The sequence below is a fragment of the Carcharhinus amblyrhynchos genome, unplaced genomic scaffold (assembly GCF_965287045.1).
Source record: "Carcharhinus amblyrhynchos unplaced genomic scaffold, sCarAmb.v2.hapA chromosome_576, whole genome shotgun sequence".
Lineage (NCBI taxonomy): Eukaryota > Metazoa > Chordata > Chondrichthyes > Carcharhiniformes > Carcharhinidae > Carcharhinus > Carcharhinus amblyrhynchos.
The window spans coordinates 38193-109438 of NW_027650316.1; the positions used below are offsets into that span (position 1 = coordinate 38193).

Genomic DNA, 71246 nt, shown 5'->3' on the forward strand with positions numbered 1-71246 from the left:
AGGGTCCGCGCCGAGGGAGCGCCGCACTGCGGGGGAGGGTCCGCGCCGAGGTTACTTTGTGCCACCAGCAGAGGGCGAAATCCACCCACTATCAGCTCTAATGCTTAAAAATCCAGAGTCTGGGAGGAGAGTTAACTTGTTCATCCCGAGGGGGTGATTCACTCTGTACCTAACCCCGTGCTGTACCTGTCCTGGGAGTGTTTGATGGGGACAGTGTAGAGGGAGCTTTACTCTGTATCTAACCCCGTGCTGTACCTGTCCTGGGAGTGTTTGATGGGGACAGTGTAGAGGGAGCTTTACTCTGTATCTAACCCCGTGCTGTACCTGTCCTGGGAGTGTTTGATGGGGGACAGTGTAGAGGGAGCTTTACTCTGTACCTAACCCCGTGCTGTCCCTGTCCTGGGAGTGTTTGATGGGGGGGACAGTGTAGAGGGAGCTTTACTCTGTATCTAACCCCGTGTTGTACCTGTCCTGGGAGTGTTTGATGGGGGACAGTGTAGAGGGAGCTTTACTCTGTATCTAACCCCGTGCTGTCCCTGTCCTGGGAGTGTTTGATGGGGGGACAGTGTAGAGGGAGCTTTACTCTGTATCTAACCCCGTGCTGTACCTGTCCTGGGAGTGTTTGATGGGGGACAGTGTAGAGGGAGCTTTACTCTGTATCTAACCCCGTGCTGTACCTGTCCTGGGAGTGTTTGATGGGGGACAGTGTAGAGGGAGCTTTACTCTGTATCTAACCCCGTGCTGTACCTGTCCTGGGAGTGTTTGATGGGGGACAGTGTAGAGGGAGCTTTACTCTGTATCTAACCCCGTGTTGTCCCTGTCCTGGGAGTGTTTGATGGGGGGACAGTGTAGAGGGAGCTTTACTCTGTATCTAACCCCGTGCTGTACCTGTCCTGGGAGTGTTTGATGGGGGGACAGTGTAGAGGGAGCTTTAGTCTGTATCTAACCCCGTGCTGTACCTGTCCTGGGAGTGTTTGATGGGGACAGTGTAGAGGGAGCTTTACTCTGTATCTAACCCCGTGCTGTACCTGTCCTGGGAGTGTTTGATGGGGGACAGTGTAGAGGGAGCTTTACTCTGTATCTAACCCCGTGCTGTACCTGTCCTGGGAGTGTTTGATGGGGACAGTGTAGAGGGAGCTTTACTCTGTATCTAACCCTGTGCTGTACCTGTCCTGGGAGTGTGTGATGGGGGACAGTGTAGAGGGAGATTGTTTACTCACATTCTGCAGGCGGCTGAGGTTTTTCCTTTGGTAGCTTCACGTCCCCGATTCCAGAATCCATTTGGCAGACGTTCACCCTCCCCTCCCGCCAGTGGGTGGGGGCGGGAGACAGAAGTGGAGCTGTTGGAATGAGAGAGAGCGGTCTATACCTCTGTTCCGTTAAAGCAACATTGCACCGATCCTGGTGTTATCAGGGCGTCAAACCTCAGGGTGCGACGCACCCCATGGTGCACCGGCCGAGGGCACTCAGTCCCCACCCCGCAAGGATCACAAACCTGCCATCTTTGTCAGATAGACCTGTAGAATTCACTCCAGGATGGAGTGATTGGGGGGTGGGGGGGGGGGGGGGGGGGGGGGCGTGGAAAACGCAGGGGGAGGGTGAGGATGGTGTAGATGAGATCACCCCGATTGAATAGCAGAGTGGGCTCGAGGGGATGAATGGCCTCCTCCTGCTCCTCTGTGTCTCTGCTACTCGCCTTGGGAGTGCCTCACCTCAGGGGGAGAGCGTGAGGCTGAAGCAGCAGCAGAGTCGAGGGCACTCCTCCATCCTCTCACCTACCCCCCACCCCCTCAACTCAAACCCGTCTCCTCCCTTGCCTCCCCCCCCCAACCCCCCCGCCCAAATCTCCCCCTACCCTGCTGGCTCTCACCCGCCTCCTCGATGGCCCGCTGCAGCTGGCACTGTGTCTCCCTCACGCGGCGCAGCAGCTCGAGGCTCTGTCTCCCCACGTCCTGGTAAGTGATGAAGGAGTAGGCCAGCGCCAACAGGCCAGCCAAGACCACCAGCTTTCGAAGCAGCCACACCCTGGAGTACACCCGCTCCTGCACAGGGTTGGGGAGGGGGAAAGAGAGAGAGAGAGACAGGAGTCACTGATACAGGGAGCGTGAAGTCAACAGCTCCTCAGCGACCCAGAGTGTTCCCCTCCCTGGAACGCATCATCCCGTCCGGTTATCCAGCGAGTGTGCGGTACTGACGGCGAAATTCTCACTGCAACACTCCGAACGCAGCAAAACCTGGACAATATCCAGGCTCGGGCTGACAAGTGCAGAGTAACATTCACCCCACACAAGCACCAGGCAATGCCCATCACCAACAAGAGAGGATCTAACCATCTCCCCTTGACATTCAATGGCATTCCCATCACTGAATCCCTCCCCACTATCAACATCCTGGGGGTTACCATTGAGCAGAAACTGACCTGGACCCAGCCATATAAATACTGTGGCTCCCAGAGCAGGTCAGAGGCTGGGAATCCTGCAGAGAGTAACTCACCTCCTGACTCCCCCCAAAGCCTGTCCACCATCTACAAGGCACAAGTCAGGAGTGTGATGGAATACTCTCCCACTCGCCTGGATGAGCGCGGCTCCGACAACACTCGAGAAGCTCGACACCATCCGGGACAAAGCAGCGCACCCCACCCCCCCACCGCTCGATCGACACACTAACCACCCACCCTCGACATTCACTCCCTCCCCCACCGACGCACAGCGGCAGCAGTGTGTACCGTCTACAAGATGCACCGCAGCGACTCGCCAAGGCTCCTTCGACAGCGCCACCCAAACCCACCACCTCTACCCCCTGGACGGACAAGGGGCAGCAGATACCATGGGGAACACCCATAGCCTGCGTGTTCCTCCTCTGTGGAATTTGCGCCCTCCCCAGACAGGGTTGAGGCCCCAGTCAGATCAGACAAGACCTATTGACTGGGGAAGCAGGCTTGACATGGGCCAAATGGCCTCCTCCTGTTTCTACTTTCACTGCAAGCTGCCGACAGGAGGGGAAAGGGAGGGATCCACAAGGAGACTGTCTTGTGTAAACCAAGGCTGAGGTGCCCAGTCACAGGGCAGCAGTAGGCCTGTGGCATCTGTGCTAGCCCCACTGCTACAGCATCTTGTTCAGTTTCACTTCACCCCCCACCCACCCTTCCCCCTGTGACCCTGTGGGAGTAACTCAGCCCAGTCCCCCACCCTTCCCCCCGTGACCCTGCGGGAGTAACTCAGCCCAGTCCCCCCACCCTTCCCCCATGACCCAGCGGGAGTAACTCAGCCCAGTCCCCACACCAGTTAAATATATAACAAGGTCTAACTAGTTAACTAGGGCCAGCACAGTGGTTAGCACTGCTGCCTCACAGTGCTAGGGATCCAGGTTTGATTCCTGGCTTGGGTCACTGTCTGTGTGGAGTTTGCATGTTCTCCCCATGCCTGCGTGGGTTTCCTCCGGATGCTCCGGATTCCTCCCAAAGATGTGCAGATTCGATGGATTGACCATGCTAAATTGCACCTTAGTGCCAGGGGGACTAACTACAGTAAATGCATGGGGTTATGGGTACAGGGCCTGGGTGGGATTGTGGTCAGTGTAGACTCGATGGGCCGAATGGCCTCCGACTGCATTGTAGAATTCTATGAATTCCTACAGTGAAGAGAATTCATAGAATCCTACATTGCAGGAGGTCATTCGGCCCATCAAGTCTGCACTGACCACAATCCCACCAAGGCCCTGATGTATTTACCCTGCTAATCTTCCTGACACTGAGCCGTAGCACAGTGGGTTAGCACTGCTGCCTCACAGCGCCAGGGACCCGGGTTCGATTCCTGGCTTGGGTCACTGTCTGTGCGGAGTTTGCACATTCTCCCCATGTCTGCGTGGGTTTCCTCTGGGTGCTCTGGTTTCCTCCCACAGTCCAAAGATGCGCGGGTTAGGTTGATTAAGGGGCAAGTTCTTAGCACGGCCAGTGTTCCAGGGTGCTGGTTAGAGGGATTAGCGGGGTAAATATGTGGGGTTACGGGGATAGGGACTGTTGCTAGCGTAGAATTGGTGGGCCGAATGGCCTCCTTCTGTAGGGTTTCAATGTTTCCAGGGCCTTGAACGAGTTGAACATCACCTCTTTGCTCTTTTACTCTGTGCCCCTATCAATAAATCCCAGGAGACTGGACATCTCCACGGGGAGTTTAAAAACAGGGCAGTACTCCATGGAATCAGGACCGGATATGATACATCGAATGATACTGAGGATCGAGAGAGAGTGGAAATCGTTTTCCAGCCTTCCCTTATCGGGAATGTCAGACCCTTCCCCAAAAGAAGGGGGTCACACGAGCTCACACACTAAAATGAGAGCACGTCACATGAGGACAGAAAGATAGGGAGTGAATCCTACACGTTCCCTGCTGGACACATTCCGCCTTCGATCTTCAATCAGTGACTTGGACTCACCGCATATTCAAAGCTGGACTCAGAAGGCCTCAACTCTGAAGAATAGATCATTCTCTCCAGCAACACAGACAAACAGATGAATACGTACAGCACCAGCCTGTAGAACAACAGAAACACACAGAAAATGGCAAATCTACACTGTCTCCCATCAAACACTCCCAAGACAGGTACAGCACGGGGTTAGATACAGAGTAAAGCTCCCTCTACACTGTTCCCCATCAAACACTCCCAGGACAGGGACAGCACAGGGGTTAGATACAGAGTAAAGCTCCCTCTACACTGTCCCCCATCAAACACTCCCAGGACAGGTACAGCACAGGGTTAGATACAGAGTAAAGCTCCCTCTACACTGTCCCCCCATCAAACACTCCCAGGACAGGGACAGCACGGGGTTAGATACAGAGTAAAGCTCCCTCTACACTGTCCCCATCAAACACTCCCAGGACAGGTACAGCACAGGGGTTAGATACAGAGTAAAGCTCCCTCTACACTGTCCCCCATCAAACACTCCCAGGACAGGTACAGCACTGAACCCAGAGTGTGTCTCAGTACCTGGCAGCAGCAGTGCGCTGGGTAGATGTCACCAGGAATGCCACGAGGAAGGCCATCAGGTTGTATGTGAAAGAATAGAAGGTGGTGGACTCGATCATGATGAACTGATGCAGGTACGAGAGGCGGTGGAATATCTCCGAGAAGACTCGCTGCTGTTCCTGCGTCGAGTCCTGCATCTCACGAAACACCCGCTGCACACCTAGAAACAACAGCCTGAATTTATACAGCACCGCTACCATCCCCTGCTGCACTGTGCAACGGGTTAAACCAGACAGAATCTGACCCCGGGAGATACCAGGGACAGGCAACCCAAAACCCGGCACAGAGGGTGGTTTTTGAGAAAGAAAGTGATAAGGCAGGAAGAGCCAGAGGGGCGGAAGCGTTTAGGGAAGGAATTCCAGAGCTTACGTCCCCCACGCAGACTGGCAACCTGGCGATGTGCCACAGTGATCAGTCGGGTCACCTATTTACAGTCTACCTTGAAGGCTGGGGCAAAGGGACCAACACTCACTCCAATCAAACCTGCCAATGAACACAAAGATTGGCTGGAATGGAAGCTGTGAGGTGGACACAAAGTCCTCAAAACCATATCGTTGTGTTAAGTGAGTGGGCAGATAAATATCTGGCAGGTGGAGATTCACCTGGGAATATGTGAGGGTGTCCACTCTGGCAGGGAGAGTAGAAAAGCAGCGTATCATCAAATTGGAGAGACTGTGGAACTCTGCGGTGCAGAGGGATCTGGGCGCCCGGGTACACGAATCACAAAAGGTCATCGTGCTGATACAGAGTGATTGGGAAGGCAAATGGGAATGTTGTCCTTTATCGCGAAGTGGGGGGATGGAGGGTAAAAGTTGGGAAGTCTCGCTCCAGTTGTACAGGGAGTTGGTGTTTCTGCAGCTGGAGTACTGGTCTCCTCACCCTTACTGAAGGAGGGATCTACTCACATCGGAGGGTGTTCAGAGAAGGTTCACTGGGCCGATTCCTCGGGTGAAGGGGTGGGGGGGCGGGTGGGTTTTGTCTTACGAGGAAAAGGTTGAGCAGGTCGGGGCCTGACCCATTGGAGTTTAGAAGAATGAGAGGGGATCTGATTGAAACATCTCAGATTCTGAGGGGGGGGGGTGGTTTGATAGGGTGGATGTTGAGAAGATGTTCCCTCCCCTTGTGGGGAAGGAGGGGAATGTAGAACGGGGAGGGGGTGGGGCAGTTTGAGAATGAGGAGGTCTCCCATTGAAGACAGAGATGAGGAGGAATTTCTTTTCTCAGAGGGTGGTCACTCTGTGGAAGTGTCTCCCCCCCGCAGACAGCAGTGGGAGCTGCGGCTCATTGAATATATTCAAGGGTGAGTTACACAGATTCCTGATGGGCAGGTGGTGAAGGGAGAGGGTATTGAGGGTGATGCCAGCTCCCTGCACTGACCTTGAGTGGACTGTTGCAGAGTTAACTTCAGCGTGTCTCCATTGCGAAGAATTTCCTCCTGACCCCTCAGTGTAGCATTCTGGGCATCCATCATCTCCTGGGCCATCTGATTGGTCAACTCCAGCTGACGGGCTACGCTGTCTGAAGTCACGGTCAGTCTGTAAACCATCACCCCAGCGTTACCCACTCACCCCAGCGTTACCCACTCGACCCAAGGTCACCAACACGCCCAGACTGCTTTCCCTCACTGCCCCCCCTTCCCAACCTGCTCTCCCTCACCCCCCCTACCCACACTGTCCCCTACCCTGTCTCCCCCCCGCCCCTCCCATGCCTCCCCACTATCCTGCCTCCCCTATCCCATCACTTACACTACCCTTCCCCTCAAAACTCTCCCTCCGTCATCCTGCTGAGGCTCGATCTTGGGTTTGGACAAAGCTCGGCACAACATTGAGGACCGAAGGGCCTGTACTGTGCTGTACTGTTCTATGATTCCCTGTCACGGCACCCACCCACCCGCGGTGCCCCCCCCCGTGGCAGTACCTGCTCATGGCTCCCTCCCCGCTGCGGTACCTGTTTATGGTGTGTTCTGCCTGTTGCTGCCACAATTCGCTCTGTAGATAGTAGCAGATGCTGTAGGTGTGAGTGAAGAACTCAGTGTAGGCCCCAAACGCGACAGGGTCCATATCCTGGGTACACTCGCGAAGGCTGCTGCTCTCTGTACAGGGAGGGAAGCTCTTCCCAGAACTGGAGTGAGGGGTGGGGGTGAGAGGAGGGGGACAGGGCAGGGTTGGGGAACACAACAGGACACAAAAACAATCACTGCTTCCTCCCTGTAAGGAAAATGGCAGCAGCCGGTCCAGGGAATGAGCCAGGGTTATTTGTACCCTGCCTGGAGGCTGCACTCCCCTCTCAACCCCACCCCCAGAGCGATCTCGCCACTGAGCTGCACACCCACCCTCGACATTCACTCCCTCCACCACCGACGCACAGCGGCAGCAGTGTGTACCGTCTACAAGATGCACCGCAGCGACTCGCCAAGGCTCCTTCGACAGTGCCACCCAAACCCACCACCCCTACCTCTAGGAGGACAAGGGCAGCAGATACCATGGGCAGCAGACGCGCAATATATCGGCTGTTTCTTCACTCTGGCTGGGTCAAAATCCTGGAAACTCCCACCACATTCTCAAGGGGGTATGGGGGATAAATATACATGTACGCTCCAATGCCATGAGCCTTGGGAACCACCTCACGTGACGAGGCCCCCATTACCGTCCTCCAGTAATCACCATGCATCAGAGATGTCCAATCTGTTCTTCCTCAGCACTGGCCCTCCAGCGCTCTCCTGGCAGGGTACCCCCGTCAGCATGGCACTGCGCATTCCCCCTCAGCAGGGTACCCCCCGGCAGTGCAGCACCCCCTCGGCAGGGTACACCCCATGGCACGGTGCCCCTTCAGCAAGTTACCCAACCCCAACGGCAGAGCACCCCCTCGGCAGGGTCGCCCCCAACAACACAGTGCCCCTTCAGCACTGAACACCCGAGAGTGCAGTACTCTAAACCTGCAAATAGAACACTGATTCCTTCAGCAGTACAGTTCTGATTGACGTTTGAGTGTTTTTTTGGCACATTTGCAGTTTGTGGGATCATACTGTGCACCAATGAGCTGTCACCTCTTCCCCGGGCAAAGGGGAAGGCTGTGGGGATGTTCCAAGGTGCTGGGAAGATCCCTAATCTCACAAATACATCAACTGAAACCAGGATTATTTCTGATGCAAAAGTCATTAGTATATCAGAGTGGATCATTAATCTGTATTTTGACAATATCACACAGATAGTGAGATTAAGCTCACACAAATTGACCACACAGCTACTGGCTTCCTGTTTTTGTCTCCGTCTCTGCTGTTTCCTGTCAATGCATCACATCTGTATAAATTTAGTTCAGAATTCATACAGCTTAAAACTTCCTCAACACTGTCCCCATCAAACACTCCAAGGACAGGTACAGCACGGGGTTAGATACAGAGTAAAGCTCCCTCTACACTGTCCCCCATCAAACACTCCCAGGACAGGTACAGCACGGGGTTAGATACAGAGTAAATCTCCCTCTACACTGTCCCCCATCAAACACTCCCAGGACAGGTACAGCACGGGGTTAGATACAGAGTAAAGCTCCCTCTACACTGTCCCCATCAAACACTCCCAGGACAGGTACAGCACGGGGGTTGGATACAGAGTAAATTTCCCTCTCTCACACACAGTCTCTCTGTCTCCCTTTCTCTGTGATATTTGTATCTCTCTCACCTCCCCAGGTGACAGTGTGCGAAATCCAGGGCCATTCTGCTCTGCTGCTCCTGGTCCAGTTCCCTGCAGCGCCTGTCCAGCTTGGCCAGGGCTTGGCTCCAGCATTGGCCATACGAGGGGCGTAGGCTCAGCTGCTGGAGCTTTTCGTGCTGCTTCCTGCCCTCCTCCAGGAGCTGGGTTTGTTCACGGGGGACGGGAATGGGGGAATGCCCGAGGCCCCAGCCCAGGAGCAGGAGCAGCAGAACCATCGCCTCTGCTACTTCCGCATTTGTGACAATTTCAAACCTCCCGCCTTCCCGGAATGTATCAACATTCCAATCCAGCCCCGCCCCTCTGCTCTTATTGGCTGCTCACCTTGTCAATCACAGGAAGCAGCCCTTTAAATCAGAAGGGGGCACTGACAGAATCAAATCCAACTCCCTCAGACCCTCCCCCAGCACTGACCCTCCCTCAGACCCTCCCCCAGCACTGACCCTCCCCCAGCACTGACCCTCCCTCAGACCCTCCCCCAGCACTGACCCTCCCTCAGACCCTCCCCCAGCACTGATCCTCCCCCAGCACTGACCTTCCCCCAGCACTGACCCTCCCTCAGACCCTCCCCCAGCACTGACCCTCCCCCAGCACTGACCCTCCCTCAGATCCTCCCCCAGCACTGACCCTCCCCCAGCACTGACCCTGTCCCAGCACTGACCCTGTCCCAGCACTGATCCTCCCTCAGACCCTCCCCCAGCACTGACCCTCCCTCAGACCCTCCCCCAGCACTGATCCTCCCCCAGCACTGACCCTCCCCCAGCACTGATCCTCCCTCAGACCCTCCCCCAGCACTGATACTCCCCCAGCACTGACCCTCCCCCAGCACTGATCCTCCCTCAGACCCTCCCCCAGCACTGATCCTCCCCCAGCACTGACCCTCCCCCAGCACTGATCCTCCCTCAGACCCTCCCCCAGCACTGACCCTCCCCCAGCACTGACCCTCCCACAGTGCAGCGCTCCCTCAGCACTGACCCTCCCACGGTGCGGTGCTCCCTCGGCACTGATCCTCCCATGGTGCGGTGCTCCCTCTGCACTGACCCTCCCACAGTGCAGTGCTCCCTCAGCACTGACCCTCCCCCAGCACTGACCCTCCCACAGTGCAGCGCTCCCTCGGCACTGACCCTCCCACAGTGCGGCGCTCCCTCGGCACTGACCCTCCCACAGTGCGGCGCTCCCTCGGCACTGACCCTCCCACAGTGCGGCGCTCCCTCGGCACTGACCCTCCCACAGTGCGGCGCTCCCTCGGCACTGACCCTCCCACAGTGCGGCGCTCCCTCGGCACTGACCCTCCCACAGTGCGGCGCTCCCTCGGCACTGACCCTCCCACAGTGCGGCGCTCCCTCGGCACTGACCCTCCCACAGTGCGGCGCTCCCTCGGCACTGACCCTCCCCCAGCACTGACCCTCCCACAGTGTAGCGCTCCCTCGGCACTGACCCTCCCACAGTGCGGTGCTCCCTCGGCACTGACCCTCCCACAGTGCGGCGCTCCCTCGGCACTGACCCTCCCACAGTGCAGCGCTCCCTCAGCACTGACCCTCCCCCAGCACTGACCCTCCCACAGTGCAGCGCTCCCTAGACACTGACCCTCCCACAGTGCGGCGCTCCCTCAGCACTGACCCTCCCCCAGTGCGGCGCTCCCTAGGCACTGACCCTCCCACAGTGCGGCGTACCTCAGCACTGACCCTCCCACAGTGCGGCGCTCCCTCAGCACTGACCCTCCCACAGTGCGGCGCTCCCTCAGCACTGACCCTCCCACAGTGCGGTGCTCCCTCAGCACTGACCCTGCCACTGCTCTGGGTTATGGTCAGCCATTTTGGATTGGGATGAGGGGAAATGAGTTCCTTCCGCATTCTCATGAATCTTCGATTCCCAGGACCATTACCGCCACTGAATCCTGGGATGGCATCAGCACAGCATGGAGGCCATTCATCCATCTGTTCTCGACTGGCCCGTCTGGAACACCACTGCAACCAGTCACACTCCTGCACTGGTGCATTGCAACAGCACAAAACCAGCTTTGGACGTAATAACCCTGCGTTTATTTAGTCAGCGAGTGTTTGCCTGCACTGCCAGGGCAGGGTGGGGGTAACTTGCTAATTCTGCGTGCACATCTTTCAGACATCTGGAAAAAGGCAAGACTTGTTGAAACTTCCCATCTTGCACCCACCAGGACACAATGTAATTAACTCTCCTCTGTCTAAGGAGGCAGTACTATTGCTTGGCAAATGGCTGCTAGGAGGATATGGACCATGGGTCCAATGGGCGGATCAGTGGCCAAATGCAATTAAACCCCAAAAGGTGCGCGGCGGTGCATTCTGAGAGGACTGACAAGCCATGGGAAATGGACGGTGTGACGCTAACAAGTACCGAGGACCAGAGGGACCTTGGCGCCCATGTCCATCGATCTCTGGAGGTAGCAGGACAGGTAGAGAAGGTGGTGAAAAGGCAGACGGGACATGCGCCCTCATTTATCAAGGGAGGTTCTGACCGAGCTGCATAAAACACTCCCCATTCGGCCACAGCTAGAGTCATAGAAACCCCCCATTCGGCCCATCGAGTCTGCACCGACCACAATCCCACCCAGGCCCCACCCCCACACATTTACCCACTAAACCCTCTAACCTACACATCTCAGGACACTAAGGGGCAATTTTAGCATGGCCTAACCCGCAGCTCTTTGGAGTGTGGTGGGAAATCAGAGCAGCCGGAGGAAACCCACGCAGACACGAGGAGAATGTGCAAACTCCACACAGACAGTGACCCGAGCCGGGAATCGAACCCAGGTCCCTGGAGTTGCGAAGCAGCAGTGCTAACCACTGTACTATCGTGCCACCCAGTCCTGCAATCCCGGTCACCACACTGTAATGTGATTGCACTGGAGAGGGTGCAGAGGAGATTCCCCAGGATGGTGCCTGTTGCTGGAGAGTTTCAGCTATATTGGAGGGTGGTTAGGCTGGGGTCAGAGCAGAGAAAGCTGAGGGGGGATCTGATCGAGGTGTCCAAAATTATGAGGGTCATAAATAGGGTGGTTTGGATAGGAATTTTTCCCCTTAGTAAAAGGTTTTAAGTTTTATTTAATATTGTCACTCATAGACTTACATTAACACGGCAATGAAGTTACTGTGAAAATCCCCTAGTCTCTGGCGCCTGTCTGGTACATAAGAACATAAGATATAGGAGCAGGAGTAGGCCATATAGCCCTTCGAGCCTGCCCCGCCATTCAATAAGATCATGGCTGATCTGTCTGTCTAGCACTTCACTCACCTTCAGCTGCAGTTCCCTGATGTCAGCTTTCACTGGAAGCAGCTTATACAGCTCTGAGTCCCAACTCTGATAAGGCCACAGCACTGCCAACAATAGCAACAATAGCACCAGCTGCCTTCTACTCAAACACACACCTCTCCACAGGGCAGAGGGATGGACACTGAGATCCACTGGGAAAGAAGTGAGACTCCCAATACAGGGTGTACAGACCTATTTTACCATTTTAATTCTAAGTGCTGGGCAGACTTGAAAGTGGGAGTGTTTCAGATAAGAACATAAGAAATAGGAGCAGGAGTAGAATTTAGCACGGCCAACGCACCTAACCAGCACATCTTTCGGACTGTGGGAGGAAACCGGAGCACCCGGAGGAAACCCTCACAAATATGGGGAGAACTCCACACACACAGTGACCCAAGCTGGGAATTGAACCTGGGTGCCTGGCGCTGTGAGACAGCAGTGCTAACCACTGAGCCGCCCATGGAGAGAGGCTGGTTAGGCTGGGGTTGTTTTTCTCAGAGCAGAGAAGGCTGATGGAGGATCTGATCGAGGTGTCCAAAATTATAAGGGACACAGATAGGGTGGATAGGAGGGATATTTTCCCCTTAGTAGAGGGTTCAGTAACTGGGGGGATTGAGTTAAGGTCAAGGGGCAGGAGATTTAGAGGGGATTTGAAGCTTTTTCACCCTGAGGGTGGTGGGAACCTGGAACTCACTGCCTGAAAGGGTGTTGGAGGCGTAAACACTCACAACACTAAAGAAATATTTAGGTAAGTGTTTGGAAGCCCCACAGCGTACAAGGCCATGGACAAAGTGCTGGAAAATGGGGTATAAGATTTCAGAACCCAAGCAGGGTTCTGCGGGAGGAGCAGGGTGACCTGGTCAGTGCTCCAGAAGCCAATGAGCACCAGTCATCTGGATACACGCATCAACGTACAAGCTGGGGACAGGAGGAGGCCAATCGGCCCCTTAAAACTGTTCCACCATTCACAAATCCCAAACCACTAACTCCCACTGTACGCAATCCCGATCCCAAACTCTTTCCCATTCACTCCCACTGTACACAATCCCAATGGATCCAAACCCCTTCCCATTCACTCCCACTGTACACAATCCCAATGGACCCAAACCCCTTCCCATTCACTCCCACTGTACGCAATCCCGATCCCAAACTCTTTCCCATTCACTCCCACTGTACACAATCCCAATGGACCCGAACCCCTTCTCATTCATTCTCACTGTACACAATCCCAATGGAGCAAACCCCTTCCCATTCACTCCCACTGTACACAATCCCAATGGACCAAATCCTTTCCCATTCATCCCACTGTACACAATCCCAATGGAGCAAACCCCTTCCCATTCACTCCCACTGTACACAATCCTAATGGACCCAAACCCCTTCCCATTCACTCCCACTGTACACAATCCCAATGGACCCAAACCCCTTCCCATTCATTCCCACTGTACACAATCCCAATGGACCAAGTCCTTTCCCATTCATCCCACTGTACACAATCCCAATGGAGCAAACCCCTTCCCATTCACTCCCACTGTACACAATCCCAATGGACCCAAACCCCTTCCCATTCACTCCCACTGTACACAATCCCAATGGACCAAGTCCTTTCCCATTCATCCCACTGTACACAATCCCAATGGAGCAAACCCCTTCCCATTCACTCCCACTGTACACAATCCCAATGGACCAAATCCTTTCCCATTCATCCCACTGTACACAATCCCAATGGAGCAAACCCCTTCCCATTCACTCCCACTGTACACAATCCTAATGGACCCAAACCCCTTCCCATTCACTCCCACTGTACACAATCCCAATGGACCCAAACCCCTTCCCATTCACTCCCACTGTACACAATCCCAATGGACCAAGTCCTTTCCCATTCATCCCACTGTACACAATCCCAATGGAGCAAACCCCTTCCCATTCACTCCCACTGTACACAATCCCAATGGACCCAAACCCCTTCCCATTCACTCCCATTGTACACAATCCCAATGGGCCCAAACCCCTTCCCATTCATTCCCACTGTACACAATCCCGATCCCAAACCCCTTCCCATTCATTCCCACTGTACACAATCCCAATGGACCCAAACCACTTCCCATTCACTCCCATTGTACACAATCCCAATGGACCCAAACCCCTTCCCATTCACTCCCACTGTACACAATCCCAATGGACCCAAACCCCTTCCCATTCACTCCCACTGTACACAATCCCAATGGACCCAAACCCCTTCCCATTCACTCCCACTGTACACAATCCCAATGGACCCAAACCCCTTCCCATTCACTCCCACTGTACACAATCCCAATGGACCCAAACCCCTTCCCATTCACTCACACTGTACACAATCCCAATGGACCCAAACCCCTTCCCATTCACTCCCACTGTACACAATCCCAATGGACCCAAACCCCTTCCCATTCACTCCCATTGTACACAATCCCAATGGACCCAAACCCCTTCCCATTCACTCCCATTGTACACAATCCCAATGGACCCAAACCCCTTCCCATTCACTCCCACTGTACACAATCCCAATGGACCCAAACCCCTTCCCATTCACTCCCACTGTACACAATCCCAATGGACCCAAACCCCTTCCCATTCACTCCCACTGTACACAATCCCAATGGACCCAAACCCCTTCCCATTCACTCCCACTGTACACAATCCCAATGGACCCAAACCCCTTCCCATTCACTCCCACTGTACACAATCCCAATGGACCCAAACCCCTTCCCATTCACTCCCACTGTACACAATCCCAATGGACCCAAACCCCTTCCCATTCACTCACACTGTACACAATCCCAATGGACCCAAACCCCTTCCCATTCACTCCCACTGTACACAATCCCAATGGACCCAAACCCCTTCCCATTCACTCCCACTGTACACAATCCCAATGGACCCAAACCCCTTCCCATTCACTCCCACTGTACACAATCCCAATGGACCCAAACCCCTTCCCATTCACTCCCACTGTACACATTCCAATGGACCAAACCCCTTCCCATTCACTCCCACTGTACACAATCCCAATCCCAAACCCCTTCCCCATCACTCCCACTGTACACAATCCCAATGGACCCAAACCCCTTCCCATTCATTCCCACTGTACACAATCCCAATCCCCTTCACTCCCACTGTACACAATCCCAATGGACCCAAACCCCTTCCCATTCACTCCCACTGTACACAATCCCAATCCCAAACCCCTTCCCCTTCACTCCCACTGTACACAATCCCAATGGACCCAAACCCCTTCTCACTCATTCCCACTGTACACAATCCCAATGGACCCAAACCCCTTCTCATTCATTCCCACTGTACACAATCCCAATGGACCCAAACCCCTTCCCATTCACTCCCACTGTACCCAATCCCAATGGACCCAAACCCCTTCCCATTCACTCCCACTGTACACAATTCCCATCCCAAACCCCTTCCCATTCACTCCCACTGTACACAATCCCAATGGACCAAAATCCATTCCCATTCAAGCACACATTTACTCATTCACAAACACACACTCAGTCACACGCACACATTAACTCACTCACAGACACACACTCACATACACACACAGTGAGACAGACAAACACCCACATACACTCACAGTGAGACACACACAAATACACAATCACACAGTGAGACACACATAAACACACATTCATATGCACACAGTGAGACAGACACAGACACACACACAATGAGACACACACAGTCACATTCACTACACTCAAAGAGAAACACACATACGGATACACACTCACATACACTCACACAGTGAGATACACACAGACACAAACAGACACACACACAGTGAGACACACAAACACATACTCAAACAATGAGACACACACAGACACACTCACACAGTGAGACACACATAAACACATACTCAAACAATGAGACACACACAGACACACACAGTGAGACACACACAAACACATACTCAAACAATGAGACACTCACAGACACACACACACAGTGCGACACACACAAACACATACTCAAACAGTGAGACACACATACAGAATGAGGTTGCTCAGTGCCAGACATAGAACACAAATTCCTACATCAGCTGAGATACTTTAATTGGATCCTGATGTAAGTTTATGGAAAATCATTTGAAACAGGAAATGAATAATCTTGGATTATTAATAAATTGTGTAGGTTCATGGAATTTCTGGGAATGTTTGCCAAAGACAGGGGCTCCTGTGAGAGGGAAGAAGATTTCATACTATTGTAAAATGACTAATCATCAATCATATTACTTCCTCGAAAATTTTCGACACTGTCCCCATCGAACACTCCCAGGACAGGTACAACACAGGGTGAGATACAGAGTAAAGCTCCCTCTACACTGTCCCCATCGAACACTCCCAGGACAGGTACAGCACGGGGTTAGATACAGAGTAAAGCTCCCTCTACACTGTCCCCCATCAAACACTCCCAGGACAGGTACAGCACGGGGTTAGATACAGAGTAATGCTCCCTCTTTTTCTGAAGAGGAAATGTACTTCCGTTCTGTTCCGGGCTGGATAAAGATATGAGTCATTTCTGTTCGACTACTAACTGTGGTGTTATGGATGTTAAATTCTAAACTAAATTACAGGAAGAAACTCACCAAATATAGCTTACACAAATGGTTTTTAGGAACAGGAACAGGTCATTCAGCCCCTCTCCAGCCTGTTACACAGGAACAGGAGAAGGCCATTCAGCCTCTCTCGAGCCTGTTACACAGGAACAGGAGGAGTCCATTCAATCCCTTTTGAGTCTGTAACACAGGAACAGGAGGCCATTCAGCCCCTTTCGAGCCTGTTACACGGGAACAGGAGCAGGCCATTCAGCCCGTCTCCTGCCTGTAACACAGGAACAGGAGGAGGCCATTCAGCCCCTTTCGAGCCTGTTACACGGGAACAGGAGGAGGCCATTCAGCCCATCTTGAGCCTGTTACACAGGAACAGGAGGAGGCCATTCAACCCCTCTGTCAAGTCTATTACATTGGAATAGGAGGAGGCTGTTCAGCTCCTCTTTTGAGCTTGTTACACTGGAACAGGGAGAGGCCCATTCAGTCCCCCTTTTCGAGCCTGCTACACAGGCACAGGTGGAGGCCATTCAGCCCCTCTCGAATCTGCTACACAGGAACATGAGGAGGCCATTCATCTCTGAACCCAATCCTCCATTCAATGAGATCAAGTCTGATCTGTGAGTTATCTCCATATCCGCACCTTCACCCACCCCTTTCATTTTTAGACTTTGTCACTGCGCCCCCCCCCCATTCCCAGACTCCCCCCAAACCAGCTAGAAATAGTTTCTCTCTCCCTACCCTATCTGAATAATTCAAAAACTTGCATCAAATCACCCCCTGTGGGCCTTGTAAGCTCCTGAGTTTGTGCTTTATTCTCTGCATCGCTGGTTGGAGTCATTCCTGGTTGGGGTGGTTGGAGTTCGATCATCTCAGCTCCAGGACATCCCTGCAGGAGTTCCTCAGGGTCGTGTCCGAGGCCCCAGCTATCTTCAGCTGCTTCATCAATGACCTTCCCTCCATCATAAGGTCAGAAGTGGGGATGTTCGCTGATGACTGCACAATGTTCAGCACCGTTCACCACTCCTCAGATCCTGAAGCAGCCCGTATCCAAATGCAGCAAGACCTGGACAATATCCAGGCTCGGGCTGACAAGTGGAGAGTAACATTCACCCCACACAAGCACCAGGCAATGCCCATCTCCAACAAGAGAGGATCTAACCATCTCCCCTTGGCATTCAATGCCATTCCCATCACTGAATCTCCCCCCACTATCAACATCCTGGGGGGTTACCATTGACCAGAAACTGAACTGGACCCAGCCATATAAATACTGTGGCTCCCAGAGCAGGTCAGAGGCTGGGAATCCTGCGGAGAGTAACTCACCTCCTGACTCCCCCCAAAGCCTGTCCACCATCTACAAGGCACAAGTCAGGAGTGTGATGGAATACTCTCCCACTCGCCTGGATGAGCGCGGCTCCGACAACACTCGAGAAGCTCGACACCATCCGGGACAAAGCAGCCCCCCGCTGCTCGATCGACACGCTAACCACCCACCCTCGACACTCACTCCCTCCACCACCGACGCACAGAGGCAGCAGTGTGTACCGTCTACAAGATGCACTGCAGCGGCTCGCCAAGGCTCCTTCAACAGCGCCACCCAAATCCATGACCACTTCCAACTCAGAGGAAAAGGGCAGCAGTCACCTGGGTACACCACCACCTGGAGGTTCCCCTCCAAGTCCCCCCCACCCCCCAGCCCACACACACACACACCATCCCAAGTTGGAAATACATGGGCCATTCCTTCACTATAACTGGGTCAGAATCATGGAATCATAGAATCCTACTGTGCAGAAGGAGGCCATTTGGCCCATTCAGCCTATACCGATCATAATCCCATAACCCCATGCATTTACCCTAGCTAGTCTCCCTGACACTAAGGTTAACTTAGCATGGCCAATCCACCTAATCTGCACATCTTTGGACTGTGGGAGGAAACCAGAACACCTCTCCCCTCTCCCCCCAGCACCCTGTGTTACTGACTGTATCTCTACTGATGTTAATCCAGCTCCCTCACACTGTCACTCAGTAACCCCTCTCCCCCAGCACCCTGTGTTACTGACTGTATCTCTACTGATGTTAATCCAGCTCCCTCACACTGTCACTCAGTAACCCCTCTCCCCCAACACCCCAGGATGATGATGACGGGATTTTCACAGTAACTTCATTGCAGTGTTAATGTAAGCCTCCTTGAGACACTAATAAATAAACTTTAAGCTTTAAAACTGTGTTTTTGAGTATATTTCTACTGATGTTAATACACTATGACAGTGAAAAAATGGGAATATCTAATTGGGTAAACATTTGATTTGATTTGATTTATTATTGTCACATGTATTAACATACAGTGAAAAGTATTGTTTCTTGTGTGCTATACAGACAAAGTATACCGTTCATAGAGAAGGAAATGAGAGAATGCAGAATAGAATGTTACAGTTATAGCTAGGGTGTAGAGAAAGATCAACTTAATGCAAGGTAAGTCCATTCAGCAGGGAAGAAGCTGTTCTTGAGTCGGTTGGTACATGACCTCAGACTTTTGTAACTTATTCCCAACGGAAGAAGGTGGAAGAGAGAATGTTCGGGGTGCATGGGGTCTTTAATTATGCTGGCTACTTTTCCAAGGCAGTGGGAAGTATAGACAGAGTCAATGGATGGGAAGCTGGTTTGCGTGATGGATTAGGCTACATTCACGACCTTTTGTAGTTCCTTGCGGTCTTGGGCAGAGCAGGAGCCCATACCAAGCTGTGATACAACCAGAAAGAATGCTTTCTATGGTGCACCTATAAAAGTTGGTGAGAGTCGGAGCTGACATGCCAAATTTCCTTAGTCTCCTGAGAAAGTAGAGATGTTGATGGACTTTCTTAACCATTGTGTTGGCATGGGAGGGACCAGGACAGGTTGTTGATGATCTGGACACCCAAAAACTTGAAGCTCTCGACCCGTTCTACTTCATTCCCATTAATGTAGACAGGGGCACGTTCTCCTTTACACTTCCTGAAATCAATGACAATTTCCTTTGTTTTATGGACATTGAGGGAGAGATTATTGTTGCCCGCACCAGTTCACCATTTCATGATCTTATTCCTGTACTCTGTCTCGTCGTTGTTTGAGATCTGACCTACTATGGCAGCGTCAGCAAACTTGAAAATCGAATTGGAGGGGAATTTGGCCACACAGTCATAGGTGTAAAAGGAGTACAGTGAGGGGGCTGAGAACACAGCCTTGTGGGGCACCGGTGTTGAGGATGATCGTGGAGGAGGTGTTGCCTGTCCTTACTGATTGTGATCTGCGAGTTAGGAAGTTCAGGATCCAGTCACAGAGGGAGGTGCTAAGGCCCAGGTCACGGAGTTTGGAGATGGGTTTCGTGGGAATGATAGTGTTGAAGGCTGAGCTGTAGTCAATAAATAGGAGTCTGACATAGGTGTCCCTGTTACCTAGGTGTTCCAGGGTTGAGTACAGGGAGATGGCATCTGCTGTGGACCCATTGCAGCAATAGGCAAACTGTAGTGGATCCAGGCAGCCTGGGGGCTGGAATTGATTCATGCCATGACTAACCTTTCAAAGCACTTAGTAATGATGGATGTCAGAGCCACTGGCTCTGCTTGGTTTTTCATTGGTACTGGGATGATGGTTTGAGGGGATACTTAGAGGAAAATGTTAACATGAGAAGAAGGAATGACGTCATCGTAATGACGGTTCTCAAGAATTTTTACAGACGCACCATAGAAAGCATTCTTTCTGGTTGTATCACAGCTTGGTATGGGCTCCTGCTCTGCCCAAGACCACAAAGAGCTATAAAAGGTCATGAATGTAGCTCAATCCATCACGCAAACCAGCCTCCCATCCATTGATTCTATCTACTCTTCCCACTGCCTCGGAAAAGCAGCCGGCATAATCAAGGACCCCACGCACCCCGGACATTCTCTCTTCCACCTTTTTCCATTGGGGAAAAGGTACAAAAGTCTGAGGTCACGTACCAACCGACTCAAGAACAGCTTCTTCCCTGCTGCTGTCAGACTTTTGAATGGACCTACTCGCATTAAGTTGATCTTTCTCTGCAGCCTAGCTATGACCGTAACGCTCTCTCCTTTCCTTCTCTAGGAATGGCATGCTTTGTCTGTATAGCACGCAAGAAACAATGCTTTTCACCGTATACTAATACATGTGGCAATAATAAATCAAATCAAAAGTATTGATAATGTACGAGGACAGTAACAGAGATGGGAGGGAGAGGAACAGATTTAACTTCATTCAAATGTGTATATTGTAGATTTAAATAAAGTATTATGCATTTAACCAACCATACATTCACGCAGCGTCCTTTGGGGGAATGGAAAATTCCCACAGAGTTCCATCTGGACTTCGAACCTGCAGCGCAACATGGTGGCAGCAGGCAGTGAGTTAAAGTCCTGGGGAAGTCTCCATGAAACAACAGCAGACGTGCCAATCGCACCTTGAGAGAAGGACAAAGGGAAGAGTTTGAAGAGCTTCCTAAAAATAGTCAGTGATTCATGGGTGCAGAATGTGTGGCCTCAAAGATATAAACACACATGGTCTGGCCATGGATGAGTATGTAGAAGAGGGCTGTACACAAGCACAGAATCCACACTGCCGCCCCCAGAATACTGAAGGCTCGTAACAGGCTCAGCACTGGGAATAATGGAGAAAATGTGGTTTACCATTATAGAAACACTGCTTTGCACCAGAAATAAAGAGAACAAAAATAGCAGGGTTAGCACATGACTCTGCATCTGGTCGTGAATGTAGACCAATCCATTACGCAAACCCAGCCTCCCAAGCATTGACTCTGTCTACACTTCCCGCTGCCTTGGCAAAGCAGCCAGCATAATTAAGGATCCCATGCACCCCGGACAGTCTCTCTTGCACCTTCTTCCTTCCTCCCTTTGGGCGGCATGGTAGCACAGTGGGTAGCACTGCTGCTTCACAGCTCTAGTGGTCTTGGGTTCAATTCCTGGCTCGGGTCACTGTCTGTGTGGAGTTTGCACATTCTCCTCGTGTCTGCATGGGTTTCCTCCAGGTGCTCCGGTTTCCCCCCACAGTCCAAAGATGTGCGGGTTAGGTTGATTGGCCATGCTAAGAAATTGCCCCTTACTGTCCAGGATGTGTGGATTAGAGGGATTACTGGGTATAATATGTAGGGATATGGAGATAGGGCCTGGGTGGGATTGTGTTCAGTGCACTGTAGGGTTCTATGATTCTATGAGAAAAAAGATACAAAAGTCTGAGGTCATGTACCAACCAACTCAAGAACAGCTTCTTCCCTGCTGCTGTCAGACTTTTGAATGGGCCTACCTTGCATTAAGTTGATCTTTCTCTACACCCTAGCTATGACTGTAACACTACATTCTGTACTCTCTCCTTTCCCTCTCTACAGTATGCTTTGTCTGTATAAGCTTACAAGAAACAATACTTTTCACTGTATGTTAATACATGTGGCAATAATAAATCAAATCAAATCAAGTTCTATGCAGTTGGAACTATTGACGATGATGTCATGGCGAGACAGGAAGTTGATGAGTCTTCAAGATCTGATGATGAAGAAGCCCCGAAAGCTTTTGATTCATATCTCAAATTTGTGCAGCCGTTTAATTTTTAAGAAAATTTAATAAATGGAGATTAAGATGTGCAGGTTAGGTTGATTGGCCATGCTAAAATTGCCCCTTAGTGTCCTGAGATGCATAGATTAGAAGGATTAGTGGGTAAAATATGTAGGGATGTGGGGATAGGGCCTGGGTGGGATTGTGGTCAGTGCAGACTCAATGGGCTGAATGGCCTCTTTCTGCACTGTCGGGTTTCTATGATTCTATGTTCTAAGCCCAGGCGGACACGGGGATTCACTCATCAAAGGTCTGTTGAGGCTGGCAGAAAATTGCGACTACGGAACATTGAGTGATGATTCAATTCACCGTCAGATAGCAGTTGGATGGAGCTCTGTCAGATCTCCTGCAGGTTAAAATGGTCAGGGCAGTATACATCGCAAGGCAAACTAAGCTCGGATAAGGTGATAGGCAGCATCTATTTGCAGAGAAGGTGAGATCCCTTGGAAGTGAATGAGTGAAGCCATCCAGTCTGCAGCCCAGAAGGGGTCAAACGGTGGCAGGGGTGGAGGGAGAGGAGATTGCCACTATGGTGAGGGGCAAGAAAGAAATGAACTCTAGGGTTCAGTGTCAGTGCAGAATCCGCACTGCCACACCCAGAATTGTTCAAGAGTGCTGAAGTCTCGCTGAGTACCAGGAAAGACCAGACAAAAGGGTTTTTCAGATATAGAATCACAAAAAATAATGAATAAAAGTATCAGGTCAGTACGCTGCTCTATACAATGGGAACCATTGTCAATAATGTCGTGGCGAGGCAGGGAGTTGGCAAGACTTTGAGTTCAGATGTCAGGATCCTGTTTATAAACCAGGAAGACCAGGAGTAAAATCGAACCTAATCCTTGAGGTTGATGGTGTTGCTGCTGTGTTTAACAGTGGGATACTCAGGAGCAAATTATTTACAGGTTTGGGGAGATCGAAGAACAAATATCACATCTAAGGAATGATGCCAAATCAATTCGCCTCTTCACACTGAGGAAGGTCCCTCACCCACTCATGAACGGGGACAAGGGTGAAAGCTGGGGAAGGGAAGGGTCGCTGGTGGGGGCTACCTCTCCAGTAATCATACCTACAAAATGGAAATCTTGAATTCTCACTCAGCCTGAAACCAAGCCAGCTCAAATAGAATCTGTCTTGAATTGGATTCAGAATCTTGCCGAGTGTTCCCTGTTCCCCAAACTGGAAGCAAACAGCAGATTTTGGCTATTGACTTCGAATCCAAATACTTGGCCACGTTGACAGTATCATTTAAACCATTATTGGCTTTAAGAACAAAGAACAAAGAACAAAGAACAACACAGCACGGGAAACAGGCCCTTCGGCCCAACGAGCCCGCGCCGCCGTCCCACTGTCTGTGACCTATTCATGATTTAGTCTACACCTAACGTGCGAGGATCAGGGAGGTCCAATTTAGGGACAATTTAGTACCCAATCAATCAGCCTAAAAGCACATCTTTGGGGGATGTGGGAGGAAACCGGAGCACCCGGAGGAAACCCACGCAACCACGGGGAGAACGTGCAAACTCCCACAGACACAGGCCCAAATCCATGTGTCCGCACAGCAACAGAGATAGTCTCTGAGCTGTCATGTTGCCCTCGAGATGGTCCAGTTTAAGCACACTAACGACATGAAGCAATAGGCAACTCCCGAAGCAACGTCCAAGAGCAGCCCACTACAACCTGCCGCATGCATGCCCCTTGCTGGACTTAAATGCCTGTGGAGACAAAAAAATTCATTATTAAACAGGCAAAGACTAACATCCCTGAGGCAAAACGTATTCCCAAGCCTACAATGTTTAGTAAGGCCTACTATATCCCCCTATATGTAGCCCGCTCATATGGCTGTCTAAGTGACTCCTTAAACAACCCTAGCGTGCCTGCTTCCACCACCTTACTCGGCAGTGCATTCCACACCCCCACTACCCTTTGCGTGAAAAACTGCCCTCTAATATTTGTCTTATACCTAGCCCCCCTCACCCTTAGCCCGTGACCCCTCGTTCTATCCATTTCTAATAGCGGAAAAAGCTTACCACCATTTACTCTATCTATCCCCTTCATAATCTTATAAACCTCTATTAGATCCCCCCTCAGCCGACGTCTCTCAAGGGAAAACAGCCCAAGTTCATTCAATCTTTCCTCGTAAGACAGCCCTTCCATACCAGGCAACATCCTGGTAAATCTCCTCTGCACTCTCTCCAGGATCTCTACATCTAGTAAACTCTACATTTAGTAAAATGCTATTCAGGATGACATGGTGACACAGTGATTAGCACTGCTGCCTCACAGCGCGGGGGATCCAGGTTCAATTCTGGTGTTGAGTGATTGTCAGTATGGAGTCTGCATGTTCTCCCCATGTCTGTGTGGGTTTCCTCTGGGTGCTCCGGGTTCCTCCCACACTCCAAAGATGTGCAGATTAGTGGGATTGGCCATGCTAAATTGCCCCTTAGTGTTGAAAGATGTGCAGGCTAGGTGGATTGACCATCTTCTCGAGCAGGCTCGATGGGCGGAATGGCCCTACCTCCTGCTCTCCATGTTTTTACGTTTGGGATTAAGGGGAAAATGTAAAGGGTTAATGTCAGAGACGCCAACACTGAGATAACCCAACACAGGCCTGCGTCACAGAAACTCGGATGTGGCAATGCTCCAGTCTGCTTCAGAATTCCTCACATAGTTTTTTTACGTGCACGGAATGTTTTTCTAAAATTCATTCATGGGACATGGCTCTCGCTGTTTAGCCCAGCATTTACCCCCCCCCCATCCCTAATTGCCCCCTTGAGAAGGGGGTGAGTGAGCCGCCATCTTGAACCCGCTGCAGTCCCGTCTGGTGTAGGTACACCCACAGCGCTGTTAGGGAGGGAGTTCCAGGATTTTGACCCCAGCGACAGCGAAGGAACGGTTGATATATTTCCAAGTTGGGCTGATGTTTGTGTGTGTGGTGGGGGGTGGGCGGGCGGGGGGTGGTGGTGGTGGTGGGGGGCGGTAGGTGTTCCCCATGGCGTCTGCCATGACCTTCTAGGGGGGGTAGAGGTGGTGGGTTTGGGCGGCGCTGTCGAAGGAGCCTTGGCGAGTTGCTGCGGTGCATCTTGTAGACGGTACACACTGCTGCCGCTGTGCGTCGGTGGTGGAGGGAGTGAATGTCGAGGGTGGGTGGTTAGTGTGTCGATCGAGCCGGTGGGGGGGGGGCTGCTTTGTCCCAGATGGTGTCGAGCTTCTCGAGTGTTGTCGGAGCCGCGCTCATCCAGGCGAGTGGGGCAGTGTTACTGAGATTAAGGCATACCGCTGACGTGGGAGGGAAAGTGAGGAGGGGGGCAGTGTAGGGGGTCAGCATGGTTGGATTGGGGAGGGGGGAATGAGGTAGAACAGTGAGTGAGGAAGGCAGGGAATGGTCGAGGAGAAGGGATGTGTGTGAGGGATGAGGAGGGTGAGGGTGAAGGGTGGGGTTGTGGGAGATGGGTTGGAGGACGAGTGGGGAGGGAGGGTGGGTAAGGAGAGCTGGGTGTGGGCTGAAGAGGTGGAGGAGGGAGGCGAGTGAGGGACGTGTAGGTGAGAGGTTGGTGTGCCAGGATGGAGGGTTGGGAGGGGGGGGTGGAAGTGGGATTCAAAGGTGAAGGAGGGAGGTGGATGGAGGGGTTGTTGAGGTGGGTGGGGGAGGCAGATGACGGTGGAGGGCTGGAGGAGGGTGAGAGTGGAGGAGAGGAATAAGTGAGATGTGGGGGAGAGAGGGAGAGATGCGGGTGAGGGGGTGGAGGGTTGGACGAGGGTGGGGGAGGAGAAACAGTGGATGAGGGACTGGTTCAGTGGGTGAGGGAGGGGAGGGTGTGGGAGGGGGTCGAGGCAGGGTCATTTGGGATAAGGGAGGGAGGTTGGCTGAGGGGGAGGGTGTTCAGTGTGTGGTTGGGGGTGGAGAAGGGGTTCAGTCGGTGGCTGAGGAGGGGGCGGAGGAATGGTGAGCGGGGGAGGGTGGAGGAGGGGGAGAGGAGTGGTGAGGGGGGAGAGGGTGGAGGGGAGAAGGGTGGTGAGGGCGGGAGGAGCTGGGAGAGGAGTTGCGAGGGTTGGGCAGAGGAATGGTGAGGGGGAGGGGGTGGAGGAGGGTGACAGGAAAGGTGAGGGGAGAGGGAGATAGAGGAGGCGGAGAGGAGTGGCGAGAGGAGAGGGGGTGGAGGAGGGGGAGAGGAGAGGTAAGGGGAAGAGAGGGCTGGAGGAGGGGGAGTGGAGAGGTGAGGGGAGACAGGGTGGATGAGGGGAAGAGGAGAGGTGAGGGGAGAGGGGGTGGATGAGGGGAAGAGGAGTGGTGGGAGAGGGGGTGGAGGAGGGGAAGAGGAGGGAGGGGAGAGGGGGTGGAGGGAGGGGGAGAGGAGAGATGAGGGGAGAGGGGCTGGAGGAGGGGCAGAGGAGAGGTGAGGGGAGACGGGGTGGAGGAGGGGAGAGAAGTGGTGGGGAGAGGGGGCGGAGGGAGGGGAGGAGAGGATGAGGGGAGACGGGGTGGAGGAGGGGGAGAGAAGTGGTGGGGTGAGAGGGGTGGAGGAGGGAGAGAGGAGGGGGTGGTAGAGGGGGTGGAGGAGGGAAGAGGATGGGAGAACTGACCTCCTCCCTCTGTGCACCTGGGAAAGGGTCAGGAAGGTGGTGGGGGCCAGGGCCACACAGCAGCCAGTGTTCCCAATAACCTGAGCAGAATCCAGCCCTGTGTGAATGTTGTCTTTACAGGAGGCAGCCCAGACCCTCCCTTCACCCAACAGGAAACATGGAGAGAGAGAGAGGGGAGAGGGAACGCACACAGAGAAGTACTGGCAAGAGGCCATTCAGTTACTGGGAAACAGAAGGTGCTGGCTCCAATACCATCCTGAAGCAACCTTCTCCTTCCAACCTATCCAGCTGCCCAGTTGTTTACAATTCTTACAAGATCCCTTTGGATATTCACTTAGACCATGAGCTGAATTCAGTTTAGAACTCTTGTCTCTCTCTCTCTCTGTCTCTTTCCCTCTCTGTCTCTCTCTCCCTCTCCCTCACTGGGGGTTCACACCCTCTGCAATATGGCAGCTCCGGTTCCATCATGTTGGTTCTCGGGGTCTGTGTGGCCGTGTTGGCACAGCACGGGGAAAGGACTGGACACACGCATCCGGCAACATCGGTGAGTCTGACCTGGATGTTTGCTTCCGAGCGAGCTGTCAAATATCACTGCGGCCCACCCCCCCACCGTCCACACACCCCTCTCAGCTGTTGATGACCCTCCCACAGTGCGGCACTCCCTCGGCACCGACCCTCCCACAGTGCGGCACTCCCTCGGCACTGACCCTCCCACAGTGCGGCGCTCCCTCGGCACTGATCCTCCCACAGTGCGGCGCTCCCTCAGCACTGACCCTCCACAGTGCGGCGCCTCCCTCAGCACTGACCCTTCCACAGTGCAGCGCTCCCTCAGCACTGACCCTCCCACAGTGCGGCGCTCCCTCAGCACTGACCCTCCCACAGTGCGGCGCTCCCTCAGCACTGACCATCCCACAGTGCAGCGCTCCCTCAGCACTGACCCTCCCACAGTGCGGCGCTCCTTCAGCACTGATCGTCCCACAGTGCGGCGCTCCCTCAGCACTGACCCCCCCACAGTGCAGCGCTCCCTCAGCACTGACCCTCCCACAGTGCGGCACTCCCTCAGCACTGACCCTCCAACAATGGAGAAAGAAAGAGAGAGGCAGAGAGAGACAGAGAGTGAGGGAGAGAGAGACAGAGAGAGAGATTCAGACAGAAAGATAGAGAGAGACACACACAGAGAGTGACACAGAAAGACAGAACAAGACAGAGACAGAGAGACAATGAGAGAGGGAAACAGAGACAGTGAGAATGAGAGGGACAGAGAGAGAGACAGAGAGAGAGAGGGAGAGAGAGAGTGCAGAAAAGATTGAGGAGAATGGTTCTGGGATGAGGAGACTTCAGCTCCATGGATAGATTGGGAGAAGTTGGGAATATTCTCTTTGGGAGAAGAGAAGGTTGAGAGGAGATTTGATGGAGGGGTTCAAAATCGTGAGGGGGGACATTGGAGTCCGGGACAGAGTAGAGAGGGAGAAACTGTTCCCATTGGCGGGAGGATGGGGAACCAGAGGGGGAAACAGGTTGGAGGTGATTGGAGAAAGAAGTGACGGAGACACGGGGAGAGAGTGTTTCACACAGCGAGTGGTTAGGATCTGGAAGGTGCTGCCTGAGAGTGTGAGGGAGGCAGGTTCAATCGAGGCTTCCCCAAGGGAAATTGGGATCATTATCTGGAAAGGGAGAATAGGCAGGGTCACGGGGAAGGGTGGGGGACTGGGCTGAGTTACTCCCACAGGGTCACGGGGGGAAGGGTGGGGGGACTGGGCTGAGTTACTCCCACAGGGTCACGGGGGAAGGGTGGGGGGACTGGGCTGAGTTACTCCCACAGGGTCACGGGGGGAAGGGTGGGGGGACTGGGTGAAATGCTCATACAAAGAGCTGGTACAAACAGGATGGGCTGTAAGGCCTCACTCTTTACTGTGACAATTCTGTGACTGGATTACTCGGGGCATTAGGTTATGGTGGGGCGGTGACTAAACCACCAGACGGTGCCCTGGTGGCACAGTGGTTAGCACTGCTGTCTCACAGCGCCAGGGACCTGGATTCGATTCCCAGCTTGGGTCACTGTCTGTGCAGAGTCTGCACATTCTCCCCATGTCTGCGTGGATTTCCTCCTGGTGCTCCGGTTTCCTCCCACAGTCCAAAGACTGCGGGTTAGGTGGATTGGTCAGGGGGACCAGCAGGGTAAATATGTGGGGTGACGGGAATGTGGCCTGGGTGGGATTGTGGTTGGTGCAGACTCAAGGGGCCAGAAGTCCTCCTTCTGCACTGTCATAGGGATTCTATGATTCTACAACCATACCATGCCACAGATCATAAAACACAGTCTATTAACCTCAAATTACTGTCTCTTTCATTTTCCAGAGAATTAGCCATGACACAAAATGCACTGGGAAGACAAGGGCCGTCACATCTGTCTCAATCTGCCTTTGAAAGTATAACAAGAGAATACTTTCATTTGTATAGCACCCTCATTCTCAGAATTCTGGTATAGAGACAGAGGGGAAAGGTTAACGGCAGGAGCCAGAGGAAGAGGAGTCAGAACGCAACAAAGTCCCGCATGGGAGGTTGGTTAGGAAGGTTCAGTCGCTAGGTATACATAGGGAGGTAGTAAATTGGATTAGACATTGGCTCAATGGAAGAAGCCAGAGAGTGGTAGTGGAGGATTGCTTCTCTGAGTGGAGGCCTGTGACGAGTGGTGTGCTACAGGGATCGGTGCTGGGTCCATTGTTGTTTGTCATCTATATCAATGATCTGGGTGATAATGTGGTCAATTGGATCAGCAAATTTGCTGATACAAAGACCGGAGGTGCAGTGGACAGTGAAGAAGGTTTTCAAAGCTTGCAGAGGGATTTGGACCAGCCAGAAAAATGGGCGGAAAAATGGCAGATGGAGTTTAATGCAGACAAGTGTGAGGTATTGCACTTTGGAAGGACAAACCAAGGTAGAACATACAGGGTAAATGGTAGGACTCTGAAGAGTGCTCTAGAACAGAGGGATCTGGGAATACAGGTACATAATTCCCTAAAGGTGGCGTCACAGGTAGATAGGGTTGTAAAGAGTGTTTTTGGAACATTGGCCTTTATAAATCAAAGTATTGAGTATAAGGGTTGGAATGTTATGGTGAGGTTATATAAGGCATTGGTGAGGCCAAATTTAGAGTATTGTGTGCAGTTTTGGTCACCTAGTTACAGGAAGGATGTAAATAAGGTTGAAACAGTGCAGAGAAGGTTTACGAGGATGTTGCCAGGACCTGAGAAACTGAGTTACAGAGAGAGATTGAATAGGTTAGGACTTTATTCCCTGGAGCGTAGAAGAATGAGGGGAGATTTGATAGAGGTGTATAAAATTATGAAGGGTACAGATAGAGTGAATGCAAGCAGGCTTTTTCCACTGAGGCTAGGGGAGAAAATACGAGAGGACATGGGTTAAGGGTGAAGGGGGAAAGTTTAAAGGGAATATTGTGGGTGGGGGGGGTAGTTCTTAACGCAGAGAGTGGTGGGAGTGTTGAATGAGCTGCGAGATGAAGTGGTAAATGCGGGGTCACTTTTAAGATTTAAGAAAAACTTGGACAGGTTCATGGATGAGAGGGGTGTGAAGGGATATGGTTCAGGTGCAGTTCAGTGGGACTCGGCAGAAAAATCGTTCAGCACAGACAAGAAGGGCCAAAAGGCCTGTTTCTGTGCTGTAGTGTTCTATGGTTCTACAAGCAGTGCCCGGTTACAGAGAGACCGATTACTGGCGCCAGTGATCGCACAGTTCCCCATCTTGGCTAGTCTGACGCACAGACAGCAATGCAGGAGAGCAGGTGCCAGTGAGCGGGTCGGGGCAGTGACAGTGGGGCAAATGTCACGAAGGGGCAAGAGAGGGAACTTCAGCGACGTTTACGATGAGACATTTGCCTGGACAGTGTAGAAGGAGCTTTACTGTGTATCCAACCCCGTGCTGTACCTGTCCTGGGAGTGTTTGATGGGGGACAGTGTAGAGGGAGCTTTACTCTGTATCTAACCCCGTGCTGTACCTGTCCTGGGGGTGTTTGATGGTGGACAGTGTAGAGGGAGCTTTACTCTGTATCTAACCCCGTGCTGTACCTGTCCTGGGAGTGTTTGATGGGGGACAGTGTAGAGGGAGCTTTACTCTGTATCTAACCCCGTGCTGTACCTGTCCTGGGAGTGTTTGATGGGGGACAGTGTAGAGGGAGCTTTACTCTGTATCTAACCCCGTGCTGTACCTGTCCTGGGAGTGTTTGATGGGGGACAGTGTAGAGGGAGCTTTACTCTGTATCTAACCCCGTGCTGTACCTGTCCTGGGAGTGTTTGATGGGGACAGTGTAGAGGGAGCTTTACTCTGTATCTAACCCCGTGCTGTACCTGTCCTGGGAGTGTTTGATGGAGACAGTGTAGAGGGAGCTTTACTCTGTATCTAACCCCGTGCTGTACCTGTCCTGGGAGTGTTTGATGGGGGACAGTGTAGAGGGAGCTTTACTCTGTATCTAACCCCGTGAAGTACCTGTCGTGGGAGTGTTTGATGGGGACAGTGTAGAGGGAGCTTTACTCTGTATCTAACCCCGTGCTGTACCTGTCCTGGGAGTGTTTGATGGTTGACAGTGTAGACGGGGGTGTAATCTGCTTGCGGAAATTATGAATCTGTTCCTTGAGATTCTTTCTGGGCTGGGATTTGACCCTCAACTCAAAACAGAATTCTTGCATTAGCAGCAAACAGTGCACCTATGTGTATGTGCCAACTCTCTTTCCATGACTCATTGTACTGTGCCAAACCAGGGAGTTGCTTTGAGGTAAACACCAGCTTCCATTCCACTTCAGCCTGAGTCACACACGGTGAGGCCTCTCAGGAACAGAACTGTTATGCAGAGAGCAAGGTCAGCATAGGTCACAACAAACATTTCAGCATTCTGTGTAAGACACCCCACAGCAGTGTCTTAAATCCCAGATCCGAGAACTGATATTCCCTTGGTACCAATACTCTGCGTGCATCCAACTGTCAAAGGGATAGTGCTGAGGGAGCGCCGCACTGTGGGAGGGTCAGTGCTGAGGGAGCGCCGCACTGTGGGAGGGTCAGTGCTGAGGGAGCGCCGCACTGTGGGAGGGTCAGTGCTGAGGGAGCGCCGCACTGTGGGAGGGTCAGTGCTGAGGGAGCGCCGCACTGTGGGAGGGTCAGTGCTGAGGGAGCGCCGCACCGTGGGAGGGTCACTGCTGAGGGAGTGCCGCACTGTGGGAGGGTCAGTGCTGAGGGAGCGCCGCACTGTGGGAGGGTCAGTGCTGAGGGAGTGCCGCACTGTGGGAGGGTCAGTGCTGAGAGAGCGCCGCACTGTGGGACGGTCAGTGCTGAGAGACCGCCGCACTGTGGGAGGGTCAGTGCTGAGGGAGTGCTGCACTGTGGGAGGGTCAGTGTTGAGAGGGTGCTGCACTGTGGGAGGGGAGCGCTGAGGGAGCACCGCACTGTGGGAGGGTCAGTGCTGAGGGAGCGCCGCACTGCGGAGGGTCAGTGCTGAGGGAGCGCCGCATTGTAGGAGGGTCAGTGCTGAGGGAGCGCCGCACTGTGGGAGGGTCAGTGCTGAGGGAGCGCCGCACTGTGGGAGGATCAGTGCTGAGGGAGCGCCGCACTGTGGGAGGATCAGTGCTGAGGGAGCGCCACACTGTGGGACGCTCAGTGCTGAGAGACTGCGCACTGTGGGAGGGTCAGTGCTGAGGAAGTGCTGCACTGTGGGAGGGTCAGTGTTGAGAGGGTGCTGCACTGTGGGAGGGTGAGCGCTGAGGGAGCGCCGCACTGTGGGAGGGTCAGTGCTGAGCGAGTGCCGCACTGTGGGACGGTCAGTGCTGAGAGACCGCCGCACTGTGGGAGGGTCAGTGCTGAGGGAGCGCCGCACTGTGGGAGGGTCAGTGCTGAGGGAGCGCCGCACTGTGGGAGGGTCAGTGCTGAGGGAGCACCGCACTGTAGGAGGGTCAGTGCTGAGGGAGCACCGCACTGTAGGAGGGTCAGTGCTGAGGGAGCGCCGCACTGTGGGAGGGTCAGTGCTGAGGGAGCGCCGCACTGCGGAGGGTCAGTGCTGAGGGAGCGCCGCATTGTAGGAGGGTCAGTGCTGAGGGAGCGCCGCACTGTGGGAGGATCAGTGCTGAGGGAGCGCCGCACTGTGGGATGGTCAGTGCTGAGGGAGCGCCGCACTGCGGGAGGGTCAGTGCTGAGGGAGCGCCGCACTGTGGGACGGTCTGTGCTGTATAATGCAGTGGAGTGAAGAGGCATTGCTATTTTAGTGCAGGTTTGGCCTCAATATATAAGTGATTGATAACTTGCACCCATATGAAGCACATTCTCTGCTCCAGGTGGTGATCACTGACTTCCTGATCCAGTCGACAGTGGTGTCGAGATACGCACTGACCACGGTAAAGAGTGTGGTCCACAATCCGGCCTCAGATTCTGGAGAGGCGATATTTGACATGGAGCTCCCTCAATCAGCCTTCATCTCCAATTTCAGCATGTAAGAGACCGAATCACTGATCACCAACTCCAAGACTTGGTTACTGAGAGACAGTGTGAGGGAGCTGGATTAACATCAGCAGAGATACAGTCAGTAACACAGGGTGCTGGGGGGAGAGAGATTACTGAGTGACAGTGTGAGGGAGCTGGATTAACATCAGTAGAGATACAGTCAGTAATACAGGGTGCTGGGGGAGAGGGGTTACTGAGTGACAGTGTGAGGGAGCTGGATTAACATTAGTAGAGATACAGTCAGTAACACAGGGTGCTGGGGGGAGAGGGGTTACTGAGTGACAATGTGAGGGAACTGGATTAACATCAGTAGAGATACAGTCAGTAACACAGGGTGCTGGGGGGAGAGGGGTTACTGAGTGACAGTGTGAGGAGCTGGATTAACATCAGGAGAGAGACAGTCAGTAACACAGGGTGCTGGGGGCAGAGGGGTTACTGAGTGACAGTGTGAGGGAGCTGGATTAACATCAGTAGAGATACAGTCAGTAACACAGGGTGCTGGGGGGCAGAGGGGTTACTGAGTGACAGTGTGAGGGAACTGGATTAACATCAGTCGAGATACAGCCAGTAACACAGGGTGCTGGGGGAGAGAGGGGTTACTGAGTGACAGTGTGAGGGAGCTGGATTAACATTAGTAGAGATACAGTCAGTAACACAGGGTGCTGGGGGGCAGAGGGGTTACTGAGTGACAGTGTGAGGGAGCTGGATTAACATCAGTAGAGATACAGTCAGTAACAGAGGGCTCTGGGGGAGAGGGGTTACTGAGTGACAGCGTGAGGGAGCTGGATTAACATCAGTAGTGATCCAACCATTTTGTTCCACTTGAATTTATCTTGTAATCTCTCTTTCTCTTTCTCTCTCTCTCGCTTGCCCCCTCCTATATCAGAACGGTGGGTGGTAAAGTGTATCCGGCTGAAGTTAAGGAGAAGGAGAAGGCTCAGAAGGTTTACGATGCAGCACGGGCAAGGGGCCAGACTGCGGCACACGTGGCGACAAGGTTAGTGACCCTCCTGGGGGAGGCGCTGCATTGCTTTGGCCCCTTTCAGACCTGTACAGACTCCCTCAGCACTGACCCTCCCGCAGCGCGGTTCTCCCTCAGCACTGACCCTCCCGCAGTGCGGTGCTCCCTCAGCACTGACCCTCCCGCAGTGCGGCGCTCCCTCAGCACTGACCCTCCCGCAGTGCAGCACTCCCTCAGCACTGACCCTCCCACAGTGCGGCACTCCCTCAGCACTGACCCTCCCGCAGTGCGGCGCTCCCTCAGCACTGACCCTCCCGCAGTGCGGCGCTCCATCAGCACTGACCCTCCCACAGTGCGGTGCTCCCTCAGCACTGACCCTCCCACAGTGCGGCACTCCCTCAGCACGGACCTTTATTGGGAATAATCAGTAAGGGACCCTGTACTGGACACAAGACTCCAGGTGTGGTCTCCCCAATGTCGTCTGCAACTGGAGCCGAATTTCCCAAGAGCCACATGGGGATGATCCTGAGCTTGCAATCAGCCTGATGCTGATGGTTTCCGATTCTGGCCACCTCTCGCCAGTGGCCTCAACAGATTCCTGCCCGCAGCAGGCATTGTCCCAATATATTCAAACACATTGAGTGCCTCTCCACCACTCCCTGTATATTTAGCTGGGGCTGGTGTGACACCAGCAAGGTCTACAATAGGTTCATCCAGATGTAAACTTATCTTGGGGGTCTCTCTCCCACAATGCGGCGCTCCCTCAGCACTGAGTAGAGATGAGTATTGCTCCTGGGAGAGAGTAAGCTGGCCAGGCAGGGACCTGGCATTGTCCCCTTGGCGCAGGCTGGCACAGTCAGTTTGGCCCCTCAGACCTCCCCGGTGGGGCTGTGGTGTGATCGGGAAGGGGTCATTGTTTGCCCTGACTGGGGCACATTTGATCACGCCACTCGCTCTGGGTACAGCTGGGCTTTGCCTGCAGACTGAGGCCCTATCCCCTGTACCTGACGGTGTGAATCTCACCCCCTGCTTTTCTGTAACCGAGAATGGTGAGACCTGGGGAGAAACTCAGTTACTCTCACCGGAACCAACATTCTGCCGTTTTGCCCCGTGGATTTTTTTCAGCAGAGAAAGAGGATGTTTGGCCCATCCAGTTGTGCTGACCATCTCAATTTCCTGTCTCTTTACCTTAAATCTATGACCCCCCGCTTTGGTTGTTGACCCCTCTACTCAGGGAGAGTTCCTTCCAATCCACCCTATCTATGACCCTCATAATTTTGGACACCTCGATCAGGTCTCCCTCGGCGTTCTCTGCTCTGAGAAGAACAACCCCAGCCTAGCCAGCCTCTCTCCATCGCTGAAACTCTCCAGCCCAGGCACCATCCTGGGGAATCTCCTCCACACCCTCTCCAGTGCAATCACATCCTGACTTTCACATTCATCATAAAATCCTACAGTGCAGAAGGAGGCCATTCAGCCCATCGAGCATGCACTGACCACAATCCCACCCATTCCTGTAATCCCGCATATTTATGCTGCTGGTCCCCCTGATACTAAGGATCAATTTTAGCATGGCCAATAACCCTAACCCGCACATCTTTGGACTGTGGGAAGAAACCACAGCACCCGGAGGAAACCCACGCAGACACAGGGAGAACGTACAGTCTCCACACAAACAGTGACCCAAGCCGGGAATTGGACTTGGGTCCCTGGTGTTGTGACGTAGCAGTGCTAACCACTGTGACACCACGCCACCCCATTTTATACTTATTTCCACAATGTGTTTCAATTCATCCACCTTGTGGCAAATGTTGCGCGTATTCAAATAAACTTCAGATCCGTCTTGTTAACATCTCTGCCAGCACTCTTGCCTTAGTGCCCGCGCTGTTACTGGTGGCACGGTGGCACAATGGTGAGCTGCGTCACGGCACTGGGGACCCAGTTTCGATTCCCGGCTCGGGTCACTGTCTGTGTGGAGTTTGCACGTTCTCCCCGTGTCTGCGTGGGTTTCCTCCAGGTGCTCCGGTTTCCTCCCACAGTCCAAAGATGTGCAGGTTGGGTTTATTGGCCATGCTAAATTGCCCCTTAGTGTCAGGGGGACTATCTACAACAAATGCATGGGGGTTATGAGGATAGGGCCTGGATGGGATTGTGGTCCTGCAGACTCGATGGGCTGAGTGGCCTCCTTCTGCACTGTAGGATTCCATGATTCAAAGATGTGCAGGTTGGGTTCATTGGTCATGCTGAATTGCCCCTTAGTGTCAGGGGGACTAGCTAGGGTAAATGCATGGGGGTTATGAGGATAGGGCCTGGATGGGACTATGGTCAATGCAGACTCGATGGGCCGAATGGCCTCCTTCTGCAGTGTAGGATTCTATGAATCAACCTACTTGCACATTGTTGGAGCGCTGGCACTATTACTTTGTGTTAAGTCCGACTGCTCCCTCATTTTCCAAAGCTTTGTTTGTAAAGGCATCCCCCAGCCCCTACAACATGTCATGATGTGGATCACCTCCCCCCCCCCAGGGGCCGTGAGACGGAGAAGTTCCGGGTCGCTGTCACGCTGGAGGCCGGAGGCCGGTTGAGCTTCGAGCTCACCTACGAGCAGCTGCTGTCCCGGCGGCTGGGCCGCTACGAGCTGGCACTTGGCGTCCGTCCCCAGCAGGTGGTGGACAACCTGACGGTCGAGGTGGTCATCGCCGAGCCGGCTGGCATCGATCTCGTCGAGGTGCTGCCCCTCAGGACCAGCAGGCTGTTGACCAACAGGCTCAGAGGTGAGGAGGAGAGGGAGGAGGGGTGGAGGGCATGGGGAGCGGGAGGAGCAGGCAGGAGGCGGGGGCGTCGGGGGATTTCGCGGAGAGACTGCACAGGGAATTCCGAAACTGGGATTGACCTCTGACCCCTGCCAGCTGCCATTTTGAGGCCTAGCGGAGGTGTGACCTGGGCAGGCCATGTTGGTAAGAAATGAGACCCCCCCCAACCCCGCCAAACATCCTGGGGATTTGTCTTTTTATCCCACCAACCTTCCCTTCCGGTGGGCCTCTCCGCCCTGTCTCTTTGCAAGTGGGCCTGACTGGAGCCTGTGCAGTTACTCCAACCGAAAATGGCACCCTCCCCACTGCCCCCCACCCCGCCTTCCCCTGGGCGGGATTCCCTGCTAGAGCGATGTGATACATTAGGCGCTGAAGGTAAGCATGCGGGTACAGCAGGCAGTAAAGAAGGCAAATTGTATGTTGGCCTTCACAGAGAGAGGATTTGAGGAAAGGGATTGGGATGTTTTACTGCAATTGTTGGCGAGGCCACACCTGGAATACTGTGTGCAGTTTTGGTCTCCTTATCTGAGGAAGGATGTTCTTGCACTCGAGGGAGTGAAGTGAAGGTTTACCAGACTGATTCCTGAAATGGCAGGACTGATGAATGAGGAGAGATTGAGTTGGTTAGGATTGTATTCAATTGAGTTCAGAAGAATGAGGGGAGATCTCATAGAAATCTATAAAATTCTAACAGGACTAGACAGGGTAGATCAGGAAGGATGTTCCCGATGGTGGGGGTGTCCAGAACCAGGAGTCACAGTCTGAGGATACAGGGGTGACCGTTTAGGACGGAGATGAGGAGACATTTCTTCACCCGGTGAGCCTGTGGAACTCACTACCACAGGAAGGAGTTGAGGCCAAAACATTGAATGTTGTCAAGAAGCAGTTTGATATAACACTCGGGGGCGAAGGGGATCAAAGGATATGCGGGGGGGGGGAAGGTGGGATCAGGATATTGAGTTGGATGATCAGCCATGACCATAATGAACGGCGGAGCAGGTGCGAAGGGCTGAGTGGCCTTCTCCTGTTCCTAGTTTCTGTTTCTATGTATCTCATAGAACCTTATAAAATTCTAACAGGGTAGAAAGAACGTTCCCAATGGAGGGAGAGTCCAGAATCAGGAGTCATTGTTTGAGGATACAGGAGAGACCATTTAGGACTGAGGTGAGGAGAAATTTCTTCACCCAGAGGGTGGTGAATTTGTGGAATTCGCTCCCACAGAAAGTAGCTGAGGCCAAAATGTTGTGTGATTTCAAGAAGGAAATTAGCTATAACTCTTGGGGCTAAAGGATAAGGGATATGGGAGGGGGGCGGGGATTAGGATATTGAATTTGTTGATGAGCCATGAATGACAGAGCAGGCTGGATGGGCTGAATGGCCTCCTCCTGCTTCTGTTTATTATGTGTGGGTGGAGCTCTCTTTGTCAAGCGGGCGATATTGGTCTGAAGCAAGGGTTCAGAACGAGGTGAAGGGGGAGGGAATTATCTCCCTCGGTGGGGGAGGGGAAGGGTATGGACAGGCAGACCCTCGCTGGATAACCCCTTCCACCTCTCCCGTCGCCTCCGCAGGTACGCAGGACGTCCCGGACGCCACCTCACTCGAGCGCACTGCCACCTGTGCCAGGATCCGCTTCACACCGAGCGCTGAGCAACAGGCCCAGTATTCCAGCCAAGGTATCCAGGGAGACTTTGTGGTCCAGTACGATGTCCCAATGGTCGACCTCATTGGGGACGTGCAGGTTAGTGGGGGGGGATGGGGAGGGGAGTGGGGAGGAAACCGAGCGTCCAGAGGAAGGAAGTGGGGGACTCGGTGGGGTTGTATTTTTATCTTGGCAACTGTAAATTTCAATCAGGAACAATTGCACAGGAACAGGGGGAGGCCATTCAGCCCGTTACACAGGAACAGGAGGAGGCCATTCAGCCCCTCTTGGGCCTGTTATATAGGACCAGGAGGAGGCCATTCAGCCTCTTTCAGGCCTGTTACACAGGAACAGGAGGAGGCCATTCAGCCCCTCTCAAGTCTGTTATATAGGACCAGGAGGAGGCCATTCAGCCTCTTTCAGGCCTGTTACACAGGAACAGGAGGAGGCCATTCAGCCCCTCTCAAGTCTGTTATACAGGAAGAGGAAGAGGCTATTCAGCCCCTCTCGAGCCTGTCTCAACAGTCAGTCAGATCAGGGCTGATCTGTATCTTAACTCCACCTTCCCGTCTTGATTCCGTGACCCTTAATCCCCCATCCCTTCCCCAACAAAACTCGAGGCTGAAATTTCCAACTGCACCCCCCCCACCCCCACTGCCTCAACAGGTTTTGGGGAGAGAGAGTTCCAGTTTTCTGCTCCCATTTGTGCAGGGAAGTGCTTTCTGAACTCCCCTCTTTCTCCAACCCACTGCCGAATGGCCTGACTCTCATTTCAAATTTCTGTCCCCCTTGTTATGGACATTCTCCCTTCCCCCCACCAGAGGAAACCGTTTCTCTCCATCGATCTATCAAATCCTTTAATAATCTTAAACTCCCAATCAGATCGTCCCCTCAATCTTCCACACTCGAGGGGATACAAATGCGGTCTGTGTGATCTGCTTTCAGTGTTTAACACTTCCAGCCTCGGGATCATTTTGTACTGAACCCTCTAAAAGACTGACCTAACGTTCTGAACCTGTCTCTGATTGTGGTGGATGTGTGCATTGTGTTTCTGGATCTACATGTTTGTAAGTCTGCAGATGTGTCAATGTGTGTGTGTTTCTCTGTGTTTCTGTGAGTTCTTTTCTCACTCTGTATGTGTATATATTTGTGTGTGTGCATATTTGTATGTGAGTGTCAGTGTGTGTGTGTGAGTGTCCTTCTGCGTGTGTACATTTCTGTGTATGTGTGTACTTGTGTGTCTTTGTATGTGTGTGTGTGTGTGTATTTTATGCATCTGTGTGTTTGTGTGTGTATTTTATGTGTCAGCATGTCTGTGTGTGTGTGTATTTTATGCGTCTGTGTGTTTGTGTGTGTGTATTTTATGTGTCAGCATGTCTGTGTGTGTGTCTGTATTTTATGTGTCTGTGTGTTTGTGTGTGTGTATTTTATGTGTCAGCATGTCTGTGTGTGTGTGTGTGTGTGCGTGTGTATTTTATGTGTCAGTATGTCCGTGTGTGTATGTGTGTGTGTGTATTCCATGTGTCAGTATGTGTGTGTCAGTGTGTGTGTGTGTGTGTGTGTGTGTGTATTTTATGTGTCAGCATGTCCGTGTGTGTATATTTTATGTGTCAGAATGTCCGTGTGTGTATGTGTGTGTGTGTATTCCATGTGTCAGTATGTGTGTGTCAGTGTGTGTGTGTGTGTGTGTGTGTATTTTATGTGTCAGCATGTCCGTGTGTGTATTTTATGTGTCTCTGTGTGTGTGTGTGTGTGTGCGTGTGTACGTACACATGTGTGTCAATGTGTGTGCTTCTCCAGGTTCCCTTAGTTTCCGCTATGACATCCTCCACGGTCGATCAGTCCGGTCCAACCCACTCTTGCCACCCTGGCTCACTTGTGGAATTGTGCGACTGGGGGCTGAGTGAGTGGGAGACAGCCCTGGGGCGTGGGGTAAAAATGGGAGCTGCAGGAAGAGTGTGGAAGGGGGTGAGCAGGGAGGGGGAAGATGGGGAGATAAGCTGGCTGTGCTGTAAACTGGCTGGCAAAGAGCTGGGATGAAAGAGTGCATTGTGTCTCTGAGGCTGAAAGGCAGGAAACGCTGTGGGCTGGTTTTATATTGCAAAGAGGTTCGAGGCTTCCAAGGTTGTCTGAAGTGGAGCCATACACCTCGGCTGCCTCCAGGCACGGCCGCACTCTCAGCCTTGACCCTGCCTGGGCTTCCTGTTTTCCCCGAAACACTCAAAGCCCATTACACAATCATCAGTTGTAGGCAAATTGTCCGTTTCTTGCACACAACCGGACCCTCGCCAAGTACAACAGGAAGGAATCAGCTCACCATTCGACTGAACTTTGAAGAAACAGCCCTTACATGAAAGGAAATGAATAGGACCCTTGTCAGGAAAAAGAGAGTAACCACCTTCAGCACTTGACATCGTTGTAATGTGCGTTTAACAGGTAGTGGTGGATCATCAGTAAAAGGGAAGTAAGTCATGTCATCCAGTCTCAGTTTCACTTTGCCCTCCGAGCGTAACACGGCGCACACAGCTCTGTTGCTCATCGTTTCCAGATTTCTATCCATCTGTACATGTTCTCATGTGCCTAGATTCAATAGATGGACACTGTCTATACTCAAATGACTCTCATTCACACCAGGCACCCCCGCCCCAGTATTGAACTTCTGACATTGCAACACCCCCCGAGTATTGAACTTCTGACATTGCAACACCCCCCCAGTATTGAACTTCTGACATTGCAACACCCCCCGAGTATTGAACTTCTGACATTGCAACACCCCTTCAGAACTGACCCTCCCACAGTGCGGCGCTCCCTCGGCACCCACCCTCCCACAGTGCGGCGCTCCCTCGGCACCCACCCTCCCACAGTGCGGCGCTCCCTCAGTATTGACACCAATGGGGAATGTTTTGGTTACTGGCATGCTAGTTTCCGATTGGGGGTTTGGATCTTTAACAGACTGAAGTGGATAATAATTTTTAACTGGTTCATGTGTGAGACTGATTGGTTTCTGTCTTTCTGCTCACAGACCTACAACGGATATTTTGTTCATTACTTTGCCCCAAGAAAGTTACCTATTGTTTCGAAGGATGTCGTCTTTGTTATAGATGTCAGTACATCCATGATCGGACAAAAGCTCAAACAGGTAGTTTCTTTCAGTAACAGCCTGTGTTTCTCACACTCCATCACCATGGCGAAACAACACCAAGTCATTTCACAGCACCTGAATCTGACTCCGAGCTCCATCAGGAGATATCACAGAATCCCTGCAGTATAGGAGGCCATTCGGCCCGTCGAGTCTGCACTAACTACAATACCACCCCGGTCCTATCCCCATAACCCCACATATTTCCCCTGCTAATGCCCCTGACATTAAGGGGCAATTTGGCCTGGCCAAACAACCTAACCCACACACCTTTGGAGTGTGGGAGGAAACCAGAGTACCCGGGGGAAACCCCCGCAGACGCGGGGAGAACGTGCAAACTCCACAAAGTGACCCAAGCCGGGAATTGAACCCGGGTCCCTGACGCTGTGAGGCAGCAGTGCTAACCACTGTGCCACCCCCATCAGGGATAGGCGACTAAACATTCAGTCAGAGAGGTCAGTTTTTAAGGAGCGTCTTAAAGGAGGACGGAGAGAGAGAGACAGGGAGAGGGGGAGAGAGAGAGACAGAGACACAGGGAGAGGGAGGGAGAGAGAGAAACAGGGAGCGGGAGGGAGAGAGAGACAAACGGGGAGAGGGAGGGAGAGAGAGAAACGGGGAGCGGGAGGGAGAGAGAGAAACGGGGAGCGGGAGGGAGAGAGAGAAACGGGGAGCGGGAGGGAGAGAGAGAAACGGGGAGCGGGAGGGAGAGAGAGAAACGGGGAGAGGGAGGGAGAGAGAGAAACGGGGAGCGGGAGGGAGAGAGAGAAACGGGGAGCAGGAGGGAGAGAGAGAAACGGGGAGCAGGAGGGAGAGAGAGACAAACAGGGAGAGGGAGGGAGAGAGAGAAACGGGGAGAGGGAGAGAGAGAGAGACAAACGGGGAGAGGGAGGGAGAGAGAGAAACGGGGAGAGGGAGAGAGAGAGAGAAACGGGGAGAGGGAGGGAGAGAGAGAAATGGGGAGCGGGAGGGAGAGAGAGACAAACGGGGAGAGGGAGGGAGAGAGAGAAACGGGGAGAGGGAGAGAGAGAGAGAGAAACGGGGAGAGGGAGAGAGAGAGAGAGAAACGGGGAGAGGGAGAGAGAGAGAGAAACAGGGAGAGGGAGGGAGAGAGAGAAACGGGGAGAGGGAGAGAGAGAGAGAAAAACGGGGAGAGGGAGAGAGAGAGAGAAACGGGGAGAGGGAGAGAGTGAGAGAGACGGGGAGAGAGTGAGAGAGACGGGGAGAGAGTGAGAGAGACGGGGAGAGAAAGAGTGAGATGGGAGAGACAGGGAGAAGGAGGGACAGAGACAGGGAGAGAGACAGAGAGTGCGAGAGGGAGAGACAGGGAGAGAGACAGAGAAGTTTAGGGAGTGAATTCGATATCTTAGGGCCCCCCAGGCAGCTGAAGGCACGGCCGCCAATGGTGGAGCGATGGGAATCGGGGGATGTTCAAGAGGCCGGAATTGGAGGGGGCGCAGAGATCTCGGAGGGTTGTGGGAGATTACAGAGGTAGGGAGGTTTGTGGGGTTGGAGGAGGTTGAAGAGATAGGGAGGGCTGTCAGGGATGGAAGAGGTTACAGAGATAGGGAGGATTTAAGGAGCTGGAGAATATTACATAGAAAGCGAGGGTTGTAGGGGCTGGAGGAGGTTACAGAGATAGGGAGGGTTGTAGGGGCTGGAGGAGATTACAGAGATAGGCAGTGATGTCAGGAATGAAGAAGGTTACAGAGCTAGGGAGGGTTGTTGGTGCTAGAGAGGGTGCAGAGACAAGAAGGGTTTTAGGGGCTGGAAGCGGTTTCAGAGATAGGGAGGGTTGTAGGGGCTGGAGGGGGTTGCAGAGATAGGGAGGATTTTTGAGGCTGGAGGAGGTTACAGAGATAGAGAGGGTTGTAGGGGCTGGAGGAGGTTACAGAGATAGGGAGGGTTGTAGGGGCTGGGGAGGGTGTAGGGATGGGGAAGGTTGTAGGACTGGAGGAGATTACGGAGATAGGGAGGGTTGTAGGGGCTGGGGAGCGTGTAGGGATAGGGAAGGTGGAGGGGCTGGGGAAGGTGCAGGGATAGGGAGGGTTGTAGGGGCTGGAGGAGATTACAGAGATAGGGAGGGTTTTGGGGGCTGGAGAGGGTGTAGGGATTGGTTCTGAAGTGTATGGTTTTTCTATCATTGCTGTTTCTCTGCATGTTGACTCACAGACGAAGGAGGCGATGAACACCATCCTGAGTGACCTCCACACTGACGACTATTTCAACATTATCACCTTCTCGGATGTCATTGAGGTTTGGAAGGTGAACCAATCGATCCCAGCTACCAGACACAACGTGCAGAGAGCCAAGCAATATGTGAAGAAGATGGAAGCCTCTGGGTGTATGTGGACCCATTCTGCCTCATGTCCCTGAGGCAACCCTCAGTACTCAGCTAACCATGCTTATCCTTCTCTCCGTCCATTACTACCTCTGCCCCTCTCTCTCTCTCTGCCTCTCTCTCTCCCTCTCTCTGCCTCTCTCTCTGTCATTAACATTGCCTCCTTCTCTCCTACAGGGACTGACATTAATGGAGCGCTGCTGACAGCAGCTGAGTTGTTCCGTAAAGGTGGTTCCTTGGAGCCGAGCGTCCGGCGGGGAGGAGAGGGGAGAAACAAGGTGCCGCTGGTTATATTCCTGACGGACGGGGAGCCGACCTCGGGGGTCACCTCGCCCAGTGCCATCATTAACAACACCCGGGCGGCCATGGGAGGCTCACTGTCCCTCTTCTGCCTGGGTTTTGGTGACGATGTGGACTTCCCCTTGCTGCAGCGGCTCTCGCTCGACAACCGCGGAGTGGCGCGCCGCATCTACGAGGAGGCCGATGCCAGCCTCCAGCTCAAGGGCTTCTACGATGAGGTGGCCAGCCCGCTCCTCTTCGATATCCAACTGCAGTACCTGGACAACCGGGTGGAGGAGGTGACCCAGACCCTCTTCCCCGCCTTCTTCAATGGCTCGGAGCTGGTGGTGGCCGGGAGGCTGCGGGACCCAGGACAGCAGGCACTGCGCGTACGCCTGCAGGCCTCAGGCTCGACCCAGGCCCTGGAGCTGGAGAACAGCATCCCGCTGAACGGCAGCCAGGCCACTCTGCCCTGCCCGGGGCCGGCGATCGGGGCCCAGGCCTTCGTCCAGAGGCTCTGGGCCTACCACACCATCCAGGAGCTGCTGCAGGCCCAGCTGAAGGTGGACGACGCAGCGGGCCGCAGGCTGCTGAGGGAAAAGGCCCTCGCCCTGTCGCTCAAATACAACTTTGTCACCCCGCTCACCTCCATGGTGGTTGTCAAGCCCAGCGTCGACGAAGAGGCTGCGGCCCCGACGCCCTCCCAGCCCCCTCTGCCCTCCGCCACCCCCGCCTCAGCCCGGAGGCCCACTGCTTTGCCCAGAGACCCCCTCCCCACTCTGCCCACAGCCAAGGCGGCTACCACGCTCACTGCTCACGGCATGCCCGCCCCTCAGGCAACCCCAGGCCCATCCCCGGCAGACCCTGCACCACCGGCGTCCACCGACCTTCTCTCCCTCAGGAGCCATCTCCAGCTGCAGGAGGTGGAGAGCTTGATTAGTACAACCATGCTGCGGTCCAGTGGTAAGTGAACCAAGAACACCCGTGTGCACCTACACGCCAACCATTGCCTGCAAGGCAGAAAGAGAGATAGAGAGACAGAGACAGAGAGAAAGAGAGAGTGTGACAGACAGAGAGAGAGAAAGAGATAAACAGAGGGAGAGAGAGACAGAGAAAAAAGAGAGACAGAGAGATAGTAATGGACAGAGAGAAGGATAAGCATGGTTAGCTGGGTACTGAGCGTTGCCTCAGGGACATGAGGCAGAATGGGTCCATATACACCCAGAGGGCACAGCCAATTGGTGATGCTAAACCCCGTTCCTCGCACCGGCCCCAATCTTGACCGCTACAGACACAGATGCCCAAAAGGTTCATCTGCCCCCTGTTGTCAACAGCCTCACCAATCCTCTTGGCTCCTAAAATGGACACCATGCCCGAAGCTTTAGTAGCCACAGCTGAGGCACGGTGGAGGGGAAGACGAGGGTTAGGGTTAGGATTACCATCTTGTCCGAAAGTCCAGGTGGCTTGATGGACACACTCAAAGGCTTTCACAGTCGCCACATTTGCGACATTCAAAATAAAAAATAATCATAGAATAGAATCCTACAGTACAGAAGAGGCCATTCGGCCCATCGAGTCTGCATCAGCCACAATCCTACCCAGGCCACATCTCACGCATTTCCCTTGCAAATCCCCCTGACAGTAAGGGGCAATTTATCATGGCCAATCCACCTAACCTGCACATCTGGAGTGTGGGAGGAAACCGGAGCACCCGGTGGAAACCCACACAGACACAAAAAGATCATGCAAACTCCACAGAGGCAGTGACCCAAGCCGGGGAACCGAACCCAGGTCCCTGGCGCTGTGAGACAGCAGTGCTAACCACTGAGCCGCCGTGCCACCAGAAAGAGGATTCGGAAGGACTCAGCAGTTTCAACAGCGTCTGCAGAGAGAGCCATGCTGAATTTCCCCTTAGTGTCCAAAGATGTGTAGGTTAGGAGGACTGGCCATGTTATATTGTCCCTTAGTGTCCAAAGATGTGTAGGTTAGGAGGACTGGCCATGTTATATTGTCCCTTAGTGTCCAAAGATGTGTAGGTTAGGAGAACTGGCCATGTTAAATTGTCCCTTCGTGTCCAAAAATGTGCAGGTTAGGTGGATTGGCCATGTTAAATTGTCCCTTAGTGTCTAAAGATGTGTAGGTAAGGGGGACTGGCCATGCTAAATTGTCCCTTAGTGTCCAAAGATATGCAGGTTGGGGGATTGGCCATGCTAAATTGTCCCTTAGTGTCCAAAGATATGCAGGTTAGGGGGATTGGCCATGCTAAATTGTCCCTTAGTGCCCAAAGATATGCAGGTTAGGGGGACTGGCCATGCTAAATTGTCCCTTAGTGTCCAAAGATGAGCAGATTAAGTGAAGTGGCCATGCTAAATTGCCCGTTCGTGTTCAAAGATGTGCAGGTTAGACGGTTGGCCATGCTGAATGTGCAGGGTCATGGCTGGGGTTTGGGCCTGATAAGATGCTCTCTTGGAGAGTCAGTGCAGACTCAATGGACTGAATGGCCTCCTTCGCCGCTGTCGGGATTCTATGGTTAACCAGCCTCAGGTAGTCGTGCAGAGAGAGCAGAGAACTGATCCAGACACGCGTAATCAGAAGCTTTGAGATCCCGAGAGGGTGCTGGGGAAGTGGGGGGGTGGTGGTGGGGATGCGGAGATGATGTTTCTAGAACCAGGAATCGGGGGAGTTGGGGAGGGGTCACTGTCTAAAAGCAAGAGGGAGATGAGGAGGAATTTCTTCTCTCAGAAGGTGGTCAGTCTGTGGAGTTCTCCCTTCCCTCCCAAGGCAGCAGTGGGAACACTGGATTTGGGAGCAGAGATTGGCAAATTCAGCCCTTCGAGCCTGCTCCGCTATTCAATTAGATCATGGCTGATCTCCCCCTGGAATCAAATCCATCTCCCTACCTGTTCCCCCATATCCCTTTAACCCATTTTTTAAAATCAGAAATATATCTATCTGCTTCTTGAAACCATTCAATGATTCAGCCTCCATTGTGCTATGGGGCAGCAAATTCCACAAATTCACCACCCTCTGTGAGAAGTAGTTCCTCCTCATCTCGGTTTTAAGTCTACTGCCTCTCAACCTATACCTGTGACCTCTTGTTTGAGATTGCCCCGTAAGAGGAAACATTTGGTCTACATTTATCTTATCAATCCCTTTTAAAATTTTATATACCTCGATTAGGTCCCCTCTCATCCTTCTAAACACCAGCCATTTCGAGCCCAAACTGTTTAATCTCTCCTCATACGTCAACCCCTTCATCCCCAGAATCAATCTGGTGAACTGCCTCCAATGCCACCACATCCTTACTCAAATGAGGCCAAAACTGGACACAATACTCCAGGTGTGGTCTCACCAACACTCCACACAATTGCAACAACACTTCTCTACTTTTATGCACCAGTCCCTTTGCCATGAGGGCAGCACGGTGGCGCAGTGGATAGCACTGCTGCCTCACAGTGCCAGGGTCCCAGGTTCAATTCCCATCTTGGGTCACCGTCTGTGCGGAGTCTGCGCGTTCTCCCCCGCGTCCGTGTGGGCTTCCTCCGGGTGCTCCAGTCTCCTCCCACAGTTCAAAAGACATGCTGGTTGGGTGCATTGGCCATGCTAAATTCTCCGTGTTACTCAAACAGGCGCTGGAGTGTGGGGGAGATGAGGGGATTTTCACAGTAACTTCATCGCAGGGTAAATGTAAGACCACTTGTGACACTAATAAATAAATAAAATTGTCAACAGTCTTTCATGTGGAACTTTGCCAAAAGCCTTCTGGAAGTTCGCCGAACTAATGTTCGCCCAGGACGAGGATGGTGTTGAGTAGCCAAGATTCACTTTGATGTTTTTTTCTTCTCTCTCTTTGTAATTATATTCTCTGCGGATCCTCACAACATCTGGATGTTCATCACTGTTTCATTCCCAACAGATTTGCTCGTCCAGTCAAAGCCACTGTTCGATTATTATGGTAAGCAAAGGTGAGGGGAGTGCGCCATTGGTAAACCGACTCAGTGAAGAGGTATCAGTCTCACGGTGGGGATTAGGTCAGGAAAGGCAACCGGGGAAAGGCAGCAATGGTGCAAAAGAATTGACGTCCTTCTCTGACAGTAGCCAATCAGATTGAATAGCATGCTCCTTCACCCGTGTGTGATAGGCCAGATCAACCTGTACTCAGCCAGCCCATGACCATGAAACCCAAACTAAAATGGCCATTTCTGTGTGATTCCACGAAAGGGCAGCACTTGCGGAGCAATCCTAAGTGAGCTGATGGTTACGCTAATGACGGATTTATGACCATTGGCAACGTGGCTCATTTATACTCGCTCGAGGTGTGGTTCAATCTGAATTTAGATTCTGAAATAAACCCTTTGTGAGAGGAGAGGCTCGCCTGATTTATTTTTTGCTTCTTCCTGTGGTTCTGTGGGACCAGGTCAATGAGCTGGTAAACCACAAAACCTAGAACGCAGCTCCGGGGTACCTGCCTCAAATCCCAGCACAGGAGATGGTTTCAATGAAACAAAATCATCCTGTGGTAGCACAGGTGAGCTGAACAAGAAAATCTGAAAATAACGTTATGCACGCTCGAGGTGCCCTGGATTCATACACTGGGGAATATGTCCTCTGCAAGGAAAAGGAATGTGTCCAAGCCTCGGGTCCTTGTTTGTTTGAACCTCCCCAAGAGGTTGGGAAACCAAGTAGTTCCCCATTGTTTCTCCCCCAACCCTCACCACAAGGCTAGACTTGGGTCAATCAGAGCTGACATTCCTCCTGCAGCTCACAATGCAGCAATCCTCAGAAGTTTGGCATTCTTGTGTGCGTCCTGACGAGTGCAAGGGGAGAAGCTTTGGTGACAACTGTCGCCTTTCAGCAAACTTAAAAGTTCAGCACTGCCCAGCAACGATTGTGAGCTTAATCTGGATCATCTTGTTTCAGAAGCTGAAATGGATTTCGATGAGGAAATGCTAGTCGCCGAAGAGGATTGGGGTGAGAGCAATTTTATGGGCAGTAACTTTGCATGAGCATGATCTTTCACTCCCCACCACCCCCCACCCCACCGTCCCCCCATCTGCTCCCCCACAAATTACCCTGATTTGTGGAGGGGTCCAAGCTGGTGGGCTGGCAGTTTCGCACCATTACACGGTGCAAGTTCTGAGGTGGAGTTTGTCTGGGCAATTGCGACAGCACTCAACAAGATGTATTGGATGAAATTGGGATCTGATTCTCATCAAACTCCCTACTCCAGCCACCAGAGGAGAGTTTGGGTTCTCACGAGGGTGATGAGGTGCTCGTACATGGTGGTGGTAACAGCATATTGACTAAACAGTGCAGAAGGAGCTTTACTCTGTATCTAACCCCGTGCTGTACCTGTCCTGGGAGTGTTTGATGGGGGGATAGTGTAGAGGGAGCTTTACTCTGTATCTAACCCCGTACTGTACCTGTCCTGGGAGTGTTTGATGGGGGACAGTGTCGAGGGAGCTTTACTCTGTATCTAACCCCGTGCTGTACCTGTCCTGGGAGTGTTTGATGGGGACAGTGTAGAGGGAGCTTTACTCTGTATCTAACCCCGTGCTGTACCTGTCCTGGGAGTGTTTGATGGGGGGACAGTGTAGAGGGAGCTTTACTCTGTATCTAACCCCGTGCTGTACCTGTCCTGGGAGTGTTTGATGGGGGACAGTGTAGAGGGAGCTTTACTCTGTATCTAACCCCGTGCTGTCCCTGTCCTGGGAGTGTTTGATGGGGGCAGTGTAGAGGGAGATTTACTCTCTATCTAACCCCGTGCTGTACCTGTCCAACGACTGAAAAAGGAGGATTTCGGCAATTTTCAAAATATGTGACATTCTTTTCACATTGGCAGACTTCACACTGGGAGATGTAGCATACGACATCCCAGAATCATACCTTTTTTCTGGTAAGTTTGAACTGGAGAGTGCAATAAATTGCATGGGGAGTGTGTTGGGATGCAGGGGAAAAGAACAGGGTGATAAAGACATGTATTCTTTTGATTTTAACACCACAGAACAATTAGGCCCAAGCCAATAACTAGGCCCCAAACCATCACCCAGATCTCAATCCAATAACCAGGCCCAAAACCAATAACTAGGTTCAAACCAACAACTGGGCCTGCACTTCAACAATTAGGCATTGAATTGGCAAGTAGCTCCCAACCAAAATCAACAACTAGGCCCTGAATCAACATCTAGGCCCCATCAATAACTGGGCATCAGCCAACAGCTAGGCCTCAAACCAACAATCAGGACCTTAACCAACACCTAGCCCTCAAATCAACAACTATGTTCCAAATCGACAATTAAGCCCCAACTAATAACTGGACATCAGCCAACAACTAGGCCCCAAACCAACAACGAGGTCCCAACCAACAGCTATGACGCAAACAAATATCTAGACCCCAACCTAAACTGGGGAAACACATCAGTACTAGGCCCCAGATTGACAATTAGGCCCCGAACTGATTACTGGGCCCCAACAAACAAGGCTCAAACTCAACAACTGGGCCCCAACCAGGCAGAAAGCAATGGATCCCTTCTGTCATCTTTATTGCTAGGGTTACTGCCCAATTCGACACCATTCCTGGAGGTTTTGTCATCCCTCCAAGTGGCATGAGGGACAGCCATTTTGTGGCACCCTTCCCATCGCCAATATTTCCTGCGTGTAGGAATATATCCAAAAGAGTCAAGGAAGGTCAGGCGCTCAAGTTTTCCTGTGACAATGTCCCCTCTGCACTGGATCAGAGATCACAGAACCCTACAGTGCAGAAAGAGGCCCTTCGAGTCTGCACCGAACACAATCCCTCCCAGGCCCCACCCCCATATATTGTACCCACTAATCCCTCTAACCTACGCATCCCTGGACACTAAGGGGCAATTTCTTAGCATGGCCAATCAATCTAACCCACACATCTTTGTTCTGTGGGAGGAAACCAGAGTACCCAGAGGAAACCCATGCAGACACAAGGAGAATGTGCAAACTCCACACAGAGTGACCCAAGCCGGGAATCGAACCCAGGACCCTGGAGCTGTGAAGCAGCAGTGCTAACCACTGTGCTACCATGCCATCCGGGTGCTTCCTGGAGGCTCTGAGACACTCCTGGTTGCTTGGCTATCTGAGGAGTTATCAGTGTAGATAGGGCAGATGGTAGGGTTTCCAGCTCTATTAAACATTAAACCCAATGGCTTCACCACATGAGTTCACTGCCTAATGCTCCAGCCCAATTTTTAACTCTCATTTCCGATATTGCTCTACATCTGGGAAGGGGCATGCTCAGTGCAGCTTTTTCTGACAGAGGGGAGCACCCTGGAGATTCACATTCAATTCCAGAGGATTCCAAGTCCATCCTGAGCGGCTGACAATCCAAAAAGGCAGCAGCCATCCTGTAGGCCCAAGGTTTTCAGTCATTTCCAGAGAGTTTGGTGCAGGAAACCCACCCACTGCTAGTCCCTGTAAGTGCGTTCATGATTTGTAAATGACAACACATGGTGCCAATCTGTGCACAGCAAGATCCCACAAATAACACTGTCATCCAATCGTCTGTCCTTCATTTTAAGCTCCGGTGCAGGAGGGATAAATGTCAGCCCAACACCACGGCAGACAAAAACTCCCACCCGCCTCAAGTCTACTTACAGAACCTCTCATGCCCATCTCAGTACTGAACCTCCGAATTCAGTCCTGACCCTCCCACCGTGCAGGTGCTCCCTCAGCACTGACCCTCTCGCAGTGCGGCGCTCCCTCAGCACTGACCCTCCCGCAGTGCGGCGCTCCCTCAGCACTGACCCTCCCGCAGTGCGGCGCTCCCTCAGCACTGACCCTCCCGCAGTGCGGCGCTCCCTCAGCACTGACCCTCCCGCAGTGCGGCGCTCCCTCAGCACTGACCCTCCCGCAGTGCGGCGCTCCCTCAGCACTGACCCTCCCGCAGTGCGGCGCTCCCTCAGCACTGACCCTCCCGCAGTGCGGCGCTCCCTCAGCACTGACCCTCCCGCAGTGCGGCGCTCCCTCAGCACTGACCCTCCCGCAGTGCGGCGCTCCCTCAGCACTGACCCTCCCGCAGTGCGGCGCTCCCTCAGCACTGACCCTCCCGCAGTGCGGCGCTCCCTCAGCACTGACCCTCCCGCAGTGCGGCGCTCCCTCAGCACTGACCCTCCCGCTGAGCGGCGCTCCCTCAGCACTGACCCTCCCGCTGAGCGGCGCTCCCTCAGCACTGACCCTCCCGCAGTGCGGCGCTCCCTCAGCACTGACCCTCCCGCAGTGCGGCGCTCCCTCAGCACTAAGTCTGTACGGAGTATCAAGTCTGGATTAATGGACTGGGATTTATGGGGTGAGGGCTCCAAGCAATGGTGAGATTAATGGTGCCATGTCTGCATAGACATAATGACCCAACTCCATGGTCACTGAATCATGAGGCTACACAGGACAGGAATGTATAATTTTACTCTTGTCCAGAAATGATTATAAACACAATCGATAAGTAATTCGACAAAAGTGTTCTTCCAAATGTGTCTCACTCTCTATCTCTCTCACTTTCTCTCTGTCTGTCTCACTCTCTCCCTCCCTCTGGCACTCTCTGTCTCTGTCTCTCTCTCTCTGCCTCTGTCTGTGTCTCTCTGTCTCTCCCGCTCTCTCTGACTCTGTCTCTCTGTCTATCAGTGGATGGCGATCCTCACTTTGTCATCAAGATCCCACACTCAAACGAGACGATTTGCTTCACAGTGGACGGGCATGCGGAGGACACCCTGCGTCTGATTGAGGACCCGCTCTCAGGTACAGGGGGCACTTACCTGTCTGGGGGCTGAGAGGCATTCAGGGATGGGGGCAACAGTGGAGATATGGAATAAGATCAACGCTCAGGCAAAATCTCATTGGGTGGTAGAACAGGATCACGAGAGGGGCCGAATGGCGTCCTCCTGTTCCAGTGTAACAGGCTCAAGACAGGCTGAATGGCCTCCTCATGTTCCTGTGTAACAGACTGTAGAGGGGCTGAATGGCCTCCTCATGTTCCTGTGTAACTGACTGTAGAGGGGCTGAATGGCCTCCTCATGTTCCTGTGTTACAGGCTCGAGAGGGGCTGAATGGCCTCCCCATGGTCCTATGTAACAAGCACAAGAGGGGCTGAATGGCCTCAAGTTCCTGTGTAACAGGCTCGAGAGGGGATTAATGGCCTCCTCCCATTCTAATGCTGCTATGTTTCCCCCTCCACCATATCTTCCATTCCTTTCTGGGGAAAGAACTTTTCTTCAATTCATCCCTCCCAGTTAGATATTTCTTCTTTGCTTCATCGCTGGCCAGTCCCAGCATCTACCCCCATCCCTAACTGCCCCCTTGAGAAGGTGGTGGGTGAGTCACCATAGAACATAGAGCACTGCAGCACAAACAGGCCCTTCGACCGACAAGTTGCGCTGATCATATCCCTACCTACCAGGCCTATCTATAACCCTCAATCCCACTAAATCCCATGTACTCATCCAGAAGTCTCTTAAACGACCCCAACGAGTTCGCCTCCACCACCACCGACGGCAGCCGATTCCACTCACCCACCACCCTCTGTTGAAAAACTTACCCCTGACATCTCCCCTGTTGAGAAATTTACCCCTGACATCTCCTCTGCCCTCTTGAACCTCCTGCAGTACCATGTAGTGTAGATACACCCAAAGCGCTGTTAGGGAAGGAGTTCCAGGATTTTGACCCAGTCACAAATTGGCCTTGGAGGGAATGCAGAGGAGGTTTACTAGGCTGATACCGGAGTTGAGGGGGTTGAGCTATGAGGAGAGGCTGAATAAACTGGGCTTGTACTCGTTAGAGTTTAGAAGAATGAGGGGAGATCTCATTGAGACATATAAGATGATGAATGGGATGGATAGGATAGAGGTGGAAAGACTCTTCCCGCTCAAAAAGGACAGTAGGACTAGGGGGCACAGCCTCAAGATAAAAGGGGGGCGGTTTAGAACGGAGTTGAGGAGGAACTTCTTCACTCAAAGGGTGGTGAATCTCTGGAATTCTCTGCCCGTTGAAGTGGTGGAGGCTGCCTCGCTAAATATTTTTAAGACGCGGGTTGATGGGTTTTTGATAGGAGAGGGGATTAAGGGTTATGGGGAGAGGGCGGGAAAGTGGAACTGAGCAGCGACAGATCAGCCATGATCTTATTGAATGGCGGGGCAGGCTCGAAGGGCTGGATGGCCTACTCCTGCTCCTATTTCTTATGTTCTTATGTTCTTATGAAAGGCCGATATATTTCCAATTCAGGATGGTGTGTGTGTGTGTGTGTGTGTGTGTGTGTGTGTGTGTGTGTGTGTGTGTGTGTGTGTGTGTGTGTGTGTGTGGAGGGGCGTAGAGGTGGAGCTCGAAGGGGAACGTTGCAGGTGGTGGGTGTTCCCCTTCGAGCGTCTGCTGCCCTTGTCCTTCTAGGGGGTAGAGGTGGTGGTTTGGGCGGTGCTGTCGAAGGAGCCTTGGCGAGTCGCTGCAGTGCATCTTGTAGACGGTACACACTGCTGCCGCTGTGCGTCGGTGGTGGAGGGGGTGAATGTCGAGGGTGGGTGGTTAGTGTGTCGATCGAGCGGGACAGGGGGAGGAGTGGGGGTTGCTGCTTTGTCCCAGATGGTGTCGAGCTTCTCGAGTGTTGTCAGAGCCGCGCTCATCCAGACGAGTGGGAGAGTATTCCATCACACTCCTGACTTGTGCCTTGACAGGCTTTGAGGGGGGGGGTCAGGAGGTGAGTTATTCTCCACAGGATTCCCAGCCTCTGACCTGCTCTGGGAGCCACAGTATTTATATGGCTGGGTCCCCAGTTCAGTTTCTGGTCAGTGATAACCCCCAGAGGAAGCTGGATTCAAAGAATAAATCTGTAGTTGAGGAATCCTCTCTTGGTGTCTCTAATGCTGTCCCTAATTGCTCCTTTGAACTGAGTGTCTGGCTGGGGCCAACTTCAGAGGGCGGTTAAGAGTCAACCACATTGCGTGTGACCACATGCAGGCCAGAGCGGGGTAAGGACTTGAATCACTGTCTATGTGGAGTCTGCACATTCTCCCCATGTCGGCATGGGTTTCCTGCGGGTGCTCCAGGTTCCTCCCACAGTCCAAAGATGTGTGGGTTAGGTGCATTGGCCATGCTAAATTAGCCCTTAATGTCAAGGGGATTAGCAGGTTAAATATGTGGGGTTGTGAGAATCGGGCCTGGGTGGGATCCTGGTCAGTACAGACTCAATGAGCCAAATGGCCTCCTTCTGTATTGTAGGGATGCTAAGATTCTTTAATTCTATGACTGCTTATTTTCTTTCCTAATGGTGCATCAGTGAACCAGGTAGGTTTTTATGATGACCGCTGATGGTTTTACAGTCACCCTCATCGACAGCCTGTTTCTGCACTGTAGGGATTCTATTTATTCTATTTGATCTTTGGACAGTGGGAGGAAACCGGAGCACCCGGAGGAAACCCACACAGACACGGGAAGAATGTGCAGACTCCACACAGACAGTGACCCAAGCCGGGAATCGAACCCGGGTCCCTGGCGCTGTGAGGCAGCAGTGCTAACCACTGTGCCACCCAGAAAGGGAGGAGGAGATGAGGAGAATTTTATTGTTGATGAACAAGTTGCGATCTGGAAGGCACAGCCCGAGAGGGCGGTGGGAGCAGATTCACCTTCGGAAAAGGAGGGGAATTGGAGAATTATTCGATGGCGAAGAATTTGCAGGGATAAGGGAATGGAAAGAGCCGGGAGGGGGAAAAGGAGGTGGGACGAACTGATTTTAAAGGGGCCAGCACAGGCACATGGGGCTGAGTGGCCTCATGCTCCGTGCTGCGAGGGGACGCAATGCCAGAATGACGGTTAACTTTCTGACCTGCTGAATGCCGTTTCCCAGGAATCACGGTGGACGGTCACTTGGTGGGAGCTCCAGTCAATCCAGAGCATGTGGACCGCCCTCGGAACTTCTTCGATTGGATCTCAGTGAGGGTGGCGGGGTCAGAGGTCGGAGGCTACATGGTCAACATCAGCCAGGAGGGCGTCACCCTGGCCGGGGAGGCCAGGCTCGACATCCCCTGGGAGCCCCGCTCTGTCACCAACAGGCCCGGCCTGAAGCTGGCCGTCTCGCGAGGGGCTGGAGCCAGCGTGATGCTCGGGGGGAAGACCCACTTCCTGATCCTTCTCCACCGCTACGCTCACCCCTCCCCGCTACAACTCAACCATCTTGGTTTCTACGTTGCAAAGAGTGATGGGCTCTCCCAGGAGATCCGAGGGTTGCTCGGTGAGTAACGGCTCTTTAATAATCACAATTAACCTTCAATCCACAACGCACTACACCCCAGGTATCTGTTATTCTATATATAAACCACCCTGAACCCCTCGATTAGATTCCAGTCTGTAACTCACTCCCGGGTATCTGTTATTCTATATATAAACCGCCCCGAACCCCTCAATTAGATTCCAGTCTGTAACTCACTCCTGGGTATCTGTTATCCTATATATAAACCACCCCGAACCCCTTGATTAGATTCCAGTCTGTAACTCACTCCCGGGTATCTGTTATTCTATATATAAACCGCCCCGAACCCCTCAATTAGATTCCAGTCTGTAACTCACTCCCGGGTATCTGTTATTCTATATATAAACCACCCCGAACCCCTCGGTTAGATTCCAGTCTGTTACTCACTCCCGGGTATCTGCTATTCTATATATAAACCACCCCGAGCCCCTCGATTAGATTCCAGTCTGTAACTCATTCCCGGGTATCTGTTATTCTATATATAAACCACCCCGAACCCCTCGATTAGATTCCAGTCTGTAACTCATTCCCGGGTGTCTGGTATTCTTTATATAAACCACCCCGAACCCTTCGATTAGATTCCAGTTTGTAACTCACTCCTGGGTATCTGTTGTTCTATATATAAACCACCCCGAACCCCTCGATTAGATTCCAGTCTGTAATTCACTCCCGGGTATTTGTTATTCTATATATAAACCACCCCAAACCCCTCGATTAGATTCCAGTCTGTAACTCACTCCCGGGTATCTGTTATTCTATATATAAACCACCCCGAACCCCTCGATTAGATTCCAGTCTGTAACTCACTGATGGGTATCCTGGGGATGCTTTTGTTTCAGGGCAATTCCAACGTGCCGATATTCGACTGCAGAGGCCTTCACATGCTGGAAAAGGTGAGGAACCGGAAGAGGCTGAGTTGTGGCGTGGGAGTCAGAAGGTCACTGTGTCCTTGGTGACCAAGACGGTGAAGGACTCGCTCTTGCCTGCTCATGAGGCACCCTGCTGGTTGGTGCGCCATGAAGACATCGAGCGCCTGATGGATGGAGCCTATGTGGACTATGTTGTCCCACAGAATCAAGGTGCCTGAGCGAGCACCCTCCAGCTCTCTCTGAATCAGGGCTGGACGCTTCTCCACGTCAAGGCTTCTTCAATATTCGCACTGCTAACACACCTAGAACATCGTGACGCACGCAAAATGGCCACCAGCAAAGAGTCAAAGGGCAGTGCTGAGGCCTGCCAGCTACTTCAAGCGACCTTTCTGAAGCCTTTTTGACCTTGTTGCTGTTCAGCTTCATGGCCTCCTTGCCAAGTCTAGCCTGAGCTCGCAATTCAATAGTAATTTCAGCCCCAGAACCAGACCTTCTCCTCCATGCCAATGAGTGTGCCCCATACCAGCCTCCTCCCGCCCATTATTTTATCCTTCCTAGCCCCATATTCTTCTATTCCTTTCTCCCCCGTGAGTTTATCCAGCTCCCCCCCTCCTTAAACACCTCGACACGGTTCACCTCAACCACTCGCTGTGGGAGTGACTTCCACACTCTCCCCACTCTCTGGGGAAAGAGCTTTCTCCTCAGTTCACCCCCATTGGATTTATCGATTCCTCCCCTAGTATTTCCCCCCCCACCTCCTTCCCTGTACCCAACACAACCCCTCACCACCACGCTTCCGCCGCCCCCCCCCCCCCCCCCCCACCCCCCCCCCCCCCCCCCACACACACACACACACACACACACACACACACACACACACTCAATGCTGGAAAATCTCAGCAGCTCTGACAGCATCTGTGGGGAGAGAATGAGTAAGAAGTCTCACAGCACCAGGTTAAAGTCCAACAGGTTTAATTGGTAGCAAAAGCCACTAGCTTTTGGAGCGCTGCTCCATCGTCAGGTAAGTGGGATTTCCGAACAGGAGTTCAGTCCGGAAGGCTGTAAAGTGCCCAATTGGAGGTGCTGTTCCTCCTGTTTGCGTTGGGGTTCATTAGAATATTGCAAAAGGCCAAGGATGGACATGAGAACAGGGGGGGCAGGATGGTGTGTGGACGTGGCAAGCGACAGGAAGGTCTGGGTCCTGCTTGCGGATGGACCAAAGGTGTTCAATAAAGCGGCCACCCAGTCTGCGTTTAGTCTCTCTGATGTGGAGTAGACCGCACTGGGAGCAGCGAATGCAACAGGCCGGGTTGAAGGAGGTGCGTGTGAAGTGCTGCTTCACCTGGAAGGGTTGTTTAGGACCTGGGATGGTGAGCAGGGAGGAGGTAAAGGGGCAGGTGTTGCACTTTGTGATCGCATGAGAAGGTGCTGTGGGCAGAGGATGTGGTGTTGGGTGTGATGGAGGAGTGGTCCACCTAATCATCCGATTTACAGCCTTCTGCACGCGCATTTACATCTCCTTTGTCCAGTTCCACTGCTCATCCCTCCCCTCATTGTTTAAATCTCTACTGACCGTCTTCCTCTCAGCTCTAACAAAGGGTCATCTAGACTCAAAGCATTGCTTTATTCTCTCCCCACAGACGCTGCCAGACCTGAGATTTTCCAGCATTTTCTGGTTTTGTTTCAGATTCCAGCACCCGCAGTATTTAATCAGATACCCATGTGCTGACCAACACACACGCGCACACACAAACACGCACACACATACACAAACACGGATGCACATGAACGCGCACATGTGCACACACACACACACCCCCAAACACAAACACGCACGCACACATGGAAACATTTTCTCTTCTATCAAAACCCCCCCTTTAATCATTTTAAACACCTTGATCGGCGCATCCCCTGGAGCAGAACTTGTAGGCAGTGGGTGTTCCCCATCGCGTCTGCTGCCCTTGTCCTTCTAGGGGGTAGAAGTGGCGAGTTTGGGTGGCACTGTTGAATGAGCAAGTCGCTGCGGTGCATCTTGTAGACGGTACGCACTGCTGCCACTGTGCATCGCTGGTGGAGGGAGTGAATGTTGAAGGTGGGTGGTTAGCGTGTCGTTCGAGCGGGGGGGCTGCTTTGTCCTGGATGGTGTTGAGCTTCTCAAGTGTTGTTGGAAGCACTGAGCATGGGTGTAGGAGGTTTAGGGGGTGATCGGACAACGGGTTTATGGAACGGATGAGTCGATTGAGAGAAGTTTCTTTTTCTGCTGGAGGAGTGTGTGTGGGAGTCCAGAACAAGAGGAAAGCACCTTAACATGCGTGGGGGTGTGTGTCAGTTAGGGAATAATGCAGGGGCAGGGGTCAAGGCCAAAATCATAGCAGCCATGATGTGATTGGATGGTATAGCAGACTGGAGGGGCCGAATGGTTCTGCCCTGATCTGAGTTCAATGTTGCAGCGATGAGGTCAGCAAGCATGTTCTCACACCAAAGAGCTGGATTGGAAAGCTGGAATTCTCACACTCAAAAATAATTTTCTTGAGGTTTTTTTGTGCAAGAGGGGAGAGGTGGGATGTGTGGGGAGAACAGGACAGGACAAGAGGGTTGTTCGGGGCTTGGGGCAAGGGGGTGAGTAATCACAGCTGCACCATTCTCGGTAAAGCCATAAAAGAAAGCTGGGACCATTGTCAGCCCTCACCCCACCACCCTGATTTTCCCCACCTGCGCCCACGAGGTATCAATTTTTCTGGTCAAGTATGAATGAGCTTGAGGCACGAGGGTGGGGAATTGAATTGGCCCCCTGGCCACTTCAGAACCCACCCCTCAATACTGAACCCCACAGAAAGCCTTCCCCAATCCCAGCCCACAGAGACTGAAGATCTGAGGCCCACATTGCCCTGCTAACCAGTTTTGGCACAAATGGGAGAAGGCCTGGAGCCTGGCTTGGCCAGTAACTGACCTGAATACAAATGAGTGAAGGCCTGGAGCCTAGCTTGCCCTGATACCCATTCCTGACACAAATAAGTGAAGGTGTGTGGCCTGTCAGTCGTCCCGGTAATCAATCCTGACACAGATTGGAGAAGGCCTGTAGATTGCTCCAGTAATCAACAGCTGGAATGAGGTCGTGTGTGTGTGTGTGTGTGTGTGTGGGGGGGGGGCAGCGGGGGAGGGTGCAGGACAACATTTCCCCCCCCAAAATGGCTTCACAGACATTGTGCCCAGATGCAGTCACAGTGGCACTGCAGGAAACCAGGCATGTAGCTGGTTGGCACACAGCAAGATTCCAGAATGTGCTGGCGACCAGATAGCCTGTGAGGGAGTTAGCTTCTTTGAGCGACATGGGATAAGGGGTTAAATGTTGGCCTCAAGACACCAAGGAGAATGCCTCATCTCCTCCATCCTCCTCCTCAACTCACCCCCAACATCCAACCCCACTCATCTTCTGCATCTGGCCGTGGGATCTTTCATGCCCTCTTGTCCAACAGGATAGTCAGGGCTTTAACGTCCCCTGCTGAAAGATGTGCTCTCCCTATCAGAGAGAATAAATGGTGGTGTGGGGCCCAGCTAAGGCAGCATGATTAAATCAAGCCCTCTCACCTCAACCCTCTAGCAGAGGAGAGATTTATAAAGAAGGCCCTTAGAACTGATCGCGTCAGAGTCATCTACAATAAACAAACTTTCTGATTACCTTGCTTCAGACCTTGAGTATATTAACGTCAGTAGAGATACAGTCAGTAACACAGGGTGCTGGGGGGAGAGGGGTTAATGAATGACAATGTGAGGGAGCTGGATTAACATCAGTAGAGATACAGTCAGTAACACAGGGTGCTCAGGGAGAGGGGTTACTGAATGACAGTGTGAGGGAGCTGGATTAACATTAGTAGAGATACAGTCAGTAACACAGGGTGCTCAGGGAGAGGGGTTACTGAGTGACAGTGTGAGGGAGCTGGATTAACATCAGTAGAGATACAGTCAGTAACACAGGGTGCTCAGGGAGAGGGGTTACTGAGTGACAGTGTGAGGGAGCTGGATTAACATCAGTAGAGATACAGTCAGTAACACAGGGTGCCGTGGGAGAGGGGTTACTGAGTGTGTGAGGGAGCTGGATTAATATCAGTAGAGATGCAGTCAGCAACACAGGGTGCTGGGGGGAGAGGGGTTACTGAGTGACAGTGTGAGGGAGCTGGATTAACATCAGTAGAGATACAGTCAGTAACACAGGGTGCTCAGGGAGAGGGGTTACCGAGTGTGTGAGGGAGCTGGATTAACATTAGTAGAGATACAGTCAGTAACACAGGGTGCTGGGGGAGAGGGGTTACTGAGTGACAGTGTGAAAGAGATGGATTAACATCAGTGGAGATACAGTCAGTAACACACGGCGCTGGAGGGAGAGGGGTTTACCGAGTGACAGTATGACGGAGCTGGAGTAACATTAGTGGAGATACAGTCAGTAACAGTATCAACATCCTGGGGGTTACCATTGACCAGAAACTGAATTGGACCCAGCCATATAAATACTGTGGCTACAAGAACAGGTCAGAATTTGGGAGGGTTGTAGGGACTGGAAGGGGTTATCGAGAAACAGAAGGTTGTTGGGGCTGGATGAGATTACAGAGATAAGGAGGGTTGAAGGGACTAGGAAGTTACAGAGATTGGGAGGGTTGTTGGGGCTAGAGGAGGTTGCAGATATAGGGAGGGTTCTGGGTGCTGGAAGAGGTTACAGAGATAGGAAGGGTTGTTGGGGCTTCTTGTGGATCCAGAACTGGCTTGCCCACAGAAGGCAAAGAGTGGCTGTAAATGGGTCTTTTTCTGCATGGAGTTCAGTCACCAGTGGAGTGCCCCAGGGATCTGTTCTAGGACCCCTGCTGTTTGTGATTTTTATAAATGATCTGGATGAGGAAGTGGAGGAATGGGTTGATAAGTTGGCTGATGACACAAAAGTTGGAGGTGTTGTGGATAGTGTGGAGGGAAGTCAGAAGTTGCAACGAGACATAGATAGGATGCAAGACTGGGCAGAGAAGTGGCAGATGGACAACCCAGATAAGTGTGTGGTGATTCATTTTAGCAGGTCAAATAGGATGACGGAATATAATATTAAGGGTAAGACTCTTGGCAATGTGGAAGATCAGAAGGATCTTGTGGTCTGGGTTCATAGGACTCTCAAATCGGCTTCGCAGGGAGAGGATGTGATTAAGAAGGCATATGGTGTACTGGCCTTCATCAATCTAAGGACTGGGTTTAGGAATCAGGAGATAATGTTGCAGCTTTATAAGACCCTGGTCAGACCCCATTTGCAGTACTGTGCTCAGTTCTGGTCGTCTCATTACAGGAAGGATGTGGAAGCCATAGAAAGGGTGCAGAGGAGGTTTACAAGGATGTTGCCTGGATTAGGTGGCATGCCTTATAAGGATAGGTTGAAGGAGCTCGGTCTTCTCATCCTTCGTCTCTCTAAGGAGAAAATTGACCTGATAGTGGTGTATAAGATGTTGAGAGGTATTGATTGAATGGATTCTCAGAGGCTTATTCTCAGAGGCTTTTTCCCAGGGCTGAAATGGCTGCCACAACAGGACACAGGTTTAGGGTGCTGGGGAGTAGGTACAGAGGAGATGTCAGGGGTAAGTTTTTCACTCAGAGGGCGGTGGGTGTGTGGAATCGGCTGCCGGCAGTGGTGGTGGAGGCGGATCTGATAGGGTCTTTTAAGAGACTTTTGGATATGTACATGGGACTCAGTAAGGTAGAGGGTTATAGGTAAGCCTAGTAGGTAGGGACATGTTCAGCTCAACTTGCGGGCTGAAGGGCCTGTTTGTGCTGTAGTTTTTCTACGTTTCTATGGAAGAATTTGCAGAGATATGGAAGGTTTGTAGGGGCTGGGGGAGGGTACAGAGATAGGGAGGGTTGAAGGGGCTGGAGGGGGTTACGGAGGTAGAGAGGTTTGTCAGAGCTGGAGGATGTTACAGAGTTAGGGAGGGTCGTAGGGGCTGGGGGAGGTTACAGAGATAGGGAGTGTTGTAAGGCCTGGAGGAGGTTATAGAGATAGGGAGTGTTGTAGGGGCTGGAGGAGGTTACAGAGATAGGGAGGGTTGTGGAAGCTGAAGGAGGATACAGGGTTAATGGAAGGGACATACGGGGCAGGATTAGGCTATTCGGCCTTTGGAGCCTGCTCCCCCATTCGATACGTTAATGGCTGATCTTTATCAATATAAAAGGCGTCATGTTCACTGAGTAAGACTGGATTTGCCTTTGCAAAGATGGTGGCAGGAAGCTGGTGGTCACTGGCTGTGATCACAAAATTGTTAAAGTGCAAAAGGAGACCATTTGGCCCATCAAGTTTGTACTGGCTCTCTGAACGAGCATTTTGACTTTGTGCCTATCCCCTGCCTTTTCCCCTTTACCCCTGCACATTAATTCCTATTCAAATAATCATCTGATGTCCCTCCTGATTGCCTCAATTGAAGCTGCCTCCATCACTCTTCCACAACCACTGAGAAAGTTCCTCTCATACTTGCTTCTTTTTGTAAATGACTTCCCATCTGTGTCCCGCTCATTCTCAATCCTTTTACCAGCAGGAAAAGTTTCTCCCTATCCATTCTGTCCAGCCCCCTCATGATTTTGAGCATCTCTATTAAATCTTCTCTTGGTCTTCTCCTCTCCAAGAAGAATAGTCCCAACCTCTCCCATCCATCCTCATAACTAAAGTTTCTCATCCCTGGAACCATTCTTGTAAACCTCTTCTTCACTCTCTCCAATGTGTTCTGTTCCTTCTTACAGCGTACTGCCCAAATCTGTACATAATATCCCGTGGGTGCGGGTGGCACAATGGTTAGCACTAATGCCTCACAACTCCAGGGACCTTGGTTCGATTCCCGGCTTGGGCCACTATCCGTGCGGAGTCTGCACGTTCTCCCTGTGTCTGCGTGGGTTTCCTACGGGTGCTCCGGTTTCCTCCCACACTCCAAAGATTAAACGGAATCCCTACATTGCAGAAACAGGCCGTTCGGCCCATCAAGCCTGCACTAACAACAATTTAGAACATAGAACAATACAGCGCAGTACAGGCTCTTCGGCCCTCGATGTTGCGCCGACCAGTGGAACGAATCTAATGACCCTCTAACCTAAACTATTCCAATGTTATCCATATGCCTATCCACTGACCATTTGAACGCCCTTAAAGTTGGCGAGTCCACAACTGCTGCAGGCAGGGCATTCCACGCCCTTACTACCCTCTGAGTAAAGAACCTACCTCTGTCATCCGTCCTATAATTATCACCCCTCAATTTAAAGCTATGTCCCCTCGTGTTAGCCATAATTTCACCCAGACGCTATCCCTTTAACCCCACATCTCTCTAACATTAAGGGTCAATTTAGCATGGCCAATCAGCCTAACCAGCAAGTCTTTTTGAGTGTGGGAGGAAACCGGAGCACCCGGAGGAAACCCACGCAGACACGGGGAGAACATGCAAACTCCACACAGACAGTGACCCGAGCCAGGAATCGAACCTGGGTCCCCGGTGCTGTGAGGCAGCAGCGCTAATCACTGTGCCACTGTGCTCACACTTTAATTGTCTGAGAATGAAGGCTCTTTATTTGATTAATGTGGGTGATTTTTGATAATGCGGTAATTGGTTTAGTTTTTAAAATGTCTTCTAGATTAGTTCAAAACGGCTTGTGACCCTGTTAATTTACAACACTAAATAACACTAGCTTGATTACAAAATGGCTGTCACACTAAAGTTAGCGATTAGGAAACTATTGACATTCAGTAACTTGTGAATTCACTTGGTGTTTCTGCAGGAGGGCTGGCTCAGTCAGTCGCTTCTCCCACAGTGTACACAAACAACTTCTTGTACTTCTCACATGAACAACCTCTCCCCAGTGCGAATTCACTGGTGTTTCAGTTGGATGAATGAATTAGCAAATCTCTTCACGCACACAGAGCAGGAGAACGATCTCTCCCCAGTTGTCCGCGGTGTGGATAACTGAGTGAATCCGTTCGCACGCTCCGATCAGCAGAATTGGCTCTCTGCAGTGTGACTGCGCTAATGAGTTTCTAGCTGGGCTGGATAATTGAATCTTTATCCCAGACTCCAAACATTTCCACGGTTTCTCCTCAGCGTGACGACATTGCGGTATGAGAGACCAGGCAATTGGCTGAACCCTCGTTCACGCACACAACACACTCCTCCTCCCCCCCCCCCCCCCCCCCCCACTGCGAAAGGTGCTTATTCCTTCCAAGTTCAAATTCCGATGATATTCAGGTTACAATAAATTGAGAAACCCCAGCTGATCCTGAGGTAAGATGCGTGGGTTACGTTGATTGGCCAGGCTAAATTGTCCCTTAGTGTCCCAGGATGTGTAGGTTAGAGGGATTAGTGGAGTAAATATGCGGATAAGGCCTGGGTGGGATTGTTGTTGGTGCAGACTCAGAATCATAGGATCTCTACAATGCAGAAACAGGCCATTCGGCCCACTGAGCCTGCACCAACAACAATCTCACCCAGGCTCTAACCCTGTAAACCCATGTATTTACCTTGCTGTCCCCCTGACACCAAGGGCAATTTGGCATTCCCAATCCACCTAACCTGCACATCTTTGGACTGTGAAAGGAAACCCTAGCGCTGGTGGAAACCCACGTAGACATGGGAAGAACGTGCAAACTTCACCCAAAGTCAGAATCGAACTCGGGTCCCTGGTGCTGTGAGGCAGCAATGCTGACCATGTGCATTTATGATGACTGGCTCTGGGTGGACAGAAATCAACTGATCTCAGAACCCTTTTGCGCAGTGGCTGTGGATAATGTTTGAGAAGTTGCAAGTTTTGTCACTGCACAGATTAAAAATATATTAATGTGCAGGGACACATATTTTAAAGTTCTGGGAATTTTGTTTTACAATTCCATCTACATTCCTTAGAGCAGGTGGAACTGAATAAGTAAAATTTCTTTTGATAAGATTGGTTTTCCACCAGTTTTGGATTTATGTTTTTAATTCCTCTAGTTTATGGAATTAAAAGTGAAAGTAAGAATTCGAGATGGGCTGAATGGCCTCCTTCTGCATTTTAGAGTTTCTTTGATTCTACTAAGGTCTAATTAGTGTCTTGTATAAGTTCAGCATCACCTCCTTGCTCTTGTACTCTATGCTCCTATTAATAAAGACCAGAATACTACTCTGTACACCTGTTCATCCATCTTCAGTGATATAAACACAGATACACTCAGAGCCTGTACCCCTTTTAAAATTGTACCCTGTATTTTATATTGTCTCTCAATGTTCTTCCGATCAAAATGCATCACCTCACGCTTCTCTACATTGAATTTCATCTGCCACCTATCTGCTCACTCCACCAACCTTTTCGAAGTTAAAGTAAAGTTCATTTATTAGTCAGGTGTACATTATCACTGCAATGAAATTACTGTGAAATTCCCCTAGTCGTCACATTCTGGTGCCTGTTCGGGTGAAGCCGCCTAACCAACACATCTTTTGGATTGTGGGAGGAAACCGGAGCACCCGGAGGAAACACACCAGACATGGGGAGAACGTGCAGACTCCACACAGACAGTGACCCAAGCCGGGAATTGAACCCGGGTCTCTAGCACTGTGAGGCAGCAATGCTAACCACTGTGCCACCCCAGTTATACACTCATCTCTTTACAGTTTACAATACTTCCAAAATTCACGTGATCCGCAGACTTTAAAATTGTCCCCTCCACACTGGATCTTGATGGTTAATGTATATCAGGAAAAGCAAGAGTCCCAATACCGACCCCTGGGGAACACCACCACAAACCTTACTCCAACCCGAAAAATATCCATCAACCAATTACTCTCTGCTTCCTATTAATCAGCCAATCTTATATCCACATTGCTACTGTCCCTTTTATTCTAGGAATTATAACTTTGATCACAAGCCTGTAGTGTGGCGCTGTTTTAAAAGCCTTCTGGAAGTCCCTGTACACCGCATTGACAGTGTTCCCCTCATCGACCCTCTCTGCTACCTCCTCCAACAGCTCCAGCAAATTAATGAGACGCAATTTCTCCTTTAGAAATCCTCTGAAGCGACCCACACTTTTTCCATGCCACAATTAATAATTAATTGCTTCTAGAAGCTTCCCATCATGGCTGGCAGTCATTCTTACAACCTCCTCCGGAACAAGGGCGAAAGGCTTGCAAATCTCCAGTCCCCTGGTACCTCCCCTGTGAGTCTTGAGGAGACAGGGAGCCAGCCATTTCCTTTCTCACTTCCTTCGATATCCATCTCGACCGGTCCCGGTGTCGTGTAAACGTGGAGTACCGACAGCCTATTCTACACTTCCTCCTTATCAATTTTGAACCCTTCAAGTGGCGCCATTTTCTCCTCTGTCACCCTGGCCTGGGAGGGGTGCGGTGAGGCATTTTGAGAGGACTAATAAGGCAAGGGAATACACAGTGAACGGTACGACGCTAGTACAGAGAAGCAGAGGTGGTTAAGAATGCAAATGGGAATAGTTGCCTTTATTAGCCAAGGCCAACTGAATTCTTTTTTATTCATTCGTGGGACATGGGCATCGCTGGCTGGCCAGCATTTATTGCCCATCCCCTGTTGCCATTGTTCAGAGGGCAGTTGAGAGTTGCCCACATTGCTGTGGCTCTGGAATCACGAGTAGGCCAGACTAAGTAAGGACGGCAGATTTCCTTCCCTAAAGGATGTAGAAATATAGAAGATAGGAGCGTGAGGAGGCCGTTCGGCCCTTCGAGCCTGCTCCGCCATTCATTACGATCATGGCTGATCATCCAACTCAATAGCCTAATTCTGCTTTTTCCCCATAGCCTTTGATCCCATTCTCCCCCAGTGCTACATCCAGCCATCTCTTGAATACATTCAATGTTTTGGCATCAACTACTTCCTGTGGTAATGAATTCCACAGGCTCACCATTCTTTGGGTGAAGAAATGTGTCCTCATCTCCATCCTAAATGGTCTACCCTGAATCCTCAGACTGTGACACCTGGACATTAGTGAACCAGTAGGATTTTTCTGACAACCGACAATGGTTTTGAGGTCATCAGTAGATTCTTAATTCCAGATTTTTTTTATTGAATTCAAATTCCACCATCTGCCGTGGCTGGATTCGAACCCGGGTCCCCACAACATTAACTGAGTTTCTGGACTAATAGCCTAGCAATATTACCACCAGGCCATTCCCTCCCCCCAATTTAAAAGCAGGGAGCTATATAAAGTGCTGGTTAGGCCACAGCTAGAGTACTGTGTGTAGTTCTGGTCACCTCACTATTGGAAGGATGTGATTGCATGAGAGAGGGTGGAGAGGAGATTCCCCAGGGATGTCGTCTGGGATGGAGCGTTTCAGCTATGAAGAGAGGCTGGTTAGGCTGGGGTTGTTCTCCTTAGAGCAGAGAAGGCTGAGTGGGGGGGACCTGATCAAGGTGTACAAAATTATGAGGGACACAGATAGGGTGGATAGAAAAAAGCTTTTCCCCTTATTAGAGGGGTCAATGACCAGGGAGGGGAGGTATAGATTTAAGGAAAGGGGTAATAGATTTAGAAGGGATTTGAGGAAAAGCTTTTTCACCCAGAGGGTGGTGGGAATCGGGAAGTAACTGACCGAAAGGTTGTGTAATTGGATACGAATCTGAAACCCAAAGTTCATGAAGGGTGACTAGATTCCAGCGTTTTTCTATTTTAGTGTTAGTATGGTGATAAGGTGTTTTACTCCAAGTGTGATTCTATTGACAGTTTAGGAAGCTCTTATCAAAACAATCTTTATTTAACAATACCGTTTAACAAAACAAATGAATTAGCGTCTTTGTTAACCAAGTTAAATACTCAAACTGACAAGGTACAGTTCTTAACTGCTAACCTATCTCTATTAGTTCCAATTCAAGCAACATTCCTCTTATAAAGTTAAGCTCCTCTTCAAAATCAGTTAGTAATGCAAAGGCTTACATGTTGGTACTTGGGCTACTAGTCCTGGAACCTCCAGAACACCTTTGGAGAGACAGAGAGAGAGAGAGAGAGACCACATTTTCCTTAGCAGGTCCAAACAGCAGCCTCCAGAGAGAGAGAGAGAGCAAGACCTCTTGCTTCTTTCAGAATCCAACAGTAACTACCTGCTTTTCCCTGCAAGCTTAGCTCCTCACCTTAAGCCCTGACTCTGTCAACCAACCTAACCAAAACCCTACTCTGAAACCTCAGAGGGGGAAAACAAAACCAAATAAACAAAATGCATTAATTCATATTAAAACAAACATGTCCTAAGCTAAAAATCAATCATTAGCCTGCATTCTCAGCATGTGAGCTGCCTGGTGCAGACAAATTGGCACCGTGTAAGCCAGAGCTGAATGTTAAACCTAGCCCTCACAAGAAACATAATATGAGTACATTTCTTAAAGGCACAGTATCATCACAGGTGGGAGAGGTGGCAACCCTCACAATATTTAAGGACTTAGATGAGAATTTGAAACACCATAGCATTCAAAGTTATGGACCAAGTGCTGGAAAATGGGATTAGAATAGATAGGTAACTTGATGATCGGTGTGGACATGATGGGCCAAAGGGCCACTTTCTGTGCTGTAAAACTAAGAGACTCACCTCCTTGGTAAAGATGGACGCAAATGTTCATTTAGTGTCTTGGCCATGCTCTTCAGCCTCCATGTGTAAAAGCCCCTTCTTGGTGCACTACTGGCTCCTCTGTTCATCGTCCCTTTTCACCACTGACGTGATGGGTGACTTTCCTTTGGAAAGACGTCCCCCCGAGATGGAGACGTGAAAGGGACGAAGGTGGGAAATTCCTCTGCTGACAAAACAAATGGAGAACAGTGACACTCCCTGCGAAGCGGAGGGGGGGGTTATCATTAACCAAAATGGTAAAGGAAGCAGGTGACATGGTGTCCATTCTTGGCGAGGGGGGTAGAGAACGTCGTTAACGAAAATGGCGGTGGAAGGACATGGTGTCCACTCCCTGTCAGAGGAAGACACTATTGACAAAAATGGTGGAGGGAGGACATGGTCTCCACTGCCTCTCAGGGGGAGACACCATTGACCAAGATGGTGAAGGGAGGACATGGTATCCACTGCCTCTCAGGGGGAGACATCATTGACCAAGATGGCGGTGGACTTAGGCAACACGGTGCTCACTCTTTGTGAAGGGGACATCCTTAACAAAGATGGCGGAGAGAGCGCCATCCACAATCACTGTGAAGCCTCAGCCCCCTTTACAAAGATGGCGCGACAGCCAATTCCCTGAGTTTGGATGGGGCTCCTTAACAAAGATGGCTGCGGCAGCGCGGTACCACTCTCATTTGCAAAGAGCGACTCCTTTACAAACGTGGCGGCGGAAGCACAGTGTTCAGCTGCTCCCTTCAGCATGAAGGAAAAAACTCTTCACAAAGATGGCGACGGTGTCCAATCATTGTGAAGGGGGGCTACATTACAAAGATGGCGACGGGAACCAGGTATTCATTCCGCGCAGAAGTGCAAACAACTTTACCAATATGGAGGAGGGGCGAGCTGTCTCCAAAAGGTAGTAGAGGGGCGAGAATTCCTTTACGAAGATGGCGGACCAGGGGCGGGGATGTCAACTTCAATTGCGCAAAAGGGTTTCCATTACAAAGATGGTATCGGCAGGGTGGCAGAAACAAGGGCAGTGAAGCTA

The 71246-nt window shown here is 51.9% G+C and overlaps 2 protein-coding genes across 2 annotated transcripts in view; one reads left to right on the top strand and one right to left on the bottom strand.

Moving 5' to 3' along the window:
• Nucleotides 1-8947, bottom strand: part of LOC145339628 (uncharacterized) — a 10335-nt gene extending 1388 nt beyond the window's left edge. Inside the window, exons 1-7 of the mRNA XM_080184138.1 lie at nucleotides 8700-8947; nucleotides 6970-7143; nucleotides 6400-6557; nucleotides 4984-5182; nucleotides 4432-4528; nucleotides 1871-2042; nucleotides 1221-1340 (exon numbers count right to left, since the gene is read on the bottom strand). Of these exons, the coding sequence (XP_080040264.1) occupies nucleotides 1221-1340; nucleotides 1871-2042; nucleotides 4432-4528; nucleotides 4984-5182; nucleotides 6400-6557; nucleotides 6970-7143; nucleotides 8700-8947 (1168 nt within the window). The remainder of the gene's footprint in view (nucleotides 1-1220; nucleotides 1341-1870; nucleotides 2043-4431; nucleotides 4529-4983; nucleotides 5183-6399; nucleotides 6558-6969; nucleotides 7144-8699) is intronic.
• Nucleotides 8948-27237: 18290 nt separating this feature from the next.
• Nucleotides 27238-58393, top strand: LOC145339629 (inter-alpha-trypsin inhibitor heavy chain H6-like). The gene is made up of 12 exons (XM_080184139.1): nucleotides 27238-27363; nucleotides 33155-33309; nucleotides 34207-34317; nucleotides 36808-37055; nucleotides 38663-38832; nucleotides 41756-41872; nucleotides 44042-44213; nucleotides 44388-45452; nucleotides 50332-50385; nucleotides 53136-53249; nucleotides 56341-56724; nucleotides 57582-58393. The coding sequence occupies exons 1-12, from the start codon at nucleotides 27286-27288 to the stop codon at nucleotides 57827-57829; spliced, it is 2916 nt and encodes a 971-aa protein (XP_080040265.1). The 5' UTR covers nucleotides 27238-27285; the 3' UTR covers nucleotides 57830-58393.
• The last annotated feature ends 12853 nt before the right edge of the window (nucleotides 58394-71246 follow it).

Bases quoted from the DNA above. Each gene is read 5' to 3' on its own strand.
- LOC145339629 (XM_080184139.1), top strand. From the start codon at position 27,286: ATGTTGGTTCTCGGGGTCTGTGTGGCCGTGTTGGCACAGCACGGGGAA. The intron at 27,364-33,154 runs GTGAGTCTGACC...TCTCTGCTCCAG, and splicing joins ACACGCATCCGGCAACATCG to GTGGTGATCACTGACTTCCT. The intron at 45,453-50,331 runs GTAAGTGAACCA...TCACATTGGCAG, and splicing joins AACCATGCTGCGGTCCAGTG to ACTTCACACTGGGAGATGTA.